The 72,089-nt window shown below is 39.6% G+C and overlaps 1 protein-coding gene across 1 annotated transcript; it reads left to right on the forward strand.

The window, feature by feature from the left end:
* The first annotated feature begins 25,310 nt into the window (after nucleotides 1-25,310).
* Nucleotides 25,311-29,300, forward strand: LOC142169519 (uncharacterized). The gene is made up of 6 exons (XM_075231387.1): nucleotides 25,311-25,386; nucleotides 25,988-26,619; nucleotides 26,752-26,901; nucleotides 27,174-28,175; nucleotides 28,287-28,518; nucleotides 28,975-29,300. The coding sequence occupies exons 1-6, from the start codon at nucleotides 25,311-25,313 to the stop codon at nucleotides 29,298-29,300; spliced, it is 2,418 nt and encodes an 805-aa protein (XP_075087488.1).
* Nucleotides 29,301-72,089: the final 42,789 nt, after the last annotated feature.

The following is a 72,089-nucleotide window of genomic DNA, read 5'->3' on the forward strand; positions in this document are numbered from 1 at the left end:
CTTTTAGAAAGATTGCACCGTACTTCCTTAGAATTAAAAATCCCGTTGCTATAACATTATGTAGTTTTTGTATGAAAGATTGAAGTTGCTTCATGTTGCTAAGATGATAAAGTATTTTGCTTGAATTATTGAATTCGTGTATGTTGCCTACTTTGATATAAGACCCTCATTTTGAATTAGAGAGGTGTTAGGCTTGAAATGGTATGACTAAGTCACTTATTACTCAAATATGCCACCTTTTCACTCATACTGTAAGAGTCGTAATTTGGACAAGGTATTGCTGCCACGATTGATTCCTTGGTCTTTATCCAAAGACCTTAATTAACAATCCATTTACTCCTTAATCAACTTATTAATTCACTAGTAATCCAATAATTAACCAATTACCCACATAATTAAGAGTTATCTCAAATTACCTAAAATACTACTCCCATTTAATACATTTTATACACCTTACTATCATGGCCATGTGGTACCTTGTATGGTACAAGTCCATAAATACCGGCTATTTTAGCTCGAGCCTTATTTTATCCCAAAATTTCAAACTTTGATGAAATTTCTTTTCTTCGATTTGCTTACCTCTCACCTTCACGAATTTACTGATCACTTGTTTGAAATAGCATAATTCTTATATTCTCAAAATAATCTCATTCCCGAAGTTTACATCGATTAACTTACGACGAAACTTTAACATATAAAAATGCGGGATGTAACAACGGGTCTCAAACTGAGTAACAGTCATACTACCATGCTGGAGACGCTTGAACTAACGGTAATGCTCCTCTCTCAATGTGATAGGCAGAAAATTCTCTAAGAAGAGTTGAGAGAACTGATCCCAAGTAAGAGCAGGCAACCCAGCGGGTCTGGTCAATAAATAATCTCTCCACCATTTCTTGGCGGAAACGGTCATCTGAAATGCAGCAAAATCAACCCCATTGGTCTCCACTATACCCATATTCCGTAGAACCTTGTGACAGTTGTCAAGATACTCCTTGGGATCCTTTGAAGTAGCACTACTGAAATGAACTAGGAAGAGCTTGGTAAACCTGTTCAATCTCTATAAAAGCCTCAGAAGACATAGCCGACCCATCTCCAGCCTGTGCCACAACAACCGACTGAACTACTCTGACTGGCTGAGCTGCTGGAGCCTGATACTGGGGATCTATCTTCTCCAAAGTGGGAGTAGTGGGAGTAGTAGGAGTCTGGGCTCCTCCTCCAGCCTGAGAAACTGCTGGTGCCAAGGGAAATGCGCCAGTGTAGGCCACACTCTCCATATGGCCCACCAAATGGACCAAAGAGTCCTGAAGTACTGGGGTGGCAATAAACCCCTCCGGAGCCTGAGCTGGTCCAGCAGGACCTCCTCGTCAAGCTCTATCTCAGGCTCAACTGCTGGGGCTGCTGCTCGGGCTTTGAGCTGAGCCCTACCCCTACCTCGGCCTGTGGCTCGGCCTCGGCCTCTACCTTTGCCCCGCGTAAGAGCTGCCACTAGAGGCTCTGGTTGTTGCTCAGCTGAGGAAATGGTATGTGTTATCGCCATCAATGAGAGAATAAGAGTAGAAGAGTCCAATCAGTATTGAGAAACAAAATCGCACGGCATAGAAGAATAGAAATGAAATTTGTTCCTAAACTTCATAGCCTCTGGAAGATAAGCACAGGCATCTCTGTACCGATCCTCCAGACGCTACTAAGCTCGCTCGTGAATCGTGATACCTAGGCAACCTAGTGTTCTGACACCAACTTATCATGACCCGGAATTCCCACCGTCGGGACCGTGATGGCGCCTGATATTTCACTTGCTAGGCAAGCCAACGTTAGAGACTCATTAAACCAATCCTTATTCCATTCAGTAAATAATAGTAAATAAGCTAAGATGAAATATAGCGAGTGCGGGATAATATAGAAACTGCATTAATGACTACCACCCGGATCTGGAGTCACAATTCACGGGCATTCTAGAATTCACTACAAGTAATAGTCTGAAAGAACTACAACTGTTTGGATGATAGAAATAGTAAAACATAAAAGATAGACGGGGACTTCAAGGTCTGCGAACGCCGACAAAACTACCTTGAGTTTCCGGATAGCGGGTCCAACATCTAAAATCTCGATCAACTCCAGCCGGTACCAAAATCTAAACAGAAAGTGAAGAGTGTAGTATCAGTACAACTGACCCCATGTACTGGTAAGTGTCGAGTCTAACCTTGACAAAGTAGTGACGAGGCTAAGACAAGACACCTACAAATCAACTTGTACAATTCAACTGTGTATATGCAAATAACAGCAATGAAGAGCTAGACTGGTAATATCGAGAGGGGGAAAACATTCTGAGGGGAATACGAGATAAAGAACTACGGCAGAATGATAACTGGAACAGTCAATATACTATGAGTCAACAGGAACAGTGAATACAATCAAGAAAACAATGCACGGCATCACCCTTCGTGCTTTTACTCTCAACCCCACTATAAAATCAATAGAAACGACACGACATCACCCTTCGTGCATTAACACTCACAATATGGCACGACATCACCCTTCGTGCATTAAGACTCACAATATGGCACGACATCACCCTTCATGCATTAACACTCACAATATGGCACTACATCACCCTTCGTGCATTAACACTCTCCCTTACCATAATGCAATGAAAAAATAACAACAGGGAGATAGAATAACAAGTACAAGCCTTACATCAACATTTGGTTTCACAATATCAACCTCAACTTCGAAATATATACTCAATTATCACCAGAAGATCCGTAAACATGATAAGGATGGTCAATTAAAAACACTAGTCTAAACACGTAGCAATTAGGCATGGGAAAAAGGGAATATAAGAAAAATGGAAGAAACATGGAAAATAGGTAAATTGGCGGCGCATATGTACTTGTCACCTCACATATACACCGCTCGCACGAATTTCACATAGCAAATAGTCTGAGGTTCCTAATTCCCTCAAGTCAGGGTTAACCACGACACTTACCTCCCTCCGAAGGCCACTCAATACTCAATCACAGCCTTTCCTCTAGAATCCACCTCCAAATTACTCGTATCTATTCAAAAATGACTTAATAATATCAAATATTTCTAAAGAAATCAATTACATTGCATAAATTTAGATTTTCCCAAACATCCCCCAAAAAGTCAAAAATCGACCCCGGGTTCGCTTGGTCACAACCCCAGGTTCGGACCAAAATCCATTTACCCATTCACCCCCGAGCTCGGATATATAATTGGTTTTGGAATCTGACCTCAATTTGTGGTCTAAATCCCCAAATTTCGAAATCCCTAGTTTCTACCCAAAATTCCCAATTCTACCATGAAAACTCTAGATTTTTAGGTTGTAAATTCATAAAATGTAATGGGTAATTGAAATAATTTGTTTAGAATCACTTACCAACACATTGGGGAAGAAAATGTCTCTTGAAAATCGCCTCTAGCCCGTTTGGTTTTTGAAAAGTTGAAAAAAATGTCTTAAGTCCCATTTTGGGACTGTTTTATGAAATGGGCAACAGTGTTCACCGCGTTCGCGAGGACACTGTCGCGTTCTCGAAGAGTAGATCTTGCCAAGATTACGCGTTCACGAGTCCTCCTTCGCATTCACAAAGGCTACTCCCCTTGGCCTTCGCGTTCGCGAGACCTTGCTCGTGTTCGCGATGAAGGAAATACTGACCCCTCCCCAGGTCCGTAACACTACATGTTCGCGAAGGGTAAAGCTCCCATTGCTTCGTGTTCGCGACCAAGCCTTCGGGTTTGCAAAGAAGAAAATTCAGCCATACCAGTTTCTATTTCATGTTCGCGAGAGTGCCTTCGCGAATGCGAAGAAGGAAACCAGAAGGCACCTGAAAATGTAGAAAACAAGACTTTTCCCAAGTTCAATTCATTCCGTAGCCCATTCAAAACTCACCCGAGCCCTCGGGGCTTCAAACCAAACATGCACACAAGTCCTAAAACATCATACAAACTTGCTCGCGCAATCAAATCGCCAAAATAAAACCTAGAACAACGAATTTAGCACCAAATCAAATGAAATTCTCAAGAAAACTTTAAAATTCCTTTTTTCACATCCGGATGTCGGAATCATGTCAAACCAACTCTGTTTCTCACCAAATTTTACGGATAAGTCATAAATATTATATTGGACCTATATCAGGCTCTGGAACTAAAATACAGATCCGGTATGAAGAAGACCAAACATCAACCAATTCTTAAAACCATTATATTTTCAGACTTTTGATTTTCATCAAAATTTCAGACCTCGAGCTAGGGACCTCCGGATTTGGTTTCGAGAATTCGCCTAGGTCCCATATTTTGATACGGACCCACTGGGACCGTCAAAATACAGATCCGGGCCCGTTTATCAAAAATATTGACCGAAGTCAACTAAAATCAACTTTTAAGGCAAAAATTCTTATTTTCATCAATATTTAACATAAAAGCTTTCTGGAAACATCCCCGGACTGCGCACGTAAATCGAGGAGGATAAAATGAGATTTTTAAGGCTTAAGAGCGAAGAGTCGAGTTCTAAAACATAAGATGACCTTTTGGGTCATCACATTGTGAAAGTATTTATTGAATTTAATGTTGAGTTAAAAAGTATCATAATTGTGAATATTAGGTTATTTATATTGAATTATAGTATTTATTAGAATATATATATTAATATTTTGGTACATTAATTTTATAGAAGGCGTGTATGATTACAGGATGATGGATATTATATTGTATCCCAGAAATCAATCATAATATTTTATGTAAAGTATTTTTCTATTTCTTATTTTTACTAAGACAAACAAATTACATAAATTTATGGGTTTAATTTCTATGACCGATTATAAATCTAGAATTAAGAATAAGAAAAACTGGAGAATTGCTTATCGACTTTAGGTATAATTTTTATTTTGTCTTTCTCTAAGGTAACGATCCGACCGGTTATTTTGAGCATTTGTATTTCGTTCGGTAGTTTGAGGGCACGAATATCTCTACATAATGTATTATGACTTGTGTGAATCATTGATTTTGGTTATTAAGTTATTCGGAATCGATTTGGAAGAATGAACTTCAGGATTGAGGCTTTAAGTTGGAAGAGTTGACCAAGTTTGAATTTTTAGCATTTGACCTCGGTTTGGAGTTTTGATGGTTGCGATAGGTCCGTATAGTAAATTTGGACTTGGGTGTATGCCAGGAATTGCATTTGGATGTTCCTAGAGGATTTCAGCATCATTCAGCGGAAGTTGGCAATTTAAAGGTTTAAAATTTTCCTAGGTTTGACCATGGTTGGACTTTAAGGCTATAGGGTTTGGATTTTAGTTTCAGAACTTGGAATAGGTCTGTTTCGTCATATGGAACTTTCTTGCAAAATTTGGCATAATTTGGAGTTGATTTGATATGGTTCGGACGCGTGGTTGCGATTCTAGAAGTTTTTGAAGTTTATGGGGATTTAAATGCGTTTTGGTGTTCGATTCGTGATTCTAAAGATTATTTTGATGTTTTGATCGCATGAGCGAGTTTGTGTTTTGCTGTTGGACTGGTGTGGGTGTTTGGTGTGGAGCCTGGGGGCTCGAGTGAGTTTCGAATGGGTTTCATATTGATTTTGGTTATGTTGTTGAGAGAAGGTACTGCTTTCATCACATTTGCGATGTTTTTGTCGCAAATGCGACTATCGCAATTGTGAAGCTTCCCTCGCATTTGTGAACTGGGTTGCTGGGGGAAAATTCACATTTGCTAAGAAATCCCTCGCATTTCCGAAGTGTGACAGTTCGCTTTTGCGAAGATCCCTGCCGCTTTTGCGAGGCAGATGTCTTTGCATTGCGAAGAATTGGGCCACAAATGCGACGTTAGTAGAAGTCACTTGCTTAGCTTTTGCGGGAATTGCAAATAATGTGACATATGCAGCCTGCATATAGCTGAGTAATTCCAAGACTTAGCTTCATTTTGTTATATTTTGAACCCCAGCCTCGATGGAAGGCGATTTTATAGAAAGATTTTCTTACCAAACTATCGGGTAAGTAGGTTTAATCAACTTTAAATTATATTTCGTGATTATACATTAGATTTGACATCAAATTCATGAGAATCGAGGGAAAAGTTTGGGGATTCTGTCAAAATTTTAAAAAATACAAATTTGGGATTTGAGAGTCGAATCGGACTCGAGCTTGGAAACAAAACACGTATATAAACTTATGGGCCAATGGGTAGTCAAGACCTACCCTTGGACCTGGGTTATGGCTGGGCAAGCCCGGGGTTGACGTTTGTTGACTTTCTTAAATCGTATAAAGATCATAGCTTTATTAATTGAAATTTTTTTCACTTGCATTGTGTGATGTATTCAAGTAGTGTTGGGCTAGACTTAGCCGAGTGTAGGTGAATTTGTAAAGGAACAAGCTAAATTGAGTATTGAGTTGGCCGAATTGAGGTATGTGTCTTGCCTAACTTTGTTGGAGAAATTGTTTTTCCTGCTAATTGTTATTGTTTGCTTCATACGGAGATGATGCATATATGAGGTGACGAGCATATATGCATGTGCCAGGGTTAATCATGCTCGGGGAGTAGATTGTACCATAAATTGCGCCTTGTAGAATTATGTGACCTTCTTGCTTCATGCCTTACTTGACTTCTAGATTGCCAAGAACATGAAATTAAATGTTAGAAACCAAGATTTAGTTTATTATAACTTGATTAAAATTTGATGGAATGTAGAGAAACATTTAGGTGTCTAATTCGGTCATCATTATACTTAATCACAAATACATTGCTATGATCGTTATTGTTGGGATATTAGATTCTATACCTGAGTTGTAGATCATTTTGAGATTTGTTGAAATACTTGCACAATAAGGTTCTTGAGGGTTTATTGAACTATTGTTGGCTTGAAAGTTGTAATTGAGGTTCATTTGGAATATTCGTTAACCACTCTCCTTGATGGTATTTATGCTTCCTACCTTGTTTGTCATTGATATATACATATTCTTGGTGAGGGATAGTGTAAAGCACGAAGTGTGATGCCGTGCCATTTCATATATTTTATCATGTGAAGTAAAGTATAAAACACGAAGGGTGATGTCGTGCCATTTCATATATTTTATCATGTGAAGGAAAATATAAAGCACGAAGGGTGATGTTGTGCCATTCCATTTGAGTGTACAGCACAAAGGGTGATGTCGTGCCATTTCAATTATATTATCATGCTTTTATATTACCACGAGTTCATGGGATGATGGGTGTTTCCGTGCAGGCAAGGACGAGGGACATGCATTATGTTGTGATTTATTTTTCTCGCGTATACGTTCATGCCTTTACCTTGAGCTGTCATTGTCATACCTATGTTTCCTATATGACTTGTCGTTATTGTCCTGTCTTTATTCTATATCTCAATTGTTATTGTATTGCCCATGCCTTCTACTTGCTTAACTTGCAAATACCATGCCTACTTTCTGTTGTTATATTTACATCCATGTCGTATCTATTTTGTTACACTTTAGTACAAGCCTTCTACCATGTTAGTCATTCATGCCTCTACTTGTTAGCTTATAAAGATCATGCTTTTCCTTCTTGTTTGTTATATTTACATCTAAGTCTTCTATCATGTTAGTTTGTAAAATTTATGTTCTTCTACCATACTTTTGTATGACATCTAATTGTTGTTATTACTTTTATGCCCTCTATCTCGTCTATTTCTATTTTCTATATGCTTTTAACTTGTTATCAGTTACTATCTACGTAATCTCTACTTTGTGGACATTATTATTGGAAATTATTCAACCTGGTTGGTATTGCTATATGCCCATTTGGCAAGGATGAGATAAATGTATGAAGGGTGTTTTCATGCTAATTGATTTGATATATATGTATATATAGTGAGGAAGTGATAAAAGCATGAAAAGTGTTACCGTTACATTTGATTTGATGTCTTCAATATACTTCTCACACCGGGAAAATTATGAATTTACTACTGTGATTTCTCCTAATAATCATTTACTGCCTCACATAGTTATTTTATGGTACCTTTATATGTTATGTTCTATAACTATTTCTACTATTAGTCTACTGCACATGTTATAAGAGTGAGTATCTTTTTTACTAAAACAATCTTTGTCACTACTTCGACGAGGTTAGATAATATACTTACTGAGTACATGGGGTCAGTTATACTCATACTACACTTCTACACCTTACGTGCAGATTTTGGATGTTGATGTTGTGGTGTATGGCGGGAGCTGACATTGAAGATATTTTCGCGATCTGCTCATAATTGTCGTTTGTTTTTGGTAGCTTTAGAATTTTAATTTGTTCACATTTATTTCCAGCAGATGGTGTATTTTATTTCTTTCTAGTTAATAAAATCCTAAATCTTAGCTGCTCATGATTTGTGCTACAGGTCCTTGGGAGAAGCAGAAAGGTTCAGTTATTATATCATTTATGTCACGACCCAATTTCACCTATAGGTCGTGATGGCACCCAACCTTACAGCTAGGCCACTAGTGAATTAAATATATATTTATTCCTTTAATAAATATCCGAGTAATTAATCCTTTCTTATTTGCAAGATTTAAGAATAAAGAAAAATGTTGTAATAAAATAAACCAAGAAAAATAATTAAATCCAAATTCTACTAATGTGTGTGCCAAGACCTGGTGTCACAAGTGTATGAGCATCTAGTAGACTATACAAAAAGAAATCCAAAATAATGTTCGAACATAAAATAGACAGAAAAACAATACAAAGAGAGACATCGGGTGCTGCGGAACGGCTCAGGAGAAGCAGCTCACCACTATGCCTCAGGATAACGTGGGTGCGCCCCAGTAGGACCGCCTAAGGTTCGTGTCTCAGATCCTACACAAAAAGTGCAGCAAGTGTAGTACGAGTATGTAAATAACATGTACCCAATAAGTATCAAGTCTAATCTCGAAGAAGTAGTGACGAGAGGTCGACTTTGACACTCTCTATGGGTCAATAATATTACAGTAGAATTACTTAAATAAACATGATTTATTTGAACAATAATAATTTCTTTAACAAGCAGAAATAATTAATTCTTTCAAGTTCAATAACTTCCAATTTATCAATTAGCTTCACAAGCTGCAATAAAATATCTAAGTATCATGTAATTATAATTATTAGGCACGATTTCTGTCGAGGTCGTTCGTCCCGGTCCAGAGTTTCGTGTACACTGCCGAGGGATATGCGGCACGATCCATAGATGCATCTATACTGCCGAGGCGTTCAGCCCGCTCCACAAGAAAGGAAGATATTTTCTTATCTACCTTCGGAATGAGAATATATATATTATAAGATTAATACAAGAGAATGTACAAATTTCAATTAATAGTTCAAGGATTTTCACAAAAATTCAAGTATGTGAAATTTCAGTCTTTTACTATTTTCTATAACAATTTACAATATAGTTCCAATACTTTAATTAAATAAAGGATACCATTATCACGCGTAATTCATTATTTGAGTCCTCAACTACCCGGACTTAGCATAAATAGTAGCTACGCACAGACTCTCCTCACCCCGTGCATACGTAGCCCCCACAATTAGCAACAATTAGTAATTTAAATCACCTATGGGGTAAATTCCTTCTTACAAGATTAGACAAGAGATTTACCTTGTCTCAAAGACCACTTCCGATCACCACGTCGCATTAAATTCTCAATTCGATGCCGAAAAATCCGAAACTATCCAAATGTTATATAAAAATAACTAATACATGCTAAATAATTCGAAATTAGACTACTAATTAATTACCCAACCCAAAATGGTAAAATTCCTGAAATTCACCTCGGGTCCACGTGAAAGGATTCCGGAAATACTTGGAGGAAATCATTACACAAAATCTCAAGAACTCAAACATATAATTTCCATCCAATTCCATAACCATTTTCGTGGTTAAAATCTCATTTTTCTCAAAACCTAGGGTTTTCATCTAAACCCTTGATTTTCACGATTTACAAGTTATAATCTACCCATAATCTATGTATTTAACTCAAGGTGTATATAATAACTTACCTTCAAGTTTCTAGTCTAAATCTCGTCTCAAAAAGCTCCAAAATTGCCCATAAATGGAGGGAAAATGGACTAAAATGACTGAGCCTCGCCCCTTTTTAATATTCCGTCGAACACTGTTTTCGCACCTGCGGAGGGTTAGCCGCACCTGCGGACAAATACTCGCAGGTGCGAGACTCCCCCATTTGGCCTAGCTCCGCACCTGCAGACAAGGAGCCGCTTCTGCTCGTCCGCAGGTGCGCTTCCTAAGCACCTGCGACTTCCTAACCACATGTGCTATTGTAGCAGAAGCTGGAAGCTTCAGCAGTTGCTCAAATTTCCAAAATTGGCCCGAGCCTCGTCCGGTTAACTCTCGAGTCCCCGGGGCCTCGCCCGAACATACCAACAAGTTTGAAATCATAAAACGGACTCACTTGAACCCTCGAAACTTGTGAAATGACATCAAAACTAAGAATCAAACCTCAAGCCAAATTGATTCAACTTAGAATTTTCAAATTCTTCAAACTTACTCTGATGGGCCGAAACACACATAAAACTACTCGGAATGACACCAATTTGTGCATGCATGTCTTAAATCACCATACGAAACTATTCTGATGCTCAGACTTTCAAACGGACCTCGATTAATCCAAAACCTACTCCAAACCAAATTTAAAGACCCTTAAAACCTTCAATTAACTAGTTTTCACTATTAAGCGCCAAAACACTCCCAGGTTGTCCAAAACCCGATACGAACTTATGCCCAAGTCCAAAATTATCATACGAACCCATTAGAACCGTCAAATCCCGATTCCGGGGTCGTTTTCTAAAAATGTTGACTGAAGTCAAACTTGGCCTTTTTTAAGCTAATTAAGGAACTAAGTATTCTGATTTCAACCCGAACACTTTCAAATCCCGAACCAACCATCCCCGCAAGTCATAAATTAGTAAAAGCACATACGGGTAGTCTTACTTAGGGGAACGGGGTTCTAAAAGTCAAAACGACTTGTTGGGTCATTATATTCTCCACCTCTCAAACAAACTTTGTCCTCAAACTAGTTTAGAATTATACCTGGAGTGCTGAATAAGTGTGAAAATTTGCTCTGCATGTCCTCCTCGGCCTCCCAAGTCACTTCCTCGACTGGTTGGCCCCTCCACTGGACTTTTACCGCATAAATCTTCTTGGACCTCAACTGGAGAACCTATCTATCAACAATGGAAATTGGCTCTTCTTCATAACCCAAGCTAATATCTAGCTGAACTGTGCTAAAGTCTAACACATGTGACAGGTCTGCATGATACTTCTGAAGCAAAGATACATGAAAAACTGGATGAACTCCCGATAGACTGGGAGGCAAAGCAAGCTCGTAAGCAACCTCCCCAACTTGTCTCAACACCTCCAATGGGCCTATATACCTGGGGCTCAACATGCCCTTCTTCCCGAATCTCATGATTCCCTTCATTGACGAAACTTTAAAGATAACTGTTTCACCCATCATAAATAATAAATCACGCACTTTCTGATCCGCGTAACTCTTCTGTGTAGACTGTGTTGTACGAAGTCGCTCCTGAAGCAACTTTACCTTTTCTAAGGCATCCTTCACAAAATCAGTACCATATAACTTAGCCTCACCGGGCACAAACCATCCGATGGGCGAACGACATCGCTGACCATATAAAGCCTCAAATGGAGCCATCTCGATGTTGGATTGGTAACTGTTGTTAGAAGAAAACTCGGCCAAAGGCAAGAAACGAACCCACTGACCTCCAAAGTCAATCACACATGCCCTGAGCATATCCTCCAAAATCTGAATTGTCCGCTCCGACTGCCCATCATGTTATGGGTGAATGGCTGTGCTGAGCTCTACACGGGTCCCCAATTCAGTTTGTACTGCTCTCCAGAAATGTGAAGTAAACAGTGGGCCTCTATATGATATGATGGAAATTGGCACACCGTGCAACCGAACCATCTCCTGAATATAAATTTGGGCCAACCTCTCTTAAGTATAAGTAGTCACAACCGGGAATGAAGTTTGCCGACTTGGTCCGCCTGTCGACAATGACCCAAACTGCATCAAACTTTTGCAAGGTCCGCGGCAACCCAACTACAAAGTTCATAGTAATGCGTTCCCATTTCCATTCTGGTATAGTCATCTGCTGAAGGAGGCCACCTGGCCTCTAGTGCTCAAATTTAACTTGATGGCAATTTAGGCACCTTGCTACATATTCCACTATGTCCTTTTTCATCCGCCGCCACCAATAATGCTACCTCAGGTCACGATATATTTTTGTGGCACCCGGATTAATAGAATACCTAGAATTGTGTGCCTCCTCTAGGATCTTTTCCCTCATCCCATCTACATTAGGAAGACATTGTAGTACGTTTCACGATGAACCAATAAGTGTGGATCATCAAACTGGCGAGCCTTGATTTTCTCAAATAGTGAAGACTGGGCAACAACACATGCAAGAACTCGATTGGGCTTTGAAATATCTAGCCTCACAAGTCTTTTAGCCAAGGACTGAATATCCAAAGCTAATGGCCTCTACTCTGCTGAAATAAAAGCCAAACTACCCATACTTTTCGCCTTTCTACTCAAGGCGTCTGCAACTAAATTTGCTTTGCCCGAATGATACACGATAGTAATATCATAATCTTTTAGTAACTCAAGCCATATGCGCTGCCTCAAATTTAGGTCCCTCTGCTTGAACAAATGCTGCAAACTGCGATGATCGGCGTAAACTTCACAAGAAACCCCATAAATATAATACCTCCAAATCTTAAGAGTGTGAACAATCGCAGCTAACTCCAAATCATGTACCAGGCAATTCTTCTCGTGGGGCTTCAGTTGACGTGAAACATATGCAATAACTCGCCCTTCTTACATCAATACACAACCCAAGCCAACACGTGAAGCGTCGCAATACACTATATACATCCCCGAACTGGAAGGAAACATTAACACTGGTGTTGTAGTCAATGCTGTCTTGAGCTTCTGAAAGCTCACCTCACAATCATCGGACCATCGGAACGGATCACCCTTCTGGGTTAATTTGGTCAAAGGTGCTGCAATAGACGAAAAACCCTCCACGAACCGACGATAATAACCTGCTAACCCTATGAAACTCCTGATCTCAGTCGCCGAAGTGGGATGATGCCAATTCTGAACTGCCTCGATCTTTTTGGGATCAACTTTAATACCCTCGCCCGATACAATATGCCCCAAAAATGCTACAGAATTTAGCCAAAACTCATATTTGGAGAACTTAGCATATAGCCTTTGTTCCCGCAAGGTCTGAAGCACCACTCTCATATGCTGCTCGTGCTCTTCCTTACTGCGCGAGTAGATCAAAATCTCATCACTAAATACAATGACAAACGAATTAATATATCGCTCGAATACCTTGTTCATAAAATCCATAAACACCGTCGGGACTTTAGTCAAACCAAAAGACATCACCAAAAACTCATAATGACCATATCTAGTCCGGAGAGCAGTCTTCGGAAGATCCGAATCCTGAATCTTCAACTGATGGTACCCTGAACATAAGTCGATCTTAGAGAACACCCTAGCACCTTGCAACTCGTCAAATAGATCATCCATACGTAGTAACAGGTACTTGTTCTTAATTGGAACTTTGTTCAATTGGCAATTAATAATACACATTCGCATAGTTCCATCCTTCTTCTTCACAAATAATACCGGTGCACACCAAGGCGATAGGCTCGGTATGACAAACCCTTTGGCTAGTAACTACTCAAGCTCTTCTTTTAACTCCTTCAACTCTTTCGGAGCCATGCGATACGGTGGGATAGATATAGAAAGGGTAACAGAACCCAAGTCAATACAGAAATCAATATCACTATCTGGTGGCATGCCTGGAAGATTTGAAGGAAAAACATCGGAGAACTCCCGGACTATAGGCACTGAATCAATTGCCGAAGTCTCTGCAGTGGTAACCCGAACATAGGCTAGATAAGCCAGACAACCTTTATCGACCATGTGTCGAGATTTTAGAAAGGAAGTAATCTGATTAGATACATTAACAGACGAACCCTTCCACTCCAACATAGGCAATGCCAGAATAGCCAAGGTAATAGTCTTGGCATGGAAATCTAGGATGGCATGAAATGGAGATAACAAGTCCATGCCCAGGATGATCTCGAAGTCAGTCATCTCAAGCAACAGAAAATCTGCTCTAGTTTCATAACCACAAAATGTAACAATTCAAGACCGGTAGATCCAATCCACAATAACTGAATCGCCCATATGAGTACCCAAGGACTCATGAGAAACACCTAGGAATTGAGCAAATAGAGATGACACATAGGAATATTTGGCCCCCGGATCAAATAATATGGAGGCATCTTTCGCGCAAATGGAAATTATACTTGTGATCACGGCATCTTAGGCCTCTACATCTGGTCTGGCCGGAAAAGCATAAAACCGAGTTGGAGCACCACCTCTAGGATGACCCCTACCCACCTACCCTCCACCTCTGGGCGTACGGACGGCCAGTGGAGCAGCTAGTGCAGTAATCATAGGCTACTGACCCTGCTGCACTAGTCTACCCCGAAGTCTAGGGAAGAATCTCCGCACGTGACTTAAATCCTAGCACTTGAAACAACCCCTCGGTATGATGGGATACTAACCCGAAGTTTGGCCCTGATTACCTGAATACCCACTGGAAGAACCCTGAATAGCTGGTGGGCGGTATGAACTCTATGGCATAGCACTAAAATAAGGTCGCACTGCAACACCCCAAGGAGGCGGTGGTGCTGGATATGGGGGCCTGCTGGACTCCCCTCTTACCTACGCTGACGCACACCCTCAATCCTCCAGGCTATCTCCACAACTAACTCATAAGAAGTCCCCATCTCAACCGTTCAGTCCATAGTAGCCTGAATGCCAATATGAAAACCCTCAACAAACCTTCGTACTCTCTCCGCATCAGTATTGAGTATCATAAGTGCATGGAGAGACAACTTAGAGAAACTTGCCTCATAATCGGTTACCGACATTTGACCCTGCTGGAGATGCTCAAACTGAAACCGCAATTCTTCCCTCTGGGAGGGTGGAATATACCTATCCAAGAAAATATGGGTAAACCTATACCAAGTCATGGGAGGAGAATCAACTGGTCTTTCAAGAAGATAGGACTTCCACCACCTATGGGCCCTGCCCTCCAGTTGAGAAGTAGCAAAGTCTACCCCATGAGACTCCAATATCCTTATGTGTTGTAGTCTGTCCCTGCACCGATCAATGAAGTCCTAGGGATCCTCATGTCGCTCACCCCCAATGAAAGGAGTATGTAGCCTAGTCCATCTTTCCAATAGCTCCTACGCCTCAGCGGTTGCAGCTGGTATGGCTGCTTCCACTGGCTGGGCTCCACCAACGGGTAGCACACCCTGAGTCTGATATACAATTAGATATCTACCCATGAGAATGTGCGGTAGTGTTCTGTACTCCACCGCATGCTTGAAATGTGGTTGGGTCTACCGAAAATAAACCGGCCTGAGTCATATTGTCGATGAACCGTAGCATACAGCCCATGACCGCCTAAAATCCTGGTCCGAAGGTGAAATCCACCGGAGCTGGCTCTACTGCGGGCACCTCGCCCTGCTCCTCGATAATAGGATCCTCTACTGGATCCACTGGTGGTATAACTTGGATAACTCTAGGACATCCTCGTCTCCTACCACGAGCTGGAGCTCTCCCTCGGCCTCTAACAACTGGGGGAGTAACTCTTCCCTGGTCTGGAACCTCATTAGAGCGCATTCTCACCATCTGTGAGAGAATTAGAGAAAATCTATTTAGTATTAAATCAACTACACAATGGGAGATGAAGAAAGGTAGTTTCCAAACACTCTATAGCCTCTCGAAGATAAGTACAGACGTCTCTGTACCGATCCACAAGACTCTACTAGGCCTTCTCATAACTTGTGAGACCTACGTGAACCTAGGACTCTGATACCATGTTGTCATGACCCAATTTCACCTATAGGCCGTGATAGCGCCCAACATTACAACTAGGCCAGCCAACTAGTGAATTAAATATATACTTATTCCTTTAATAATTATCCGAATAATTACTCCCTTCTTATTTGAAAGATTTAAGAATAATGAAAAATGTTCTAATAAAATAAATCAAGAAAAATAATTAAATCCAAATTCTACTAATGTGGGTGCCAAGACCAGGTGTCATAAGTGTATAAGCATCTAGTAGATTATATAAAAAGAAATCCAAAATACTGTCTGAACACAAAATAGACAAAAAGACAATACAAAGAGAGACACCGAGTGCTGCGGAATGGCTTAGGAGAACCAGCTCACCATTATGCATCAGGATAACATAGGTGCGCACCAGTAGGACCGCCTAAGTTTCCTGTCTCGGATCCTGCACAAAAAGCGTAGCATGAGTATATAAACAACATGTACCCAGTAAGTATCAAGTCTAATCTCGAAAAAGTAGTGCCGAGAGGTCGACTTTGACACTCACTATGGGTCAAAAATATTAAAATATAATTACTTAAATAAACTTGATCTATGTGAACAATAATAATTTCTTTAACAAGCAGAAATAATTAATTCTTTCAAGTTCAATAATTTCAAATTTATCAATTAGCCTCACAAACTGCAATAAAATATCCAAGTATCGTGTAATTATTATTATTAGGCATGATTTATGCCGAGGTCGTTCGGCCCGGTCCTGAGTATCGTGCACGCTGCCGAGGGACGTGCGACACGATCCATAGATTCATCTATACTGCTGAGGCGTTCGGCCCGCTCCACAAGAAAGTAGAACATTTTCTTATGTACCTCCGGAATGAGAATATATATATTATAAGATTAGTACAAGAGGATGTACAAATTTCAATTAACAGTTAAAGATTTTTCACAAAAATTCAAGTTTGTGAAATTGCAGTCTTTTACTATTTTCTCTAACAGTTTACAATATAGTTCTAATACTTTAATTAAATAAAGGATATAATTATCACACGTAATTCATGATTTGAGTCCTAAACTACCCGAACTTAGCATAAATAGTAGCTATGCACGGACTCTCCTCACCTCGTGCGTATGTAACCCCCACAATTAGCAACAATTATTAATTTAAATCACCTACTTGGTAAATTCCTTCTTACAAGATTAGACAAGAGACTTACCTTGTCTCAAAGTCCACTTCCGATCACCATGTTGCATTAAATTCTCAATTCGATGCCGAAAAATCCGAAACTATCCAAATGTTATATAAAAATAACTAATATATGCTAAATAATTCAAAATTAGACTATTAAATTAATTACCCAACCAAAAATGGTAAAATTTCTAAAATTTACCACGGGCCTGGATTTCGGAACTGTTTGGAGGAAATCGTTACCCATAATCTCAAGAACTCAAATATATAATTTTCTTCTAATTCCATAACCATTTTCGTGGTTAAAATCTCATTTTTCTCAAAACCTATGTTTTTTATCTAAACCCTTGATTTTCAAACTTTACAGGTTATAATATACCTATAATCTATATATTTAACTCAAAATGTGTAGAATTAACTTGTCTTCAAGTTGCTAGTTGAAATCCTCTCTCAAAAAGCTCCAAAATCGCCCAAAAATGGAGGAAACACGGACTAAAATGACTCAGCCTCGCCCCTTTTTAACATTCTGTCCAAAAATGTTTTCACACCTACGGAGGGTTAGCCCCACCTGCAGACAAGGAGCCGTAGGTGCGAGACTCCACCATTTCGCCAAGCTCCGCACCTGCGGACAAGGAGCCGCTTCTGCGCGTCCGCATGTGCGCCCAGTTCCTTCGCACTTGCGCCTATTTCATTTTTGCGCGTCCCCCTTCGCTCCTGCGTGTGCGCAGGTGCACTTCCTGGCTCGCTTATATGGTGCCCAACGAGCCCTCCCCTTTTCCACTTCTGCTAGCAAAATGTTGCACCTGCGATACTCACACCTGCGACTTCTGAACCGCAGGTGCGATTGCAACAGATGCTTTAGTAGTTGCTCAAATTTCCAAAATTGGTCTGAGCCCCATCTGGTTATCTCCCGAGGCCCCCAGGGCACCGTCCGAACATACCAACAAGTTTGAAATCATAAAACGGACTCACTCGAACCCTTGGAACATGTAAAATGACATCAAAACTAAGAATCAAACCTCAAACCAAATTGATTCAACTTAGAATTTTAAAATTCTTCAAACTTACTTCGAGCGCGCCGAAACACACGTAAATTACTCGGAATGACACCAAATTTTGCATGCAAGTCCTAAATCACCATATGGAACTATTCTCGGGCTCAAAATTTCAAATGGACCTCGATTACTCCAAAACCTACACCAAACCAAATTTAATAAATCTTAAAACATTCAATTAACTAGTTTTCACTATTAAGCGCCAAAATGCTCCCGGGTTGTTCAAAACCCGATTCGAACATACGCCCAAGTCCAAAATCATCATACGAACCCATTGGAACCGTCAAATCCTGATTCTGGGGTCGTTTTAAAAAAATATTGACCGAAGTCAAACTTGGCCTTTTTTTAAAAAAAGTCAATTAAGGAACTAAGTGTTCTGATTTCAACCCGAACACTTTCAAATCCCAAACACACCATACCCGCAAGTCATAAATTAGTAAAGCACATACGGGGAATCTTACTTTGGGGAACGTGGTTCTATAAATCAAAATGACTGGTTGGGTCGTTACAATTTATTTTCCTCGATAAGTCTAATTAAATTGGATTTTAGTTAATTGTCTTACCTAGCGGGTTGGATTAAGTGCCATCACGACTAGTTGGATTTTGGGTCGTGACAAGTTGGTGTACAAGCATTAGGTTCATAGGTTCTACGAGTCATGAGCAAGTATCTAGTAGAGTCTTGCGGATTGGTATGATGACGTCCATACATATCTTCGAAAGGCTACATGGCATTTAGAAAAATTTTCTTTTCTTCCTTTCTTATCGTGCGGCCTTGTTTCAGCTTGAAACCTATGATTTTGATTCTTCCTATTCATTCATATGTGATGTGGCACATTCGGTATTCGTTATGCGCCTGCAATCTATGATGTTGCAAATGAATTACGAAGGGCTATGGATGCTTGATTATCATCGCGATGTGTTGTCTAGTCTCAGGAGCAGATGCGTTGTTAAATATTCCAATCGTCCATTTATTTTACGAGGCAGGTTCTTATATCTGGTTGGTAAGCACAAGCTTAGGAAGACTGGCTGGTGGCCTAGCTGTTGTGATTAAGGTGGGTTCATGGTGAGGTTATTTGAGCACAGCCAACAGGTCATCCTCTACGTGATGAGTTGGATCGTGTGTCTCGTATGAGGTTTCCATTCGGTGGAGTGCATATGTTATCATTTTAGAGCATTTGGGGAAGTTTTTTGACTATTGCAAGGATGGGTAAGCGCTTCGCAGAGTCTTCGGAGTGTTCTATGACCAGTATTGCATGAGTTTTTGAAGTATTGAACTTAATAGCCATGCGGGATTGGGGCATGCTATGAAGATATGGTACATTAAATTAACAACGATATTTTCTATGGCTTCGGGTTAAGTGGGGGAGTTTGCGAATGACGATCAGATTGTAGGATCGTGCTGGTGAAGCACGAGTTGCTCGATGCGTATTAGCTGTGTATTAAAGATTAGAGTAAGATGAATTGTTATCGAGAATGTTGTGATGAGTTTCAGGTCTTATATAGCATTTAAGGACTTCTGAATTTGTGTACTGGTAGGGTTGAGATCGGTAGCGAATGGTGATCGGATCTGCGGTATTTCATTGTCAATAAAGATTCTACATGACAATGTTGGAGGGATGAAAGAAATGGCTTCAGGTTCCCGGGAGGTTCTTTCAGGGAGATCATATCAGATTGAGCTACTTCCGGGTTGGCAGTGTGGGTTATTCGATAGAGTTAGGGGCGATCAGTCCTGATGACTCGATTATGTGTTATTGAGTTCCGAAGAATTCATCATGGTTATGACATATTGCGTGTTTGGTATAGGTATAGAAGTTATATTGCGTGTGGTGATGTTCTCCTAGATTGAGTTAAATGTAAGGTTCGCGGTTGATGAGATGTTCAATTTGCTCCTGGTTCAGAGTTGATTATGGAATTTTCACAGTGTCGCGAGTTAGCATGTTAGAGGCGATGCGCCGTGTGGGGTTGAAATTTGCATGTACACGGTTGCAATTTAGTTTTTGAGGGAGGGATATGAGTTCTTAATGACACAGACGATTTTGGGTTTTAAAGATTATGCTGTCACTATTAGTTTTTGCCAGAGGAGAGTTCGCCTGTTCGAAGGTGCATTGTGCTTTGACTTGTGGATATTTTCTATAAGATGATGGAGTATGAATGACGTATCATCCATTTGAGTAGTGATGTTGAGATCGGATATGGAAATTATGGTATATAGGAGGTTCAGAGACTGGATGTTCTCGTTGGTAGACTATTCCTTGATTGCGAATTATGAAGGAATGTTGAGGATTGGGTGATTGATGGTATGTGTTATGGAAAGGTTGTTATGAGCTTTTGGAAGGTTATTTACCTGTTTCGGAATGATCAAAATTTGGTTTGGGGATTATTTGTTTGCCTAATGAGAATATGTATTCTGTATCGGATCGGATTTACTTGCTCATTTGCAACTGATGGGTATATCATCGGACAGAATAAACATTATTTGCACCTTGGTCTAAGTTATGTGTTTCTCTCTTATACTATGACATGTTGTGAGGGCTACATGATTTTTTGCATGCATATTGTAATTCTGTTTAGGGCTTACGGCGTTATGGGTGAGATGGCCTTCGTGATGTTGAGTTGTTTATTTCACTATAGTTGTTCTTGTCTTCCACGGTATTGTTTGTGCCTACTCATTTTCCCACAGTTATATTTTGTGCACTATGGCATGCTTGATGTTGACGCACATATGATCTGTGAGCCCGAGTATTATGGCTCGTTGGGTACCCTATGTGGATTGATATGATGGAACCGGTTTGCGCGCCACAACGGTACTATGATGAAATGTAACTCCTTGTGTTGATTTCATGTATTTTGCTTTCACCTTATTGAAAATAGTTCATAGGAAAATGTTAGAATTTCCATGCCTGCTTCACGTGCTTAGTAGCCTTCTTATTTACTTTTATTGTTATATCTGTTGTGGTTGTAGATAGTCTCGTACCTTGCCTTCCTTCTATTTTTGCTGCATATCTGGATTTGGGGTGAGTTGTTAGTTAGGCTACTAGTACAGGTTAAGATGAGGTTTCTAGACCCGAGATTTTCACTATCGTATTGAAAGAAGGAATGTTTGGATGAATGATACTATATTTCTGCGGAGGATTTGGGAAATGGCCCTGGTTGGACGAGTGAGCTTATTGGCTTATTGATCAGATGAGTGGTTAAGAGATTATGCGTGTTTCTTTCTTCATCGGCAAAGTATGAAGGTTTTGAACGAGGTTTTAATCGATCTGAGGTTTACTACCGATGCCGAATATGTTTTTGGGCAACCATGGTGGTTAACAGTTACTGTTGTGAGTATCTAAGTGATGGGGTATATCATGTGATTACCTATTGGGTTACATTTATGGCTTGGAACCACTTGTTCAGACTTATACAGTATATAGATGTGAGATTCAGGTCTTGTAATCAATTCCGAACTTTGGAGATTGGGTTCTAAGGTTTAAGGACCAAGGTTAAAGTAAATATCTCTAGTTATGTTGTGTTGGGTGGCTTATACGGAGTGGGGTGACGTGGGGTCCCCACCGGGTATGTGTATGGTAAGGTTATGACTTGTGTGGGGGAGAATGTAATGACCAGGCCAACCGTTTTGAGAATTTGCCCTTCGATCGGTAGTTTCAGGGAACGAGTATCTCCGCATGATGTATTATGACTTGTGTGAATCGCCGATTTCGGTTTTCAAGTTATTCAGAATCTATTTGGAAGAATAAACTTCAGGATTGAAGAATTAAGTTGGAAGAGTTGACCAAGTTTGACTTTTTAGCATTTGACCTCGGATTGGAGTTTCGATAGTTCTAATAGGTCTGGATGGGGATTTTGGACTTGGATGTATGCCTAGAATTTCATTTGGATGTTCCTAGAGGATTTCGGCATCATTTGGCGGAAGTTGGTAATTTAAAGGTTTAGAATTTTTCTAGGTTTTGACAATGGCTTGACTTTAAGGCTACCGGGTTCGGATTTTGGTTTCAAAATAAGAAATAGGTTTGTTTCGTCATATGGAACTTGCCTGCAAAATTTGGCATCATTTGGAGTTGACTTGATATGGTTCGGACGCATGTTTGCGATTCTAGAAGTTTTTGAAGTTCATGGCGATTTCCATGCGTTTTGGAGTCCGATTCGTGATTCTAGAGGTTATTTCAATGTTTTGATCGTGCGAGCAAGTTCGTTTTATGCTATTAGACTGGTGTGGGTGTTTGGTATGGAGTCTCGAGGGCTCGGGTGAGTTTCGAATGGATTTCATAATGATTTTGGTTAAGTTGTTGGGAGCTAGTACTGGTTTCATCGCATTTGCGATGTTTTTGTTGAAAATGCGACTATCGCAATTGCAAAGTCTCCCTCGCATTTGCGAAGAAATACCTCGCGTTTATGAAGTTTGGCATCTCGCTTTTGCGAAGATCACTGCCGCTTTTGCGAGGCAGTTGTCTTTGCATTTACAATGAATGCGACCTTAGCAGAAGTTTCATGTTTTGCTTTTTGAGATGAATGCTCGCTTTTGCGGGGTTCGCATTTGCGAAACCTATGTCGCAAATGCAACATCTGCAACCTGAATATACCTGAGTAATTTTGAGACTTAGCTTCATTTCGTTATAATTTTAACCCCATCCTCGATTGGAGGCGATTTTGTAGAAGGATTTTCATACCAAACTATCGGGTAAGTAGTTTTAATCAACTTTCAATTATATTTCGTGATTAGATATTAGATTTAACATCAAATCCATGAGAATCTAGGGAATAATTTGGGGATTTTGTCAAAGTTTTAAAAAAATAAAAAATTTGGATTTGAGGGTCGAATCGAGCTCGAACTAGCTCAAAAGAAGGAAGATGTAAAAAGGACTAAGTAGGCGTTTAAAAAGATGGGTAAAAATATTCTCTCTCTAGAATTGTTTCTCTCAAATTTCCGCCGTCACTGTAGCGGACAAGCTGGAGCTTTAGGCTTCAATGGCAACAATGGCCGGCAACAAGCCATCTTTTCCGGCTGGTCTGCCCTCCTCCAGCGTTGCACAACAACATACAACAACTAACTCCAACCCAGCTCCTCTAGATTACTCTAAGATTTTGAAACAAAATTCTTTAAATCCTCTAGCGATGGCTACTGCTGCAGCTTCAACTCAACCCATTCCACTGCGACGAGCAATGTATTTGAATGGCCAACCAGTGGTTAAATTCACAGAGGCTGAAGTAGATCGAATGAACGTGATTGAAGGCCTTCAATATGCTATCGTTGGCAAGCTTTCATATGGATCTCCGGAGATTCACGAGCTTCGCCGAATAATTCCAACTCAATGTGGTATCAAAGGTGAGTGTAATATCGGATTCCTTAGAGATCATCATGTGTTAATTAGATTAACTCTATGGCAAGACTTCCTCGATTTCACATCGAAAAGTATGTACTACATCAAAGCCAAAGATGGGTACGAACACCAATTGCGTACTCTTATCTACGACGCACAATTTAAGGCAGGTGAAGAAACTCCGATGGCGATGGCGTGGATTTCTTTTCCTAGACTGCTGTATACCTTTTTTTGTAAAGGAAACTCTGTTTTCTTTGGCTACAGTTGTGGGAAGGCCAGTATTTCTTGACGCGGCAACTACAAACAAAACTAGGCCGAGTTGCGCAAGAGTAAAAGTTCTTGTAGATTTGTTGGCCGAACTACCTAAAAAGGTGCGATTGGATATTGATGATGAAGCTTCTGGTAGTGTTCGAACAGAATGGGTGAGAATTCAGTATGACATGCTATCAAAATATTGTAAGGAGTGTAAAATACAAGGACATGATGAAATTGAATGTTGGCATTTTCACCCCGAGCTTATTGAGAATCGAAGCAGCAAGAAAAGGAATGATCTTGCCTAGTTGAACAACTTGAATACTGCTGCAGATGACCAAGGAAAAACCAAAATTCACACTACCCCTTTAATGATTCTCACGAGTGGAAAAGTAGTCCGGAACATAGGTGAACAGTGGAAGAAAGTTCGGGATAATCGGGAAACCAACAAAAATAACAAAACCCAGGTACAAGGGCAAACTGGCAATGCAATCGTGCCAGTGAATGCTGGTGTACAGCAGGTGCACAATAAATTTGCACTGGTGGAGGTCGAAGAAGATCAGACAAACAAGGTTCAAACAAGGAATAAATTTGCAGTATTAGAGGAGGAACAAAGTGATATAAATGAGAACAACCAACTGGTTTTGGTGGGGGGGAAAACAGTCTTCAGTTCTAAAGATGGTCCTACTCCTGCTGGGATTCAATCCACACTTGAATGGGTTCATAGAAGGTTTGGGACTACCAAAGAGGAGCTAAAACAACTCAATGTGATCACAAACCAATCTTGTCATGCGATTCCATCTCAAACATTTAAAGATTCTGGGCAGATTGAGGATCTTGATGAGTAAACTCTACAAAGGTCTTATGGAGCGATGCAGTTGAGATTAAGGATGATCAGCTGGGCAAAACAAAGACAACAGAAGACAAAGTGAAGAAGGACAACAAGCAAAGCTCACCTGGCGATAGGTTGGCAACGCCAGGCCTAAAGCCAGGCTCCCCAGGCGTTAGGTTGGCGATGCCAGGCATAAAGTCAGGCTCCCCAGGCGTTAGGCTGGCGACGCTTAGCCTAAAGCCAGGTTCACCGGATGAGGCAGCTACAGTAAACCCCAACTTTAGAGCCACTGGAGAGATTTTGGCCTATGTAGATGGTGTTCCGGCGTATGCATCAGAGAACAAACTTGATAGAGATGTTGATTTGAAGATTAGGGATGATATAGTGGGTTCATACCAAATTTCAGGCAATGGGAAGGGTGGTGATCTCACTAGAACAGTGCTTTCAGAGCAGACTGCTACAGTAACTCCTGGGCTAGGCAGTGTCTATGAGCTACAATTCAAGGAGTATGAACAGGTTGATGAGCGGGCAATTGTTCTAAGAGCATCTGGGAAATAGAGGAAGTGCCTATGGAATCTGGCATTGATCAAATTATGCAACTACATCTTAATTTTCCAATTAAGACTCCTCTACAACAGTTACATGATTTAGTTACACACAATGTGACACCAATTGATGAAGACTTATTGAGACAAAATCCAATGGAGGATGAAGGAGAAAATGAATCAACTGCAGAAAACTTCAAACAAGTGGCTAGAGAAAGGGATTTATCACCCCACATATAGTGCTAAAGGAGGTAAGAAAACTAAAAAGAATCAGAGTAAAGATCCACCACAGCCTTCAAGAATAATGCCCAGGAGGGTAGCCTCTCTATCTAATTGATGATGATCAAAACATTAATATGGAACATAAGGTCTATGAATACACAACAAGCCTTTCCTAGGGTGATCAACATGAATAGGGAGCATAATTTTTGTGTAGTTGCATATATGAAGCCTTTTCAAAAGAAGGGACTCATTGATAGATATAAAAGGAGGTTGAATATGGAGACTGCTTATGCAAATATTAATAGGCAAAGATGGTTATTCTTCGGTGCAGTGGTAGAATGGGAATTAATGGAGGATACCTAGCAACAGGTGACTGTGAGAGTGTTTCACCATGATCTGGGGCAGCACATGATGATGACATTTGTTTGTGCAAAATATTCAGCAATGGAGAGGTTGGATTTGTGGGATCACTTGTATTACTTAGCAAGTGATATGGAATTACCATGGTTGGTAGGAGGGGATTTCAATGTCATATTGCATGAAGATGAGAAAATAGGGGGACTTCCAGTACACCCCCTGAATATGAGGATTTTGTATTTTATGTAAACTCTTGTTGTTTATTTGAGCAAGGGTACAAAGGAAGTCCATTCTCATGGTGGAATGGGAGATCCAATGCTGAGTGTATATTCAAGAGATCGGATAGGAGTTTTGTTAATTTTCCATTTCAGAACATGTTGCCAACTATTGAAGTTGAGCATCTAATCAGAACCGGATTAGATCATGCATCATTGCTAATGACATGTGGGGTGCAGACAACCACTTTTGTCAAGCCTTTCAGATTCTTGAACTTTTGGACAAATCATGCTACATTTATAGATGTGGTGAGGCATAATTGGGAAGCTGATTTCATAGGGGATCCATTTTTGATGTTCAAGCAGAATATCAAGAGGGTGAAGGCAGCACTCTCAAAATGGATTAGGGAAACATTTGGTGATATCTTCAAGCAATTGGCTATTTTGGAGGACATTGTTAGGGTGAAGGAGATGTTGTTTGAAGAAGATCCTACAACTGAGAATAGGATTGTGCTTCAAAAGGCTCAATCTGAATCGAAGAAATACTTGAGTATTAAGGAGCAGTATTGGAAGAAAAAAGCTGGGATGACTTGGTTTGCTGAAGGATATAGGAATACAAGTTTCTTTCACAATCATGTCAATGGAAAAAGAAAGAAATTGCAACTGAAGAGGATCAAAAGTGGCAGTGGGGTATGGGTTGAAGACTAGGAGCAATTGGCTAAAGCTGCAGTGGACTTCTATCAAAAACAGTTCACAAATGAAGGTGATGCTTCTGAATTTTCCTTGCTCAATAATGTACATTCAATGGTCAATATGGATTAGAATTTGGAACTTAGCAGATTGCCAACAATTGAAGAAGTAAGGGCAACAGTTTTTGAGCTTAGTGGGGAGAGTGCTAGTGGTTCTGATGGATTCACTGGCTTGTTTTATCAAACATGCTGGGATGTTATTGGTACTGATATACACAACATGGTTCTATACTTCTATGGAGGAGCTGCATAGCCTAAGTCCATCACTCACACCAATCTAGTGTTGCTGCCCAAGAAACCTAGAGTTGAGACCTTCTATGACTTAAGACCTATTAGTTTGAGCAACTTCATTAACAAGGTCTTGTCTAGGGTGTTACATGACATATTGGAGAGTTTTTTGCCATCTCTAATAGCTCCTAATCAATCCGGATTTGTAAAGGGCAGGCGCATATTTGAGAACATCTTATTGACTCAAGAAATTGTCATTGACATAAGGTTAAGGGAAAGCCAGCTAATGTGGTGATCAAGCTTGATATGGCTAAGGCCTATGATAGGGTCTCATGGAAGTACTTATTGCATGTGCTAAGGAAGATGGGATTTTTTGAACACTTCATCAACATGGTATGGAACTTGATGTCAAATAATTGGTATTCAGTATTGGTGAATGGGCAGTCCTCGGGGTTCTTTAAGTCAACAAGGGGTGTGAAGCAAAGGGATCCCATATCTCCAGCATTGTTCATTTTGTCAGCTGAGGTACTTTCCAGATCTTTGAATAAGCTCTTTGAAGATAAGTCATTTGTGGGATTTGGAATGCCTAAGTGGTCTGATCCTTTAAACCACTTGGCATATGTTGATGATACGATAATCTTTGCATTTGCTCATCCTCCCTCTTTGAGCAAGATTATGGCAGTGTTGGGAACTATGAGAAGATATCAGGCAGTTGGAGCTATTACAGGATTTGCAAGAGGTAAATTCCCCTTCACATATCTAGGGTGTCCTATTTTTTACACTAGAAGGAGGAAGGACTATTATGAGGATCTTATGAAGAAGGTGAAGGCTAAATTGCATTCATGGAAAGGAAAGTTGTTGTCATTTGGAGGAAAGGCAACACTCATCTCTAGTGTGTTGCAAAGTATGCCAGTTCACATGTTATCAGTCCTTGATCCACCAAGCAGCATCCTGGGGCATCTACATAAGACATTTGTTAGGTTCTTTTGGAGCACAAAGGAAGAAGGGAGAAGCAGACACTGGGCTTCATGGCAAAATCTTTGCCTTCCTAAAGAGGAAGGGGGCCTAGGTTTTAGGTCCCTAAATGATGTCTCAAAGGAACTATTTGCTAAACTATGGTGGAGGTTTAGGACCACAAAATCTTTGTGGTCTAATTTCATGTGGAATAAGTATTGCAAGAAGGAGCTACCAATAGTGGTGCATTTTAGGGGAGGGTCTCATGTTTGGAGACAAATGTTGAATGCTAGGGAAGAAGTAGAACATGAGATCGTATGGGAATTGAAGTGTGGAACAACTAATATTTGGCATGAAAATTGGACTGGATTGGGTGCACTTTATCACGTATTACCTGAAGACTTTCCAATCAATGAACAGCTTTAGGAGGTGGCAGAACTGCGGCAAGGGGAAGCATGGGATGATCAGCTGCTAGATCAAAATGAGGAAATTGCAGAACATATAAGGCTAAATGTGCACTATGAAGGCAGTGAGGGATATTGGGATAGGCCATACTGGATGCCAACTCCTTCAGGAAAGCTCAGTGTTAGCAGTACTTGGCAAATATTAAGGCATAGGGCTGATCCTAACCAGGAATTCAAGTTAATGTGGATTAAAGGTTTGCCATTCAAGATATCCTTTTTCTTGTGGTGATTGCGGAGGCAGAAAATAGCCACCGATGACAAATGGAGGAGGCAAGGGCAAATGGTGATGTCTAGGTGTTGGTTTTGTCAGCAGCCCCAAGAGGAATCCATTGAGCATATATTTGTCACAAGTCCTACTACCTCTAAGGTATGGAACTTCTTCATGGGAGCTGCTGGAATTTCTGTGCAACTGATTCAATTGAAGCAGATTATAAGGCATTGGTGGTATGCTCAGTGTTGTCCAAAATTAAAGCCACTATTTCAAGCAGTACCAGCTATCATCACTTAGGAGCTTTGGAAGAGAAGAAATGCAGGAAAACAAGGTGGTTCAGTGTCCACAAATAGGGTGATCCATAAGATAAATAGGACATTGCATCAACTGGCAAGGGTGAGGTCTGCTTGGATTCCTAATATTTCATTGTTATGGCCAGATATGATTCAATACTTTAAAGGATATAAACCTATATTGATCACTACAAGAGTAACATGGAAACTTTCTTTTCATGGTTGGTACAAATGTAATACTGATGGAGCTTCAAAAGGCAATCCTGGACCTAGCTCCCTAGGCTTTTGTGTGAGGGATGATGAAGGTGATGTGCTGTATGCTAGGGCAGTAGACCTGGGAGTGACAACTAATGTGGTGGCTGAAGCTAAGGCTATTCTTCAAGGGTTGGAATATTGTGTGGAGCATTATCTTCATCCTCTCATACTGGAGACTGATTCATTGGTGATGAATAAGGCGATAGAAGGGGAATGAGATCTTCCTTGGGTAATTACTCTTGGAAGACTATGCTAGCTTCAACTCTGTGGTGGAGATGTTTGGAATTTATTTTAGCCTATGGACAATATACCCTGGCGCTTGGTGAGAGCTTGATAGGTGCTGCTTGGTATTTGCCAATGACAATTGGATTCACATACACTAATTGGAGAAGGAAGCATTCAACTTATCATGTTGTAATAGCTAGTTCATTAGAATTTTTTCTATCTTTTGACAGCTAGTAGCTTCATGCAGCTTTTATTTTGATTTGGACATCTTGTAAGCTTTGGACCCATTTTGTGATTTTATTTATATATTAGCCACTAGGAAAGTGCTGCTGAGTGGTATAGTTGCTTTAAAAAAATCGGACTCGAACTTGGAAACAAAACAAACACGTATATGCACTTGTGGTCTATGGGTAGTCCCTTGGACCCGGGTTTTGACTGGGCGAGCCCGGGGTTGACTTTTGTTGACTTTTTGAAAATTGTATAAATATCATAGCTTTATTAATTGAAATTATTTTCTCTTGCATTGTGTGATCGGAGGCGAATTTGTAAAGAAAAAAGCTAAATTGAGTATTGAGTTGGCCGAGTTGAGGTAAGTGTCTTGCCTAACTTTGTTGGGGAAATTTTTTCTACTAATTGTTACTGTTTTCTTCATGCGGTGATGATGCATATATGAGGTGACGAGCGTATATACATGTGCCAGGGTTAATCATGCTCGAGGGTAGATTGTACCATAAATTGCGCCTTGTAGAATTACGTGACCTTCTTGCTTCATGCCTTACTTGACTTCTAGATTACCAAGAACATGGAATTAAATGTTAGAAACCAAGATTTAGTTTATTATAACTTGATTAAAATTTTATGGAATGTAGAGAAACATTTAGGTGTCTAATTTGGTCATCAATATTCTTAATCACAAATACATTGCTACCACTGTTATTTTTGGATATTCATTTTATACCTGAGTTGTAGATCATTTTCATATTTGTTGAAGTACTTGCACAATAAGGTTCTTGAGGGTTTATTGAACTATTGTTGGCTTGAAAGTTGTAATTGAGGTTCATTTGTAATATTCGTTAACCACTCTCCTTGATGGTATTTATGATTCCTACCTTGTTTGTCATTAATATACACATATTCTTGGTGAGGGAGAGTTTAAAGCACGAAGTGTGATGCCGTGCCATTTCATATATTTTATCATGTGAAGTAAAGTGTAAAACACGAAAGGTGATGTTGTGCCATTCTATTTGAGTATAAATCACGAAGGGCGATGTCGTGCCGTTTCATTTGAGAGTATTAGCACGAATGTTGATGTAGTGAACACGCAAGATGCAAAAGAATAGTATGAGTAGAACCAACCCCATGTACTCAATAAGTAACAAACCTAACCTGAGGGTGAAAGTAGTGACGAGCTGGAACGGAGGTCTGAGTCCAACACCAATAGCCAACAACAGTTCATAACAATAATAATAATGGTACAAGAAACATACTCAGATATAAGATGATCAACTCGTTCACAGTTCTGAAAAAATAGGCATGCTTTTTCAAGTATATTAGTGAAAACCCCAATTCATTTACCGAAATCACCAAAATATGAGTAGGTTTGTAAAAACTACGATTTTTACCAAAACCCTTTCAACACTAAATAAGATGTTTCAATTTCAGATGGCATGGGGAAGATACATCTCTATGCCTATATGTCAATATGCAGGTGAAATCATATATTTCACCAAAATCGGAGTAGTAGAAATAAATGCATCTTTATGCATATATCTCAAGTACGCATGTCAAATGCAATGTATCTCAGTGATCAAATCATGTACTCACACTCTCATAGTATTGAATCACACCATCTCACACTTTCCACCCATCATGCTCAATCACTCGACAAAGTCAATAACTCAGTACTGTATATTAGCCATATGTGTTTGTACATAACTCCAAATGACAAACAATTTGATTTTCTGAAAACTACACTCAAAGGGAATGAATTAAGATATTTAAAATAACCGGAGTTTTTCATTAAAATGGGGTAAAACCCAAAGCATAAGTGTGGAAAAATAGTCCGACATCGGGGTGTCACTAAGTCATGAGCATCTAAACAACCGGTCTAGAAATAGAGTCTACAACAGTCTGTGCCAAAATGAAAATACAGGAAAGAAAATATAACAATAAAGGAGGGACAAGGAATGCGAATGCCGGCAGCTACCTCATAAGACTCCGATACTCAACCACGCACGAGATCAACGTCCATTGTATCCGGAAACACTTGGATTTGCACACGAGGTGCAGGGAGTAACGTGAGTACATCCAACTCAGTAAGTAACAATAAAAAATAAGGAACTGAAGATAGTGATGAGCTACACAGTTATAGTTCATTTTCAATAATTCCAACAAAGAATAGATATGCTTTCAAATCCGGCAGTTTATGTCAAATCAGTTTTATATAGTTCAAGTTCAGGAAATCCTGATATAAAATCTTTCAGAAATTTCACAACAGTGACAGATAGCAACTAAGTGCAACACAAATGAAATGCAAGTGCAGCCTCTCAGGGCAACAGTCACTCAACTCATCACAACAGCTTAATCACTCGGCTCTCAGCCCTCAGTACTCATACTCAATATGTACCTGCACTCACTGGGGGTGTGCAGCCTCTGGAGGGGCTCCTTTTTGCCCAAGCGCTATATCGCTGCAGCGTGCAGCACGACCCAATCATATAAGTAGCCATAAGGCTCGTTGCTGCGTGCAACCCTATCCACATTCCATAAATAACCATAAGGCTCGTTGCGGCGTGCAACCCGATCCATATACCTCACATAGCTCACAGCTCGGCACTCAGGCCATATCTCAGTCACTAACCTCTCCAGCCTCTCGGGCTCTCAAAAATCATACAAATCAGTCCAAAAGAGATAATAACAAGTATCAAGAGGAAAATAAGAGGAAATAGAGATATGACACGCAAGTAAAACTGTGACTGAGTTCAAGACAACAAATAGCAGTTAATTCAACAGGTACCCGACCACTGCGGGTCCCAACAATGATATTATATGGCCTAAGCATGGTTTCTAGCATGAATAGCAGTCAAATTTCTACAAGACAGAGGGAACATGTAATTAACAATAAGCTATTCAACTTTACAGTCTCACAGGACGGACCAAGTCACAATGTCCCACGGTGCACGCCCACACGCCCGTCACCTAGCATGTGCATCACCTCCAAAACAATCACATCATACCAAAATCCGGTGTTTCATACCCTCGGGACCAGATTTAAAACTGTTACTTACCTCAAACCGCGCAAAACTCGACTCGGAAATTCCTTTGCCCCTCGAATCAGTTTCCAAAGGCCATGAATCTATCCACAAGCAGCACAATATAATTAATATAGCCTAAAGGAATCAATTCAACAAGAAAAATAAGAATCACCCTCCAATCCAAACTTAATGAACTTGAAACTTCAAATTTCTACAACCGATGCCGAACCATACCAAACCACGTCCGATTGACCTCACATTTTGCACACAAGTCATATTCAGCATTACGGACCTACTCCAACTTCCGAAATCGGAATCCGACCCTGATATCAAAAAGTCAACCCCCAGTTAAACTTCCCAAAAATTTGACTTTCTCTATTTCAAGCCTAAATTAGCTACAGACCTCAAATCCACAGTCCGGACACGCTCCGAAGTCCAAAATCACCCAACGGAACTAATGAAATTAACGGAACTCCATTCCATATTTGTCTTCACACTATTCCGACTACGGTCAAAATCCTAAGACTTAAGCTTCTGTTTTAGGGACTAAGTTTCCCAAAACACTCAGAAACCAAAAACAAGACCTCCCAGCAAGTCACATAAGCAGAAAAAGATACGGGGAAAACAGTAAATAGGGGATCGGGGCTAATACACTCAAAACGACCGACCGGGTCGTTACACTGTCACGACCCAAAAATCCCACCTTAAGGGTCGTGATAGAACCTAGTTCATAAGACTAGGTAATCCTATCACATAACAAGATCAACAAATTAATAGCAACTCAAATATTAATGAAAGCTGAAAAAGTACCATAACATAACCAAAAACAGAAATACAATAGTCAAATTCCAAAACATGCTAATACTGAGTCATAAGCTTCACAGAGAGTGTATAAGAAGTCTCAAAATACAACATTGTTTGGGATACAATAAACAGTAGTAAGGAATCAACACAAGGTTACTTCGATGCATGTAAGCAGAACAACATGTATACCTTGAAGTCTCTGCAGCTCTAGCTCGACTCTCTAGTGTCAAGCACGATCCGATATACCTGTATCTGCATAAAAATATGCAGAAGCGTAGGATGAGTACACAACAATCTATACCCAGTAAGTGTCAAGACTAACCTTAGTTAAAGTAAAGACACTTACTAGTAAAAATAACATGTGCAAGATATCAAAATAAAACTGACAGCGGAAAATATAACAAAACAAATATTAACCACCTCGAAGAATGTTTAACAACAAGTCAATGTAAGAAAATACGCCTTTCCCAATAGCATATCAATGGAACCAGGGCATGTGATAACATATTGGATTCCACTAACGACTCATAAAACACAAGGGAAAGTCATTTAATTAAAACAAGAATTTGATCAAAACATCAACCCTCGGTTCCAACATATAAACAATAACAAGAATCACCCCCGATATATATCATAACTATCCCCCACAAGCTACTCTTATGTCACCACATGCACATTAACAATGGAATGCCAAATCTGCTCATAATGGAATACCATTAACAACGGAATGCATATTAACATTATCTCGACTACCCATAATACCACAAGTCCATATATGTGTTTGGTTTTTAAATCCGAGTCCAATTCGACCCTCAAATCTCAAATTTTTATTTTTCAAAAAATAATAAAAAACCCCTAAAATTCCAGAGAGTGTTGCAAAAGTGAATCTCACTTAGCATATGCGATGAAATACATCTTCGCAAAAGCGACCTGCTCCCAGCCCCACACACTTCACATTTGTGAGGCTTGCTTCGCAAATGCAAAGCCTGCCATCCACTGCCCCCCTTCGCAAATGCGATTGTTACTTTGCAAATGGGGTACATGAAAATGCGAACTGGTGCTTGCATTTGCTATAACTGCACCACCAGCACACAAGCAATTATGAATCAAGTCCAAACCAATCTGAAACACGTTGGAAACTCTCCCGAGGCCCCGGGGCCCAATACCAAACATCCACACAAATCTAGAAACATCATACTATCTTGCTCACAATCTCATCGCAAACTCAAAAAACCAAAATTACATCCAGAACCACGAGTCGGATAGCAAAACACATAGAATTCACGATGAAACTCAAGGATCGCTAAAATCACAACCAAGCATCCGATTCTTATCAAACCAACTCTGAATGATACCAAACGTTACACACAAGTTCAAAATGCCAAAACGGACGTAATCCAAGTATAAAAACAAAAATTCGAACCCAATAGCCACAAAGTCAACCTATGGTCAAACATATGAAATTTCTAAGCTTCCAAATTGCCAACTTTCGGCAAGAAGAGCCAATTCAACATAGGAACCTCCAAATCCAATTCCGAGCATATGCCTAAGTCCAAAATCACCATAAGAACCTATTGGAAACATCAAAATACCGTTACGTGGTCATTTTCACAACAGTCAAACCTCGGTCAACACTCTTAACCTAAGGTTCCAAACTAAGAACCAAGCATTCCAAATCAACCTAAAACCTTCACGAAACTCGATCAACTATCCCCGCATGTCACAAAACCACAAATACATATACGGGAAGCTTCAAAAAGGAAAAACGGGATCAAATACACAAAATAGTCGGTCGAATCGTTACATTCTCCCCCTCTTAAACAAACGTTCATCCTTCAACAAGTATAGAGACATACTTGAAACGCCAAAAAATGAGGATAACGGAAACAAATATCATGGTCGGTCACCCAAGTCGCCTCCTCGACTGGTTGACCTCTCAATTGAACCTTCATAGGTCCACCGACTCCTCAACATAGGTCAAATCCTTGACAGTTGGACTGAGCTGAAATTTAACACATGTGATGGATTTCTGCCCAGGGATTTCTCTTTTGCGGGCAAACGGCCGCATCTACGATGCCGCAGCTGCAGAAAAATAATCATAAGTAATTTTCAAGTGTAACACAAGAGTTTCCTCTTCTGCGGATCAAACAAGCTTCTGCGTTTCTGCTTCTATGATCCTAGGCCTTCCTGGCCATATCAGCTTTTGTGATGCATTCCCCGCATCGGCGAGTCCGCTTCAGAGGAACATGTACTGCACCTACGGTCCTAGATAGTCATGACAATATTCACTTCTGCGGCCCAAAATGCGCATGTGCTATTGCACCAGAAACAACAGTGATTCAGCAATGCCTAAGGTCCAAAATTATTCCGGATTCTTTATAATTGCTTGTATCAAAAACCCTTTGATGATGGTTGGCCTTTAAGCCTGTTTGAATCATGAAGCAAGAAAACCTTTTCAAAGTGTGAGATATCTGAAAAAGAAGTTCTCATTTATAAGTCATTACATATGTGTTTGTATCTTGTGCCAGAGTTCGAGCAAAACTACGTGGGCATGGTTCGTTTTGACCATTTGACCCTTACACTTTTCTCTATCGAGACCCTGTTCGACATGAATTTGATATGGAGCAACCTTCTTGTGCCGAAATTGATTTATTCGATTTTTAGCCCTCCAGTATTCGAGGTTGATTATAAAGGAACCTCGAATACTATTGATTTGTCCCTGGGTAGCACATAGTTATTGTCTCGTAAAAAATCATGGCCGAAAAAACCCCTTTGGGGGGAATCCTTTCCATGTCTAAATGGGACCAAGCAAAACAGTCTACGTTATCGATAAGAAATTGAATAAGTTTTTACCTGAGTTCAGGGGTCAATCCCGTTCTTAGGTATACCTTTCTCTTGGGCATATATTCGATTAGTATAACCTGCTCTATTTCTTCGATCATAGATTTGGTGGCGTCGGAGTCATCGGGGATGATGAAAGCTCGAGGTGTCAGAAACTCTTCCTCGTCATTCTCTATTTCCTATTTCACCTGTTCAGTCAAGACTGGTGGTTGTGATTGCTATTTGGTTTCTCTTCTATCTTTAGTGCTCATTCTTTCCGAGGCCGATAGCGTTGGTATCGGTGTTACCTCATCGACCGCTAATATTTCTTTCACAGCATGTTGCTCCCCGTATACTATTTTCATGCCGTCTGGCGTAGGGAATTTCATTACTTGGTGGAGGGTCGAAGGCACTGCCTTCATATTGTGGATCCAAGGCCTTCCGAGTAGGGCATTGTACCTCATATCCCCTTCAATTACGTGTAATTTGGTCTTTTGGATGGTTCCAGCTACATTCACTGGTAGGGTAATCTCCCATTTAGTCGTTTCACTGGCCATATTGAAACCGTTCAAGAACTGAGCTGCGGGCATGACTTGATTTTGCAAACCAAGTTGCTCTACTACCTAATATCGGATGATATTCGTAGAGCTACCTGGATCCACTAAAACACGCTTAACTTGAGCTTTATTTAATAGGATAGAAATAAACAGAGCGTCGTTGTGAGGTTGATAGATGCCCTTGGCTTTTTCAATTCCGAATGATAAAATGCCCTCGGGTACATAACCTCGAGTTCGTTTTTCCCCTGTGGCTGGTATCTTGCCGTACTTGAGCACGGGTCCCTGTGGAGTATCGACCCCACCGATGATCATATGAATGATATGCAGAGGTTCCTCTTGTTTATCTTTTTTGTTGGCGTCCCTTTCTCTGAAGTAATTCTTGGCTCGATCACTATGGAACTCTCGAAGGTGGCCCTCATCGAATAGGCGCGCTACCTCTTCTCTTAATTGTCTGCAATCCTCGGTCCCGTGGCCATGCGTACCATGATACTTGCACATCGAATTCGGGTTTCTTTGGGAAGTTGGACGGCCCAGTCATCTATGACCGGTGGCAATTCCATGCATTCCATTTGAAATTGGGACACGAACTCCCTCAGCATTTAATTACCCCTTTGCTTTACTTTGAAGAGGTCTGATTTCCTTGTCGCAACCTTTATGGCACCAGCATGTGCCTTTACAAACGAATCCGCTAACATGGAAAAAGAATCGATGGAATTTGGGGGCAAATTATGATACCAAATCATTGCTCCCTTTGAGAGGGTCTCTCCGAATATTTTCAATAACACGGATTCGGTCTCGTCGTCTTCCAAATCGTTACCCTTGATGGCACACGTGTAAGAGGTGATGTGTTCGTTGGGATCGGTCGTACCGTTATATTTGGGAATTTCAGGAATACAAATTTATTTTGGGATTGGTTTTGGGGCTGCACTCGAGGGAAAAGGCTTTTGGATGAATTTCTTCGAATCCAGCCCTTTTATCATTAGTGGAGCTCCCGGGATCTAATCGACCCTGGAATTATATGTTTCTACTTTTTATCGTTGGCTTCGACTTGTTTTGTGAGTTCCTCGAGCAATTTAGTAATTTTAGGAGTAGTCCCCGATTCTTGCTCGTTTGACTTCACTATGGCTGGCTCAATTCTGTGGATGATTTCCTGAAGTGGATCGGGCTCCAGCCTGCTTTGTACCTGAGTTTGTCTCTGCAACTGAGCTATCGCTATTTGTCGGGCTTGTAACATCTCGAAGATCATCCGTAAGCTGACTCCAATCTCCTCCACGTTTTGGGCGTCTCGAGCTACGGATCGAGTACCGCCCTGAATAATTTTTTTCCGGTTCGGAACGTTGGTTCGCCTCAAGAGCCACTTGTGAATTGACATCTAGTGGTACTTCGACTCAGATTTCAGGTACTTCGACTCGAGCTTCAGTGACATTGTTAAATGGCCTTCCGGCTCTGGGTATCAAGTTCTTGGTTTCACCCTGAAGGCCGGCTTCATGGTCGATAGGTAACGCCATGAATCAAGGGTTTGGCATTGCTGATTCGGAGTTGTAAACTGGTGCGTATTGCGGATTTATATCAAATAACCATTGTTTTCCTTAGCCCCACGGTGAGCGCCAAACTGTTTACCCGAAAAATCGGATATAGTTAAATTTATAAGTAGTTCTAAGGATATGTGATATAGCTTGACATAAATCGTATGTAGAAGTGAAAAAAATTAGATTCTTGGATATAGAAACGAGATATAACTTATTGAACAAAAAGAGTAAGTATGCTGAATAAAACAAGCTCAAGAGATTTATTCTTCAATAAATAGAAGTAGTCTTTTCTTACAATGTGTCAACATGCTTGTGCTTACAAGGATTCCCCCATTTATAGTAGAGGGATCTTACTTTATTTATAATAAAAAATATATAGTGGAGAACCCATGATGAATTGTGTCTTCCTCGATTCCTGCCAAGATTCTCTTCCCTAGTGTGGTTGCAACGGCTCTTGTCTGCAAGCTCGATACTGGCTCGAGCTCGGTATTGGATCGAGCCCTCGGCATTGAGTTCGAGTTCGACATTCGGGGTGAGTGTCAATCGGTCTGTGCATCTCCAACAACCTTCTCGTTGCCTTGCGGTTCGATTTGGTCATCGACTTGATAAAGATACCGAGCCGATTCCTCAATCGATCTTGGGGCTCGAGGCTTGTTTGTACTATCCTCGGAATCTCTAGCTCTCACTTCGATCGCTTACCATTCGAACTCGATCAAACGTACGGAGGACGAAATCTATTTCGACCGTATACAAACCAGATATCTAAGAGTAATACTGTTCTGAAAATTGAACTTAGTATCTTTTATGTATCATCCCAGATGCATATATATCAACACACAAAATGAACTCCTGAAGAGAAATTGTTATGATTTGTATTAGTTAGAACTTAGAAGTCACACGGAGAAAGTTAGCCTGTACTTGAGCAGTAACTGTCAAAGTTCATCTCACTCTCATTCGTACTCATCTACTCCAAACTATCAGCTCAGGAATATCGTCGAATGTGGGAAATTATCCATTATCTCGATCTTTCTTCTTTCTTCATTTTCTTCTTCTTCCCCCCCTACTTCTCTTCTTTTCTCCATTTCTTTCTCCTCCGTTCTCTATACCTTGTTCTTCTTTCTTTCTCAAAGTAACCCTTTACTAAAGATTGTCGAGATACACGTCACCATGCCAACATCAGCATAGCTTAGTTCCATTTCCTTGTTCCTTGCCGTTCATTTCCCTGGATTCACTGTAATTGTACCTCCATTTGAATATCAATGGAACATTCCTTCTTATCTTGCATTGTTCTGCAAACAGAGATCATTAACATTTGGACAAAAGTTTCAACCGCCATTCCTTTCTTCAACTAAAACCTGCCCGGTTTGTGACTTGGGACATGATCTACCATTATCTGAGTTAGTCTTTTGCAAGCAACTCCTTTTTGTCAAAGTTACAAAAATGGTTTCTATCATCAGGTTTGCCACATTGAGTCATGGAACGGAGGTTCTTCCCCCTGTCTAAATTCCTTTATAAAATAGGAGCCTTTCCTAGGCTGCTAGTTCTGATTTTCTACGTAGCAGAAGCATTCAGCACCTGATATCATTTCAAGTGCACAAGTCACGTTGTTGAAATTGGTATTGAGCTATAAAGACCATGATTTACATTGAGGCAAAGTGTTAAGTTGTGAAATACTATTCTGCTGAGTTATTCACTTCTCGTTGTTTTGTTGAGACTTTGTGTAAATTGTGGTTGAGCCGTGGGCTCCTTATTGTAAAAAAATACTTTTATTGTTGATTTTCTTGGAAAGTTGTCATATGTGGGCACTTGAGATGCGATTTGTGATACGTTGTGATATTGATACGCATGCGGCGATATAAGGTTTGGGGTTGAAACGCATGCGGTGAGATAAGGTGAGCTTGATACGCGTGGCTTTTAGGGGAGCTACTAGAAGTCATGCAGTGTGATAAGGTGGGTTAAAACGCGGGATGCTATTTCGGAAAAAATAATTTTCAAAACTAAATACAAGGCTCCCGCGGTGATATAAGGAAAACTTGTGAATTGATTTATGATTTGAGACTACGAAGTGGTACCTCGGTAGTGACTCTTGTTGATACTTTTTATTTCTTCACTTGTATTTTGTTATTTTGTTTCGTGTCATAATATCCTTTGTTTTCTTCTGTGATGCATTAATGTCTTAGTTCGGTGTAGCTATTCTCGGTGTATTTTTTTAATCGCCTCATTCCTATTGTTGTTATTATTGTTGTTGTTGTACTCAATGGTGTTGAACCGAGGGCTATGTGTGGTTGTGGTATTGAAATTATTTTTAAGAAATGTTGTGGAATATGGGCATATGTGGTTCAAGTCATTATATTGTATTATATTTTTTTGGCACATGTGATATTGTTGAGAGAATTGTCAGGGTATTCGCACCTGAGTTATTCGTGCTATTGTTATCATTGGCATTTGCACATGCGGTGTGATAAGGTGGGCTATATATGTGGGTTGCGCATGTGGTGAGACAAGGTGGGAATATTATTTTGCATGTGCGGCGAGACAAGGTGGGCATTTACTTTATTGTTGTGCACGTGGCTAGACAAGGTGGGCTATGTTGGGGAATGATTTGTGATGACCTAGGGGCTTTGTTAATGTTGATATTTGTGTAGTGGTGTGCCTATCTGGTGTGAGTTATACCTGGTACATTTTGTGGTGATCGTTTCTTATGTGTCATTCATTGCCTCTACTCTTACTTGTTGACTTGAATCATGATAGAATACTTGCACAAGCATATATGTAATTAAACACCCATATTGGTTTAAGGAGGAGAACCCTGATGTTATTTACCATTTATATGTACTTTTCTTTACTTGCCTTCTGTGTGAGAGTTGTTCTATTGGCATGTGAGTTGTTCGTGCGATTGTGATTTAAGATGTGAGCACGAGGTGCCGTGAGAATCTGATTGTGGGTTGAGACCCGTGATTCATGACTATGAGATGAAGTACCACGAAGTGGCCTTGTTGTGAAAACTTGTGTTAGAAAGGCTTGATTAATTGGTTTTCCATGTGTTCCTTATTTGTTTTGAACAATACTTTACGGTATCCTTATTGCTTTACTGTTTATATCATTGGTTCATTCTTGTTGTTATTCACTGGTTCTTGATTCCCATTTTTTGCTTTATACTTCTATACTACACATGTTATTTTATCTAGTGAGTTTCTTGACTGTACCTCGTCACTACTCCACTGAGGTTAGTCTTGATACTTACTGGGTACCGACCGTGGCGTACGCATACTATACTACTGCACATTTTTGTGTAGCCAGGTATTGGAGATATTGGACTAGGGCAGAATTATCATATTGATCGCAAGGATTCGAGGTAGAGCTGCATGGTCGTCGCAGTCCCTTGGAGAACCTTTCCTTTCTTTGTACTATCAACTTGTATTTGGATAGTATTGCATTCCTATCTTAGAGATCATTCCATGTATTTAGTTAGAGTTTGTGAATCTGTATTTTCAGTCTTGGGAGTTTTTTTTAAGATTGTTGCTGCGTAGGCTTATTTTTCGCTTTTGTTCCGGTGCTTATATTAAACTTTGTTTATCATTGTTGAACTAGCTTAATTGTTGTAAGTAATCGATTTACCTAGTTCTAGAGATTATGTGCCATCACGACGCATTTGGTGAAATTTTGGATCGTGACACACCTCAAATTGAAACGACATTTAAGAAGAAGAGTTGAACTTTTCCAAGATTTGGTAAGAGAGTGTTTAAGTCAAAGTATATTTTGATATTTAGTTTAGAATTATTGTTTAACTTATTTTGTGTTCAAGTAATAAAATCTAAAAGGAAAGAAATATATATCACGTAAAATATTAATTAGCTTTATAGTCCTAAATATTAGGACTTCCTACATAATTCAAATAAGGAAAGATTTAATTAGTAAAATTTTAATTAATTTTAAATTATTTAATTGAAAAATAAAATGATTATTTTGTCTAGTGTGAAATATATATTTAAAGGGCGAAAAAAGCGAGCGACATTCTGCTAAGGGTTTCGTGCTTTTAATATATTCCCTCTGTTTCAATTAATGTGAACTCATTTGACTGAGTACGGATTTTAAGAAAAGAGAGAAGACTTTTGAACTTATGGTGTAAAAATGAGGCACATATATTTTGTGTGACTATAAATCATTGCATAAAGGTAAATTATTTTCAAATAAAGAAAGTGATCATTCTTTTTGGCACGGACTAAAAAAGAAATATGTTCACATAAATTGAAACGGCCAAGGAGTACTATATATAAATGAATGATGATGATATGATATATATCTATATATTAATATAAAGCAGAGGACAAAGAAAGGTTATGTGGCTTTCTCATAGACTTGGAATCCTATTTATCTTTTTTTCTCATGTTTTATTAATATAAGTTACTGATGACTGATTTTTGAGTATCATACATTTGTCCTTTTTGTATTTTGTGTTCTTCTTGGTTATCATTATTGGCTTGTGAGATAATATTTTTCTAAGATGAATATTTGGAACGTAATCTTTGATGATCTTTCTTCATTTTCTTCCCCTAACTGTTACTGCACATTTTTATAGTTTGTCTTTCTTCGTTTGTTAACTTTTGTGACCTTTCTACTGGACAACAGGCAACAGACAGCAGTGTTTAGTGGTTGGTAAGAGATCTTATTCATACACTCAATTAATATTTGAGAACTATGAAAGATTTTATGTGCATCCTCATTCCTGAGAGGAGGCAAATACTTACGCTACGTATTTCTTTGATCAAAGGGTGGGGACCGTCCAAGCTAAATAAATTCATTTCCCATGTGAGATTCCATCACAATTGCCTGTTGTATCTTTGCCTTTTTGGTATTTATTAGAATGTAAGTTACTGTTTTGTACAAAAAAATTATATTGGTGTAGATTGAAGGGCAAAATTGTCACTTGGCTATCGATGGATAAATTTCTAAATCAACTTCTATCTCAGGGTGTTCACGCTTATGACAATAATAATGAAAAAATACAAATAAAAACTATAGAATTGGCATAACACTCGCAAAAACTGTTAGGAAAAGGAAACAAATTACCTGATTTGACTTGTAAATGGGTTGTTGTTGCAAATGGTGTGCAGATTTGCCTAATAAAAAAAGTACAGTATCTTTTATGAAACAAAAAGTATTTTTCCATTTGACAATGGTTTGATATGGGAAGAATGAATTTATAACACTTATTGGAAGCTGAATAAACAAATATTGAATAGGCATGCCTTAGGTTGAGATAATTTATTTGCAATAATGTACGGGAAGGAGAAAACACCAAGAATTTGAATAGGCTTCACTAAGTTATTGCATGGATCTAAACGCCTCTCTTTTCATTTATCATGGTCATAATACAAATTTATTATTTCTTAGAAGGTAATTTTAATTTTTAGTATAAGAATATTATAGGATAGTATTTAAGTAATGCCTAATTTGGTCATTTAATTTTTAAATGATATTTTAGTAAAATAGTTTTACCTATGTAACGACCCAACCAGTCGTTTTGAGTATTTTAGCCCCGACTCCCTAGTTTATGCTTCATCTATGTTATATTGTAGTTTCGAGACTTGCCAGGGTGCTTAGTTCTGGGTTCGGGAGATATTCATAGTGAAATAGGACACATAGTCCCTAAGTTCAAAGTTTAAGTTAGTAGAGTTGACCATAGTTTGACTTTTGTGTAGACGACCCAGGAGTGGAATTTTCATGATTCCAATAGCTCAGTATGGTGATTTTTGACTTAGGAGCGCGACCGAATGTTGGTTTGGAGGTCCGTAGGTCGTTTCGGTGTAAATTGGCGAAAGTGGAAAAATGGAAGGTTTGGAAGTTTGATCGGGAGTTGACTTTATTGATATCTGAGTCAGAATCCGATTCAGGAAGTTGAAATAGGTCTGTAATGTCATTTAAGACTTGTGTGCAAAATGTGAGGTCAATCGGACTTAATTTGATAAGTTTTGGCATCGAAAGTAGAAGTTAGAAATTCATAAGTTCTTTAGGCTTGAATTGGGATGTGATTCGTATTTTTGATGTTGTTTAATGGATTTGAGGCCTCGAATAAGTTCGTATTGTGTTTTGGGATGTGTTGGTATATTTGGTTGAGGTCCCGAGGGCCTTGGGTGTGATTCGGATCATGTTCGGCGCAATTCGGAACTTGGAGACTACTGAATTTCATGGAATGGTTTCCTTCTCCACGTTTGCAAGGGAGGTCTTGCATTCGTAAAGGGTATCTAGAGGTAGGCAAGGATTTGTTCTTCGCGTTCGCGAAGAGGGCAACGCATTCACGAAGATCTGGGTGAGTGGTGCATTGTGAACGCGAGAGGGAAGTCGCGTTCACGAAGAAGAGTGAGGCAGGATGGGGACTTCACGCTTTTGGCCTATGTGTTCGAGATGGAGGAGTCACATTCGTGAAGCTTGGATCCGTTAGGCATCGTGTTCGCGGGGTAGTCTCGCATTCCCGAAGAGGAAAGTTTGGGCAGCAATAAGTATTTGGGCAACAAAACTTAAGTTCTTCCAATTTTTGGAATTTTGAGCTCGGTGTGAGGTGATTTCTCAAGATATTTTCAAGGGAAACATTGGAGTAAGAATTCCTAACTTGATTTTGGTTAAATTACACAAATCTATTATTATTTTTATCATTCAATATGTGAATTGGGTTGAAAATTTCTAAACTTAAACTGAGGATTTGGAGGTCGAGTTTATGTCGGAATTTGGTAAAATTGGTATGGTTGGACTCGGGGTTGAATGGGTACGGTGTTCAAATTTTATAACTTTTATCGGATTCCGAGACGTGGACCCCACGTTGACTTTCCAAATTGACTTTTTATTTCTCGACAAATATCGTAAATTTTATTGTTTGACTTAGTTTCCAATGGTTATATTTATACTATGGAATTGTTTTGGCTAGATTCGATCCATTCAGAATTGGATAATCGAGGACAATACCTACTAGTGGATTGAGTTAACGCGATTTGAGGTAAGTGACTTGTCTAACTTTGTGTAAGGAAAATTCCCCTTAGGATTGGTGTTGTTATGGTAATTGTGATGTGTAAGAAAGTCGTGTGCACGAGGTGACGAATGTGTACACGAGCTAAATACGAAAAATTCTAGCTTTAAATGTGTAAATTCCTGTCACGTATTAATTGAGTTATTTTATTATTTTATATTCATCATCATTAGTCTATTTTCACGTGTCTTATTTGCCTTACCTTTCTTGCTAAATTCTCTACCTGCTTAGTTGAATTTTTGCTCCCTTTATTCCGTACTCATTATTTGACTGTTGAAACCCTTACTTGAAGTTGTTAAATTATGAAATATCTGATTGTTGAAATTGGTATTGAGATATACAGGCCGTGAATCACATTGAGGCAAAGTGTTAAATTTTAAAATACTATTCTATTGAATTGTACACTTCCGATTATTTTGTTGAGATTTCGTGTACATTGTTGTTGAGTCGTGAGCTCTTTATTGTGGAAAATAATGTTATTGTTGATTTCTTTGGCAAGTTGTAATATTTGGAAACTTGAGGTGCGATCTGTGATATGTTGTGATATTGATACACATGTGGTGGTATAAGGTCTGGGTGTTGAAACGCATTCGGTGAGATAAGGTGGGCTTGATACGCCTGGCTAGTCGGGGAACTACTAGAAGTCATGTGATGGGATAAGGTAGGCTAAAACGCGGGATGCTATTTCGGGAAGAATAATTTTTAAAACTAGATCTAAATACTCCTGCGGTGATATAAGGAAATATTGTGAATTTATTTATGATTTGAGACTACGAGGTGGTACCTCGGTAGTGACCCTTGTTGATATTTCTCTATTGCTGCACTTGTCTTTGGTTGTTTTGTTTTTCCTTAACATGTAAATCCTTGTGTTCTTCCGTGATGTATTATTTGACTTTATTATGAGTAGCGAAATATTTGCATAATCCTTACTTGTTTCATTTCCATTGTCATTATTATTATATTATTAAATTTTTCGTCATGTTTCTCATTATTTCCAGTAGGGCATTGACCTGACCTCGTCACTACTCTACCGAGGTTATGCTTGGTACTTACCGGGTACTGTTATGGTATTCTCATGCCACGCTTCTACACATCTTGTTATGCAGATACATGTACTTCATCCCAGACCAGGTATTAGTGAGCTGAGTCCGTACGTAGAGACTTTCAAGGTATACCTGCCGACGTTTGCAGGCCTTGGAGTCCCCCTCTACCTATATTATGTCATTTCCTTATCCTTATTAGACTCTGATGTATAGAGATATTCAATGTCATTTTATAGAGCTCGTGACTTGTATTTCACCGCGTTTTGGGCAAATTGCATATGTAGTGAGTTTAGTTTTGAGAATTTAAATTATTGTTTCAGTTATTTCCGCATGTTGTTAGACTTACCTAGTCTTAGAGACTAAATGTCGTCACGATATCCTACATATGAAAATTGGAGCCGTGACAACCTAAAAGTTTTTACACTTATAATATAGTATGATATATATATATGTAACATAGTTTAGCCGTGTATGCATATTTACTTTCCTTAAAAACATCCTAACACCGTACCACCAATTAATAAATGAAATTGATATTTTTGTCTTTCCACCAAAACCTAAACCTAGTTCCCCCTTTTCCCTATCTCCTCTACACGTTGCTCTATCCCTCTACGAAGAAAAGCTTGAGGCATCTGAATGTCTTACAATTATTTTGCTTTCTATCATTCTCTCTTCTTAATTTTAGATAGTTTCCATAGAAATTAAGATTTGGATTGTTTAGATTTAGTGTGAATATTTTGGATTCTTTATATTTTTTGCCAAGATTTTTGGAGTAAAAAGAGAAATGAAAGAATGGCATCTGCTCGTCAATGGTGACACCAGCCCCCTGCCCACAAGTAAAATATTCATGACGGTTTAAATAAGTAAAATTATTTTATATTATCAATGCATATAAATTGAAAAGAAAATTACACATACTAAAAACAACAGAAAGTACGTACGTACTAGTGTATGTAAAGAAAAGGAGGACAGTAAAGAAATGAAGGCTAGCTCTTGTACAAAGGAAGTAATGGATCCAAGCCCAGTCGACGAAATGCGTTTTTCTTTTTTCTTCCCAAGTAGCAAAGAACTGGATCAACTCTTTCTATCCAAAATTGCATGTCCTCAAATGCATCTTCCAACTTGTCGAAAACCCAATAGAGGATCTTCACACAAGGAATAAGGTAGAGGAAAAACACAAGCAGCATAAGGGAGCGCGGCAACAACAGGGAGCCAGTACTTGCAATTGAAAGAAAGGCGAAAAAATCCACATCAAATGGAAGATTACGTGCATATACTTGATATAGTCCAGGACATTTCACGTAAATTACAAAGAGGCACCACAACATCACCAAAGAGCCTACAGCTATTGAGACGACGATGGAATGCTCTTGAAACATATATTTCTGATGGCCGCCTTGAAATTTGAGCGGTAGCCAGCCAAGGAAAAGAGCTATTATCGCGGCAGAAAATGTGAGGATCACCGGTTCCGCCATTGATGAGCTTTCAATTGTATTACCTGCACCTACAAGACAAAAATATTTAATTAGCACTCAGGAAACTAGGAGGAGGAGGAGGAGTGGTACAATGAAGACAATGGGGCGCCTGTTTGAAGACAGAAAGAAGAATTCTCGAGCGCATATATATAAGAATTTTGCAAGTGAGAGACTTAGGCCCCAAGACTTTGCTGCACTATTGTTCAATAATAAAATTCAATAATGGCTTGAGATCAAGTCCTTTCAATAGCCTTGAAAATTTTGGTAGTCAAAGATCACGATACTGACAAAAAGATAGATATAGTGAGTGTGTCGTAGAGACAGTGGAAATTTCTATATTTAGAACAGACACTAAAGATCAGGCAATCTGGAAGCCTTCATCAGATGGAAATTAAACTTCTCTTGTGCATCTGCTTTGCAAATTCCGAGACAATCACAATGCACTTTTCAGTAAAGAAATCCCCTTCAAGATCTCCTTCTTCATGCAGAGACTGTTGAAAAACAAACTTAATAAGAGAGACTTAGGCCTCATGAATTTTGCTGCACTATTGTTCAATAACTAAATTCAATAATGGCTTGAGATCAAGTTAAGCATATTGGCACCTATTGGGTACATTACCTTGGAATATTTGTTTGAATAGCTAGTTCATACGAGTCTGGGTAGTCAAAGATGACGCGGCCGTCAGAGATTGTTAGCTTTTAGGATACAGTTCTTAATTTCAGGAACATTTTCGTCTTTGAACCTAGGGAAAGCCTTCTTTACTGATGCCTGACTCATCCAACTTATTTGTATTCAATAATGGCTTGAGATCAAGTCCTTTCGATATATAGTGAGCTTACTGCTTATTGCTTAGGTTACTAAAGATAGAGTTCTTTCAGGAACTTCTGAAAGTTCCCAGTGTCCATATTAAAAAAAGGCTCGATTATGAGTACTGAGTGAGTGACCAAGGATCCTTTTTGTTGGTTAATTGGCTATCAATTGAATCAAGGAGCACTTCGTTTCCCCTTGCTTTCTTTTCTTCACTTTTACAGCAAGCAGAACATGTAAGTGGGACATGAGAAAAGGATCCTTTCTGCACTTTAATTTAGGGTTAAATCCTCTCTCCTGGAAAATAGGGTATCTAAGTTAGGGCCCTCTAGATCTGTCTACTTTTTCCAGTGGGTTGACAATAGCTTGGACAGACTTAGTAGAAGATATATACTCCGTCAATTTCCTTTTTGGTCCGTTCTAAAAATAATGACCCATTTCTAAATTTGAAAATAATTTTGCTTAAACTTATAATTTTACCCTTAATTAGAAGCTTTTATAACCACACAAATACTCTAACCCCCTTTTTGAATTGTTTAGGACCACAAATTCCAAAAATCTTTATTTTTTCTTAAACTCCATGCTCAGTCAAACAGGTTCACATAAATTGAAACGGAGGGAGTATTTGGTACCAATTAATGTCATTATTTTATATTGTATATTTCAAATAATAAAATTGTAGAGCATGAACCTAACGTGTTCTTTAACATGATTTAAACAATAGTCTTCATACCTCCTCTTTAAATAGTTATTATTATGTTTTTTAAAACATTAGTTTTAGGGTACGCTCGTTATGCGCGTGCCTATATAAATGAGTATTCAATGAAAAAGTTAAATAAATATTATTAAATAATATATTAAAATTATAAAATAAAAATTAAGAAAAGTATAAGTTCTTAAAAGTAATTAAATTTGGAATTTTATCCCAACAAACACCAAACTTCGCTAACATACGATTAATTACTAGGCAAACAATAACTTCATTATCAAGTAAAACTTTCCCATATACAGGCTATGTTGACCAAAGTATTAAACATCTCATGACAAAACTATCCATCACCTATGTACTCATACTAAACAATAAATATTCTACATAGTTCATTTATTTTGTCAATTAAGTTGTTATTTGACTTATTATGTGCTACGTGAAAAAATATGTCAAGAACCACAATTTAATAAATCAGAAGTACCAAACAACTCCACATACACTGAAACTGTCACGACCCCAATTCATCCTCCGTAGGATATCGTGATGACACGTAGTCTCTAAGATTAGGTAAGCCTAACAAATTACGAAATAACATAATAAGAGTGTGAAACTCAAACCTCAATAGTTGTAATAAATGAAAACTGCAAGTCAAAGAACTACAATCTCTCAAATTCTAGTAGAAATAAGTCACAAGCTTTTAAGAGAAATACTAAATGTCTCTATACATCACAATCTACTAAAATAAGAAAACAACATGATAAGGATAGAGGGGGACTCCGAGGTCTGCGAATGCTGGCAGATGTACCTTGAAGTCTCTGCACATAGGTAGCTCACTGATATTTAGGCTGGTAAGCGGTACCTGGATCTGCACAAAAAGATATTGTCACGACCCCAAATTTCCTCCGTAGGATGTCGTGATGGCACCTAGTCTCTAAGACTAGGTAAGCCTATCAATGCAGAATAAAATAGAAATTTAAAATAATTAAATCTGAAAATTTACATAATTAAAACTCTCAAAACCTGGTAGAAATAAGTCACAAGCTTCTAAATATTTATTCTCAATGTCTCTATATATCAGAGCCTAAAGAAAATAAGGAAGCAACATAACAAGAATAAAAGGGGACTCTGGAGTCGGCGGACGCTGGCAGATATACCTCGAAGTCTCTTTGCGCAGGTAACTCACTGATGTCTGGACTGGTAAGATGTACCTGGATCTGCACAAAATAATGTGCAAAAGCGTAGTATGAGTACACCACAACGGTACCCAGTAAGTGCCAAGCCTAACCTTGGTAGAGTAGTGACGAGGTCATGTCAGGCCCTACTTAAACATAATAATGGCATGGTACAATGTTTGACAATATAATAAAATAAAATAACAATGAAAATGAATCAAGTAGTGTGTCACCATTTAATTACATAAAATAATGGCAAATAATATCTCGTGAAAACAAAACAGAATTTCCTTTCAACTTTAAGAAAATCACAACAAATAATCAAAGGCAACTACAATCATATATCAATATCAACAAGGGCACTCCCGAGGTACCGCCTCGTAGTCCCAAATCATAAATAAATTCACAATATCTAATTTCTTTTTATCACCACAGGAACCTTCACAAATTATTTTAAAGAAAATATTTTTCTCGAAATAGTATCCCGTGTTTTAGACATTCTTATCACACCGCATGACTTCTAGTAGTTCCCCCTACTAGCCACGCGTATCAAGCCACCCTTATTGTCACGACCCAATTTCACCTATAGGTCGTGATGGCGCCCACCACTACAGTTAGGCAAGCCAACTAATAAGTCATACGTACATTAGTTAAACTTTTATTCTAAGAAATAATAAAATACCAACTTCTACCAATATGTGTGCCAAGACCCGGTGTCACAAGTGCATGAGCATTTAGTAGATTATACAAAACTCCAAATACTGTCTGAAATAAAATAGACAAAATATAAATATAAGAAGAGACATTGGTAGCTGCAGAACGGCTCAGAAAGGCAGCTCACCACTATGCCTCGGGATGACGTGGGTATGTGATGATAGGTCCTCCACTAGTACCTGCCTCAGATCTTGCACAAAATGTGCAGCAAGTGTAGTATGAGTACGTAAACAACGTGTACCCAGTAAGTATCAAGCCTAATCTCAAAGTGGTAGAAACGAGATGGCCGACTTTGACAATCACTATGGGTCAATAATAATAACTGAAATATATCTAGAATATTTAAATCAGCATGATTTACAGAATTTACAATAATTTGTTTAATCAGCAGAGATAATCAAATTCCTTAAATTCAAAAAAATTCAATTTATCAATTTAAATCTCATTTATAGGAGTAACAATTAATTCCATAAACAAGCAAGAATAATAATTCATTAAATTTCAAGGATTTTTCCAATTTATTAATTAGCTTCTCAAGCTGAAATAAATTATTAAAGTATCGTGTAATTATTATTATTAAGCACGATTTCTGCCGAGGACCTACGGCCCGATCCAGAGTTTCGTGTACACTGCCGAGGGATGTGCGGCGCGATCCATAGATGCATCTATCCTGCCGAGGTGTTCGGCCCGCTCCACAAGAAAGGAGGACATTTTCTTATGTGCCTCCGGAAGGACAGTATGTTTATTATAAGATAAATTTGGGAGGAGAACAATTTCTTTTGACAATTAATTGATTTAAATAGAAATCAAGCCTATGAGATTTTCATCCTTTAATATCTTTATCAAACAATTCACAATATATTCATATATATATCAATTAATATTAATACTAATTAATCAAAGAATATAATTTACACAAGTAATACATGTTTTGAGTCCTAAACTACCCGGACTTTAGCATTAATAGTAGCTACGCACGGACTCTCGTCACCTCGTGCGTACGTAGCCCCCACAATTAGCAACAATTATTTAATCTTAATCACCTATGAGGTAATTTTCCCCTCACAAGATTAGACAAGAGACTTACCTCGTCTTGCTCCAATTTAATCCACAATTTTGCCTTTTCCACGATTATCCAACTCTGTCTGGCTCGAATCTAGCCAAAATAATTCGATACAATCACTAAAAATTATAGGAAATAAATTCTATAAGGAAATACTACATTTTTAATAAAAATCCCGAAATTAATTAAAAATTTGCCCGCGGGGCTCACATCTCGGAATCCGGCGAAAGTTATGAAATCCGACAACCCATTCAATTACGAGTCCAACCATACCAGTTTCACTCAATTCCGACTCCGAATCGATACCGAAATCTCAAAATTTTGTTTCTATGAGATTTCTAAACTTTTCCAAATCTCAAATCTCAAAACACTAATTAAATTGTGAAAAACAATGATACACTTGTATATGTAGACCAAATCCGAGTTAGAATCACTTACCCCAATGTTTTTCCCTTAAAAATCTGCCAAAACTCGTCTCTGCTCAAGCTCAAGTTCGTCAAAAATGGCAAATGGGACGAATGCCCTCTTTTTATAAAACTGCCAAGCAGCCTTCGGAACTGGTCCTCGAACTGGGCCTCGATCGTGGCATCGAATATGTGCCTTCGATCAGAGGCATCGAGGTTGTGCCTTCGATCAGGGCATCGAGGTTGGGCCTTCGATCCTAGCCCTCGAGCCATACCTTCCCTCGAGCCTTGCCTTCGATCGCGGTTTCGATCACAGGCTCGGTTATGGCCTCGATCAGGGTATCGAGGTTGGGCCTTCGATCATAGCCTCAATCATGGCATCGAGCTTGAGCCTTCGATTGTGACCCTCGATCTTGGGTCTCGATCTTGGCCCTCGAGCCTTGCCTTCGATCATGGCCCTCGAGCTGGACCTTCGATCATGGCCCTCGAGTTGGACCTTCGATCATGGCTTCGATATACTAGCTCGAGCCTGTACCTCGTCAACCCTGGGCTCGATACCCGGGCTTGATATCTGGCTTAATATCTAGGCTCCATATCTGGCTCGATATTTGGGCTCGATCACAGCCCAGAATGTCCAACAAAAGAGGAAAACTTGCAGCAGCTTTTTAACTCAAATATTTGATCCGTTAACCATCCGAAACTCACCCGAGGCCCTCGGGACCTCAACCAAATATACCAACAAGTCCTAAAACATCATACGAACTTATTCAAACCTCTAAATCACATCAAACAACACTAAAACCATGAATCATACCCCAATTCAAGCTTTAATGAAACTAAGAATTTTCAACTTCTACATTCGATGTCGGAACCCATCAAATCAACTCCGATTAACCTCAAATTTTACACACAAGTCATAAATTACATAATGGAGCTATGAAAATTTTTGGAACTGGATTCCGACTCCAGTATCAAAAAGTCAACACCCCGGTCAAACTTTTAAACTTTAAATTCCTTTTTTAGCCATTTCAAGCCTAATTTCACTACGGACTTCCAAATAAAATTTCGATCACGCTCCTAAGTCCAAAGTCACCATACAGAGCTGTTGGAATCATCAAAATTCTATTCTGGGGTTGTTTTCTCAAAATGTTGACCGAAGTCAAACTTAGCACTTTAAGGCCAACTTAAGGAACCAAGTGTTCCGGTTTCACCTCAAACACTTCTAAATCCCGAACCAACCATCCCCGCAAGTCATAAATCATTACAAGCACCTATGGAAAGTTTTATTTTAGGGAACAGGGTGCTAAAAGTTAAAATGACCAGTTGGGTCATTACATTCTCCACCTCTTAAACAAACGTTCATCCTTGAACGGGTTAAGAATTATACCTGAAGTGCTGAATAAGTCTGGATATCTGCTCCGCATGTTTTCCTCAGTCTCCCAAGTCGCTTCCTTGACTGGTTGGCCCCTCCACTAGACTTTTACTGCAGAAATTCTCTTGGATTTCAACTGGCGAACCTGTTTATCAACAATGGCAATTGGCTCCTCTTCACAACCCAAGCTATTATCTAGCTGAACTGTGCTGAAATCTAACACATGTGATAGGTCGGCATGATACTTCCGGAGCATAGATACGTGAAAACCCGGATGAACTCTCGATAGGCTGGGAGGCAAGGCAAGCTCATAAGCAACCTCCCCAACTCGTTTCAACACCTCAAATGGGCCTATAAACCTTGGGCTCAACTTGCCCTTCTTCCTGAATCTCATAATTCCCTTCATCAGCAAAACCTTCAAGAGAACTTTTTCACCTACCATAAATGATATATTACGCGCTTTCTGATCCGCGTAACTCTTTTGTCTGGACTGTGCTGTACAAAGTCGCTCCTGAATCAACTTTACCTTTTCCAAGGCATCCCTTACCAAATCAGTACCATATAACTTAGCCTCACCTGGCTCAAACCATCCGATAGGTGAACGACATCGCCGACCATATCAATCCTCAAATGGAGCCATCTCGATGCTGGATTGGTAATTGTTATTATAAGCAAACTCGGCCAAAGGCAGGAAACGATCCAACTAACCTCCAAAGTCAATCACACATGCTCTGAGCATATCCTCCAAAATCTGAATTGTCCTCTCTTACTGTCCATCGGTCTGCGGATGAAAGGCTGTGCTGAGCTCTACACGGGTCCCCAACTCACTCTGTACTGCTCTCCAGAAATGTGAAGTAAACTAAGGGCCTCTATCTCATATGATGGAAATTGGCACACCGTGCAATCGAACTATCTCCTGAATATAAATCTGGGCCAACCTCTCTGAAGTATAAGTAGTCACAACAGGAATAAAATGTGCCGACTTGGTCAACCTGTCAATAATCACCCAAATTGCATCAAACTTCCTCAAGGTCCGCGGCAACCCAACTATAAAATCCATAGTAATTTGTTCCCATTCCACTCTGGTATGGTCATCTGTTGGAGTAAGCCGCCTGGCTTCTGGTGCTCATATTTAACTTGCTGGCAATTTAGACACCGAGCTACATACTCAACTATGTCCTTTTTCATTCGATGCCACCAATAATGTTGCCTCAAGTCACGATACATCTTAGTAGTACCTGGATGAATAGAATATCGAGAACTGTGTGCCTCTTCCAGGATCTTTTTCCTCAGCCCATCCACATTAGGAACACATAGACGATCCTGGAGTCGCTTAACACCATCCGCTCTAATAGTAACTTCCTTGGTATCACCTCGTAGTACCGTTTTACGAAGAACCACCAGGTGTGGGTCATCATACTGGCGAGCCTTGATCTGCTCCAATAGTGAAGATTGGGCCACAACACATGCAAGAACTCGGTTGGGCTCTGAAATGTCCAGCCTCACAAGTCTGTTAGCCAAGGACTGAATATCTGAGGCTAATGGCCTTTCCTCTGCTGAAATGAAAGCCAAACTACCCATACTCTCCGTCTTTCTGCTCAAGGCATCTGCAACCACATTTGCTTTGCCCGGATGATACAAGATAGTAATATCATAATCTTTTAGTAACTCCAGTCATCTGCGCTGTCTCAAATTTAGGTCCCTCTGCTTGAACAAATGCTGCAAACTGCGATGATCAGTGTAAACTTCAAAAGACACCCCATAAAGATAATGCCTCCAAATCTTAAGAGCGTGAACAATCGCAGCTAACTCCAAATCATGTACCGGATAATTCTTTTCGTGGGGCTTCAGTTGACGTGAAGCATATGCAATAACTTTCCCTTCCTACATCAATACACAACCAAAGCCAACGCGCGAAACGTCGCAATACACTGTATATATCCCCGAACCGGAAGGCAACACTAACACTGGTGCTGTAGTCAATGATATCTTGAGCTTCTGAAAGCTCACTTCACAATCATTGGACCATCGGAATGGGGCACCCTTCTAGGTTAATTTGGTCAAAGGTGCTGCAATAGATGAAAAACCTTCCACGAACCGACGATAATAACATGCCAAACCCAGAAAACTCCTGATCTCAGTCGCCAAAGTGGGACGATGCCAATTGTGAACTGCCTCAATCTTTTTGGGATCAACTTTAATACCTTCGCCCGATACAATATGTCCCAAAAATGCTACAGACTCAAGCCAGAACTCACATTTAGAGAACTTAGCATATAGCTTTTGTTCCCGCAATGTCTGAAGCACTAATCTCATATGCTGCTCATGTTCCTCCTTACTGCGCGAATAGATTAATATGTCATCAATGAAGACAATGACAAACAAATCAATATATGGCATGAATACCTTGTTCATCAGATTTATAAACACTGCCGGGGCATTAGTTAAACCAAAAGACATTACCAGAAACTCATAATGACCATATCTAGTACGAAAAGCAGTTTTCAGAACATCCGAATCTCGAATCTTCAACTGATGATACCCTGACCTCAAGTCGATCTTAGAGAATACTCTAGCACCCTGCAACTGGTCAAATAGATCATCAATACGCGGCAACGGGTACTTGTTCTTAATAGTGACTTTGTTCAATTGGCGATAATCAATACACATCCGCATTGTTCCATCCTTCTTTTTCACAAATAATACTGGTGCACCCCAAGGCGATACACTCGGTCTGACGAACCCTTTGGCTAGTAACTCTTCAAGTTGTTCTTTCAATTCTTCCAATTCTTTCGGAGCCATGCGATACAGTGGGATAGATATAGGCTGGGTATCTGAAGCCAAGTCAATACAGAAATCAATATCATGATCAGGTGGCATACCTGGAAGATCTGACGGGAATACATCGGGGAAATACCGAACTACAGGTACTGAATCAATAGCCGGAGTCTCTGCAGTAGTATCCCGAACATAGGCTAGATAAGCCAAACAACCCTTCTCAACCATGTGTTGAACCTTTCCACTCCAGCTTAGGCAATGCTGGAATAGCCAAGGTAACAGTCTTGGCATGACAATCTAGAATAGCATGATATGGAGATAACCAGACCATGCCCAGAATAATTTCAAAATCGGTCATCTTAAGCAATAGGAGATCTGCTCTAGTTTCATAACCATAGAATGTAATAATACAGGACCGGTAGATCCAGTTCACAACAACAGAATCGCCCATAGGAGTGGACACATAAACATGAGTACTCAAGGACTCACGAGAAACACCCAGGAATGGAGCAAATAGAGATGACACATATGAATACGTAGATCCTGGATCAAATAATACTGAGGAATCTTTGCCACAAACATAAATAATACCTGTAATCACGGTATCTGAGGCCTCTGTATCTGGTCTAGCCAGAAAAGCATAGAACCGAGCTGGAGCGCCAACTGTCTGGCCTCCGCCTGGCTGACCTCCACCTCTAGGACGGCCCCTACCCACCTGTCCTCCACTTCTCGGTGGTCGGACTACTAGTGGAGCAACTGGTCCGGTAAGCATAGGCTGCTGACCCTGCTGTACTGGTCTACCTCGAAGCCTGGGGAAAAACCTCCGCATGTGACTGGGATCCCCGCACTCGTAATAACTCTTTGGTGCGATGGGCTGCTGACTAAGTGTCTGGCCCTGGGGACCTGAATACCCACGGAAAGAACCCTGAATAGCTGGTGGGTTGTGATGACCCAAAATGTCATCTTTAAATTTAATAATTAATTCTATGTTTTAAGACCTCGAAAAGTACTATTTATCATTACTCGACTTGCGTGTGCAGTCCGTAAAAACATTTCGAAAAGTTTTCAGATGAAAAATGAATTTAAATGTGAATTAGAGCTTTAAAACTCAACTGAGTTGACTTTGGTCAATATTTTGAGCAAACGGACTCGGATCAGTGTTTTGACAATTTTTGTAGGTCTGTATCATAATTTGGGACTTAGGCGTATTCCCGGAATTAAATTCCGAGGTCCCTAGCCCGAGATATGGAATTTGGATGAAAAATTAAAAGTTTAAGTTCAAATAGTGACCGGATGTCAAATTATGTGCAAACGACCCCGGAATAGAATTTTGATGATTCCAACAGCTCCGTATTGTAATTTTGGACTTAGGAGCATGATCGAAATTTTATTTGGAAGTCCGTAGTAGAATTAGGCTTGAAATGCCGAAAGTTGAATTTTTGGGAAGTTTGACCGAGGGGTTGACTTTTTGATATCGGGGTCGAAATCCGATTATGAAACTTTTCATAACTCAGTTATGTCATTTATGACTTGTGTGCAAAATTTGAAGTCATTCGGAATTGATTTGATGTGTTTCGACACAAGATATAAAATTTGAAAGTTCAAAGTTCATTGATTTTGATTTGAGGTGTGATTCGTCGTTTTGATGTTGTTTGATGTAGTTTGAAGGCTCGACTAAGTTCGTATGGTATTTTGGGACATGTTGGAATAATTGGTTAAGGTCCCGAGGGTCTCGGGTGGATTTCGGAAGGTAAACAGAATGGATTTCGGACAAAGAGTGCTGGAAATTTCTATTGCAGAAATTCCGTGCGTGGAGCCAACTTTGGAAGCTTATATCTCGCAATTCATAAGGAATCAGAAAATGTGCAAAACATGAAAGTTGTAGTTGTATGATTATAGGTTCCAGAAAGTTAAACTATGCATTATTTGGACATTTGTAGAGAACGTTATGACGGATTGAATGAAGGCTGGTAGAGCAGTTTCGCTAGAAATTCTGATGTATGAAGCCGACTTTGGGAGCTTATATTTCGCAATGCATAAGGAATCAAAATAATTACAAAACACGAAAGTTGTAGTCGGTGGATTCTAGTTTCCAGAAAGATAAACCATTATCATTTGGACATTTGTACATAAAGTTATAATCAATTGAAGTAAGACTGCTAGAGCTGTTTCTGGTAGACTTTTAGTGATGAAAAATGGACTTTTAGTGACGGATTGGCAGAAACTTAAGGACCAAAAATGCTCATTTCATTCATTTCGTTTTGGATTTTTGGAGCACGGTTCTTGGGCGATTTTTGGGCGATTTTCACGGGAAAATATTGGGGTAAGTGTTCCTTATCCTATATTGATTATATTTCATCCATACTCATTTATATCATGAATCTGTGAATTTATGGAAGAAAAATCAAGATTTTTGCAAAATCTTCCAAAAACGAAAATTTAAGATTTGGAGGTCGAGTTGTTATTGGATTTTGGTAAAATTGGTATGGGTGGACTCGTAATTGAATGGGTTGTCGGATTTTATAAGTTTCGCCGGATTCCGAGATGTGGGCCCCACGGGCAAATTTTGAGCTAATTTCGGATTTTAATGAAAATGTAATATTTTCTTATGAAATTGATTACTATAATTTTTGTTGACTATATCGAATTAATTATGACTAGATACGAGTCAATCGGAGTCGGAAAAAGCATAATACTTGGTTAAATTGGAGGAAGTCGAGGTAAGTGACTTGTCTAACCTTGTGTGGGGGAAATTTCCCCTAGGATTGGTATTGATGTGATTATTGAAATGTGTTGAAAGTCGTGTGCATGAGGTGACGAGTGTGTACACGGGCTAAATTACGAAAGATTATATTTTAAAATTGTGTAGATCACTGTTGCGCATTTATTAAATTATTTTATCTTGTTATATTCTTCATCATTGATCTGAGATATATACTTCAAATTTGTTTGATCTTTTCTTACTAATTGTTTTACCTGTTTAGTTGAAACTTGGTTTCTTTTATTCAGTGCATTATTTGAAGGTTGATTTTCTTTAAATTAAATATTATTAATATAAAGTATTTGACATTTTAAAACTTAATATTGAAGCAACGTAGTAAAGATTTTGAAATATTATTTTCCTAAATTATTTACTCCTAAATATTTTTATACTCATTGGAAGGGAGCCGTGAGCTCTTTATTGTGGAAAAATATTATTGTTGAATTATTTTGACATGAGTCGTGAGCTCTTTATTGTGAAAAAATATTATTGTTGAATTATTTTGACATGAGCCGTGAGCTCTTTATTGTGAAAAAATATTATTGATGAATTATTTTGACATGAGCTGTGAGCTCTTTATTGTGAAAAACTATTATTGATGATTTATTTTGGCATGAGCCGTGAGCTCTTTATTGTGGAAAATTATTATTGATGATTTACTTTGGCATGAGCCGTGAGCTCTTTATTGTGGAAAAATATAGTTGTTGAATTATTTTGGCAAGTTAAATTATTTGAGCACTTGAGGTGCAAATTGTGATATATTGTTATATTGATATGCATGCGGTGGTATAAGGTCTGGGTGTTGAAACGCATGCGGTGAGATAAGGGTGGCTTGATACGCGTGGCTAGTAAGGGAACTACTAGAAGTCATGCGGTGTGATAAGGGTGGCTAAAACGCGGGATGCTATTTCGGGAAAAATATTTTCTTTCAATAAATTGTGAAGGCTCCCGCGGTAATATAAGGAGATGAGATATTGTGAATTTATTTAAGATTTGGGACTACGAGACGGTACCTCGGGAGTGCCCTTGTTGATATTGATTTATGGCCGTAGTTGCCTTTGATTATTATTGTGATTTTCATAAAGTTGAAGGAAATTCTGTTTTGATTTCCACGAGATATTATTTGCAATTATTTGGTGTCATTAAATGTGACATACTATTTGATTCATTTTCAATGTCATTTTATTTTACTACATTGATAAATATTTTACCATGCCATTATTATATTCCAGTAGGGCCTCACCTGACCTCGTCACTACTCTACCGAGGTTATGCTTGGCACTTACTGGGTACCGCTGTGGTGTACTCATACTACGCTTCTGCACATCTTTTTGTGCAGATCCAGGTACATTTTACCAGCCTAGACGTCAGTGAGTTACCTGCGCACGGAGACTTCGAGGTATATCTGCCAGCGTCCGCAGACTCCGGAGTCCCCTTCTATCATTTTATGTTGCTTCCTTATATTTTATTTAGACCTTGACATATAGAGACATTGAGAATAAATTATTAGAAGCTTGTGACTTATTTCTACCGGGTTTTGGGAGTTGAAATTGTTTGAATTGTAGTTTATTTATTTCAGATATTTATTATTATTCCGCATTGACTAAGTGTCTGCCCCTGGGGACCTAAATACCCACGGAAAGAACCCTGAATAGCTGGTGGGCGATAAGAACTCTCTGGTATAGCACTGAAATAAGGTCGTACTGGAGCACCTCGAGGAGGTGGTGGTGCTGGATATGGGGGTCTGCTGGACTGTCCCCTCACGAACTGACCTCTGCCCCCGGACAGAGCACCTCTGAACTCTCCAGAGTACCTGAACCGCTTATCTCTCATAATCTGCTCTCGGCTCCGCTAACGTACACCCTCAATCCTCCGGGCTATCTCCACAACTTGCTCATAAGAAGTACCCATCTCAACCTCTCGAGCCATAGTGGCCTGAATACTAGTATGTAAACCGGCTACAAACCTTCGCACTCTCTCCGCCTCACTAGGGAGTATCATTAGTGCATGGCGAGATAATTCAGAAAACCCCGCCTTATAATCAGTCACTGACATCTGACCCTGCTGGAGCTGCTCAAACTGAAACCGTAACTCTTCCCTCTGGGAGGGTGGAATATACCTGTCCAAGAAGATACGGGTGAACCTGTCCCAAGTCATGGGAGGAGAATCTGCTGGTCTGCCAAGAGCATAAGACTGCCACCATCTACGGGCTCTACCCTCTAGCTGAAAAGTAGCGAAATCAACCCCATGGGATTCCAATATCCTCATGTTGTACAGTCTATCCTTGCAACGATCAATGAAATCCTGTGGATCCTCATGTCGCTCACCCCCGAAGATAGGAGGATGTAGTCTAGTCCATCTGTCCAATAGTTTCTGAGGATCGGCGGCTACAGCCGGCCTGGGCTCAGGTGTAGCTGCTGCCACTGGTTGGACTCCACCCACGGGTAGTGCGCCCTAGGTCTGATATACAGCAGCTGCCTGTCCATGAGCCTTCGCGGTAGGGGTCTGTGCTCTCCCGCCTGCCTGAGATGTGGCTAGGTCTGCCGGAAATAAACCGGCCTGAGTCATATTGTCCATGAATCGCAGCATTCGACCCATGATATCCTGAAATCCCGGTGCAGATGTGAAGTCCACCGGAGCTGGCTCTGCCACATGCACCTCACCCTGCTCCTCAATAATGGGATTCTCTGCTGGATCCTCTGGCGGCATAACCAGAATAGTCCTGGGACGTCCTCGCCCTCTACCACGGGCTGGAGCCCTCCCTCGGCCTCTGCCTCGGCCTCTAGCAACTGGGGGAGTAGCTCTTCCCTGGTCTGGAATCTCATTAGAGCGTGTTCTCACCATCTGTGAGAGAATAAGAGAAGGATATTTAGTACTACATCAATTGCACGATAGAATATGAAGAAAGGTAGTTTCCTAACACCATATAGCCTCTCGAAGATAAGTATAGACGTCTCTGTACCGATCCGCAAGACTCTATTAGGTCTGCTCATATCTTGTGAGACCTACGTGAACCTAGTGCTCTAATACCATGTTGTCATGACCCAATTTCACCTATAGGTCGTGATGGCGCCCACCACTACAGTTAGGTAAGCCAACTAATAAGTCATACGTACATTGGTTAAACTTTTATTCCAAGAAAATAATAAAATACCAACTTCTACCAATGTGTGTGCCAAGACCCGGTGTCACAAGTGCATGAGCATCTAGTAGATTATACAAAACTCCAAATACTGTCGGAAATGAAATGTAATTATTAATATTATTAAGCACGATTTCTGCCGAGGACGTACGGCCCGATCCAGAGTGTCGTGTACACTGCCGAGGGACGTGCGGCGCGATCCATAGATGCATCTATCCTGCCGAGGCGTTCGGCCCGCTCCACAAGAAAGGAGGACATTTTCTTATGTGCCTCCGGAAGGACAGTATGTTTATTATAAGATAAATTTGGGAGGAGAACAATTTCTTTTGACAATTAATTGATTTAAATAGAAATCAAGCCTATGAGATTTTCATCCTTTAATATCTTTATCAAACAATTCACAATATATTCATATATATATATATATATCAATTAATATTAATTAATCAAATATATATATATATCAATTAATATTAATTAATCAAAGAATACAATTTACACAAGTAATACATGATTTGAGTCCTAAACTACCCGGACTTTAGCATTAATAGTAGCTATGCACGGACTCTCATCATATCGTGCTTACGTATCCCCCACAATTAGCAACAATTATTTAATCTTAATCACCTATGAGGTAATTTCCCCCTCACAAGATTAGACAAGAGACTTACCTCGTCTTGCTCCAATTTAATCCATAATTTTGCCTTTTCCTCGATTATCTAACTCTGTCTGGCTCGAATCTAACCAAAATAATTCGATACAATCACTAAAAATTATAGGAAATAAATTCTATACGCAAATACTACATTTTTAATAAATATCCCGAAATTAATTAAAAATTCGCCCGCGGGGCCCATATCTCGGAATCCGGTGATATTTATGAAATCTGACAACCCATTCAATTACGAGTCCAACCATACCAGTTTCACTCAATTCCGACTCTGAATCGATACCGAAATCTCAAAATTTCGTTTTTATGAGATTTCTAAACTTTTCTAATCTCAAATCTCAAAACACTAATTAAATTGTGAAAAACAATGATACACTTGTATATGTAGACCAAATCCGAGTTAGAATCACTTATCCCAATGTTTTTCCCATGAAAATCTGCCAAAAGTCGTCTCTACTCAAGCTCAAGTTCGTCAAAAATGGCAAATGGGACGAATGCCCTCTTTTTATAAAACTGCCCAGCAGCCTTCGGAACTGGTCCTCGAACTGGGCCTCGATCGCGGCATCGAACATGTGCCTTCGATCAGGGCATCGAGGTTGTGCCTTCGATCAGGGTATCGAGGTTGGTCCTTCGATCCTAGCCCTCGAGCCATACCTTCGATCATTCCCTCGAGCCTTGCCTTCGATCGCGGCTTCGATCACAGGCTCGAGCCTGGACCTCGGTCATGGCCTCGATCAGGGTATCGAGGTTGGGCCTTCGATCATAGCCTCAATCATGAAATCAATCTTGAGCCTTCGATTGTGACCCTCGATCTTGGGTCTCGATCCTCGCCCTCGAGCCTTGCCTTCGATCATGGCCCTCGAGCTGGACCTTCGATCATGGCCCTCGAGTTGGACCTTCGATCATGGCTTCGATACACTAGCTCGACCCTGTACCTCGTCAACCCTGGGCTCGATACCTGGGCTCGATATCTGGCTCGATATCTGGCTCGATATTTGGGCTCGATCACAGCTCAGAATGTCCAACAGAAGAGGAAAAATTGCAACCGCTTTTTAACTCAAATTTTTGATCCGTTAACCATCCGAAACTCACCCAAGGTCCTCGGGACCTCAACCAAATATACCAACAAGTCCTAAAACATCATACGAACTTATTCAAACCTCTAAATCATATCAAACAGCGCTAAAACCATGAATCATACCCCAATTCAAGCTTTAATGAAACTAAGAGTTTTCAACTTCTACATTCGATGTCGGAACCCATCAAATCAACTCCGATTGGCCTCAAATTTTACACACAAGTCATAAATTACATAATGGAGCTATGAAAATTTTCGGAACTGGATTCCGACTCCGGTATCAAAAAGTCAACTCCCCGGTCAAACTTTCAAACTTTAAATTCCTATTTTAGCCATTTCAAGCCTAATTTCACTACGGACTTCCAAATAAAATTCCGATCACGCTCCTAAGTTTAAAATCACCATACGGAGCTGTTGGAATCATCAAAATTCTATTCCGGGATCGTTTTCTCAAAATATTGACCGAAGTCAAACTTAGCACTTTAAGGCCAACTTAAGGAACCAAGTGTTCCGATTTCACCTCAAACACTTCCAAATCCCGAACCAACCATCCCCGCAAGTCATAAATTATTACAAGCACCTACAGAAAGTTTTACAAGCACCGGTTGGGTCATTACACTTATCTCACCTCATACGTTTCCATACCCAGACCTTATACCACCGCATGCGTATCAATATCATAATATATCACAATTTGCACCTCAAGTGCCCAAATAATTCAATTTGTCAAAATAAATCAACTACAATATTGTTTTCCATAATAAAGAGCTCACGGCTCATGCCAAAAATAAATCAACAATAATATTTTTCCACAATAAAGAGCTCACAACTCATGCCAAAATAAATCAACAATAATACTCAGCAAATATAACATTTCACAAATTTACCACCTTGTTTTAAATATCAAAATTTTAAATATAAAATACTTCATGTTTAAATATATTTAAATTAAAATAATTCCACCAAATTAAAGAAATTCCACCTTCAAATAATACACCGAATAAAAAAAATCAAATTTTATCTAAATAGGTAAAAACAATTAGCAGGAGAAGGTCAAGCAAATTTAAAGTATATAACTAAGATCAATGATGAAGAATATAACAAGATAAAATAATTTAATTAATTCGCAACAGTGATCTACACAATTAGCCCATGTTCACACTCGTCACCTCGTGTACACGACTTTCAACACATTACAATTATCACATCAATACCAATCCTAGGGGAAATTTTCCCCATACAAGGTTAGACAAGTTACTTACCTCGACTTGCTCCAATTTAATCACGTAGTATGCCTTTTCCTCGATGTTCCAACTCCGATCGACTCGAATCTTATCATAATTAATTCGATACAGTCAACAAAAATTATAGAATCAATTCCATAAGAAAATACTACATTTTTCAATAAAAATATGAAATTAACTCAAACATTGCCTGTGGGGCTCACATCTCGAAATCAGGCAAAAGTTACAAAATATGAACCCCCATTCAACCACGAGTCTAACCATACCAAAATGACTAAATTTCAATAACAATTCGACCCTCAAATCTATCCAAGAGAGTTTTCAAATGTTTCCAACTTAAATCACCAATTAAATGTTAAAAATAGTGCTAGATTCAGGTAATTTAACCAAGATTGAGTTAAGAACAATTACTCCGATGTTTTCTCTGATCCCTCATTCCACTAATCCGTTGTTACTGATTCATTCAAGGCATAGACTCTCCATTTCTTTGTCTTATTAGCGCAGGTGTTCGTCAACGATGAAAGCTGCTGAACTTCAGACTCGAGTGGAGAAAGAGGGCTAGGCCCCCGGAGGGCTTTCAGGGACTGGGGAAGACGGGTGGATTATAGAGCTAGGGTAGGGGCAAATCGAAGGCCCATCGGGATTGGGCATGGACGAGCCTCGACTGGGCCAGCATTGATGAAAAAAGAAAAACTTCCCCCATCGCATCATTAACCGGTGTAGGATTCAAGATCAGGTCCAGGATTCGAGTCAAATCGACCTTCCCTCTCATCTCAGGGTGAGGCAAGGAATTGTTTCAAATGTTCGTTGTTCAATATCTCGGCTGCTCAAGAAGTTTGACTAGTTGCTCCTCCGACCCGGAGTCAGGAAGAACAGGTTGTTCCAGCTCGATACCGTCAAGAATTCTTGACTATTGCATGGGAACAGGTTCATCTTCGAAGTATTTTTCCTTTTCAATATTTTTCTATTGGAGCTTCCCTCATTCCTTTTATCGAACATAATGATGCGAATCGAGCTTTAATGAGTTCTAATATGCAACGTCAAGCAGTTCCTCTTTCTCGCTCCGAGAAATGCATTGTTGGAACTGGGTTGGAACGACAAGCAGCTCAATCAATCAGGACTGGTGCCATCCGCGCTTCTTCTGACTATTGAAAGTGGAAGTTCAAGCTTTGAAGCTCATTTTCCAGCATTCCTTTCAATTCTTTCAACCGATTTGGCAACTTTCAGCTATACAAAGTTAGGTGATTTACCGGGTCGACATGCTGTTGTCGTCGCCATATTCCATATGTCACTTAGTCATCTCTGCCTCGCTGCGGGTCAGCACCTCCGAAAGAAACGGAGGACTTCATTCAGTGACCCCGCGATCGCCCTCTGAACGATCAGAATAAGGTAAAGCTTGAAGATAAGTTTTGTACTCAATTAATTTCTCAGTCCCTCTAGTCGGGTGGGCGCCGGCCGGTTTTTCGACCAGATCCCCCTAAAAACCGTACGTGCGGGTCTCCCCGCATGCGGCTCACGCCATTCGAGGTGGCCCAGCCCAGCATTCATTCGCAAATCCTGTAGTGAAATTGAGACTGCTCAACCTCGGAAGCTAATTCGCGTGTAGGCAGCGCTGTCTGTCGTACCGTTGACTCTATCTATTCATGGAATTTTCTTTATTTCATTTTCGATTTTATATAGGCTCGCTCCCTCTTTTTCCAAGAATTCATCCACTTCCCTTTCGCGAACGCGGTCCATTCTTCACTAACGCAAAGAGAAATTTATCGCCTACTCAGAACACTCTTCGCGAACGCGAGGCTCCTCTCACGAACGCGGAAGAGGAAACCATAAAATTGCTACAGCAAGATATGAGTTATCTCACCAAGGCCAAAAATGATCCGTTAACCATCCGAAACACGCCCAAGCCCCTGGGACCTCAACTAAATATACCAACAAGTCCTAATACATCATACGCACTTAGTCGAGTCCTCAATTCACATCCACAATACTACAAACACAAATCACACATAGATTCAAGTATAATGAACTTTGAAACTTTTAATTTTTACAAATGACGCCGAAACCTATCAAATCAAGTCCGATTGACCTCATATTTTGCACGCAAGTCATAAATGACATAACGGAGCTATGAAAATTTTCAGAACTGGATTCTTATCTCGATATCAAAAAGTCAACTCGCTGGTCAAACTTCCAAACTTTAGTTCATATTTTAGCCATTTTAAGCCTAATTTAACTACGGGCCTTCAAATAATTTTCGGGCACGCTCCTAAGTCCAAAATCACCATACAGAGCTATTGGAATCATTAAAATTTAATTCCTGGGTCGTTTACACATAGATCGATATCCAGCGTACCTTTTTAACTTATGTTTTAAACTTTTGAACTAAGTGTTCAAATTTATTCTAAAATATCATCGGACCCGAACCAATTGTGTTACAACCCATGTTTTCGTACGTACGAGTACGTCGTAAGTCAATTGATGTAAGCTTAGAAATGAAATCATATTTGAAAAGTTTACAAAGTAAGTTAATCATATTACCTCGGAGGTTACAAATATTGAAGATCATGAACAACAAGTACAAAGATGGTTGGAAGGTTCAAAAGCTAAAGGAATTGAAAAACAAATAATGTTTCGTCGAAAGTCGACAAATTGGGAATGTTATAACATGTACTTTTGGAGTGAGACCATAGTGTTTAAATTGATAAGGAGGTTATGTTATGAGTTATTTTAGTCGTATGATAGTCATGTGTTATATTTTGAAGTCAAGCGAGTGGTGGAACAAAAGTCGATGAAAGTCATCACAAGTTACGTTCATAAGTTTTACTGAAACTTTGGATCAAATATAACTGCCATTTTCTCCCAATATACGTAGACTTATGGGGTGTTCTACTAGTAACATTAAATATCTATGAGTCTATTTTCCAACACATTAAACCGTTTGTCAATACGATATCGGAGTAGAGAGATATGGGCATTTTTCCGAGACTACGCAGACTGTCACCTACTTGCTTAAACGAGAATCCAAAACTGGGCCTGTTCGGGTCGTCCAAAAATGGGCCAGTTCAGGTCGTTCAAAGAGGCCTTTGTAAAGGCCTACCCCCTGCATATATTAGGATGATATAGGGTAAAATAACCAGACTTAATCTCTGCAAAACTCCTCCCAAAACTTTCCCCCAAACCCCAATTGATTATCTCTTCTTTTCAAGTTCTAACTGGAGGTAAAGCCTAGAGTTTGAAGAACCAAGATAGGAGCCGAGTTATCCAACAAAGAAGGCAAGTTTACTTCTCTCTTTCATCCATTTTTTTCTGTTGTAGATGCATAGTAAGTCGTTCTATATTTGTAAGAACTCACGGGACGGTGATTGGAAGCCGTGAGTTCGAGTTATTCACTTGTAGCGGACTGTTTTGTGGACTGTTTTGTGATGCTGTTGGGCTGCGCGTTTTACTATTTTTTCGTGGAGTTTTGGAGGAGGAAGGGTGTGGAGAAACACCACATAAATGCAGGATGTTAGGCTGGTCGTTCGTCGTAATATTTTCGGGTTGTTGACACTACTACGGTGGTCGTTTTGTGTATGAAGATATTGGGGTGTATTGGGCTGTTTTGTAGTATTATGTGGTGTGCATAAGGTTGGAAAATAATGTATATATGTTTTTATTGTTGTTTTTGGTGTTGTTGGTGTTATGTTCAATTTGGAGGAAGTAAGGATTATAGGGGAGATGATGTCCATTTTAATACAAAATAAGTTTGTCGTTTGTTGTGCGTTAGTTGTACCTTTCGTAACTTAATGATAGTATTATTATCGTTGTTGTAGATAAAGGTGAGAAGAGGCGAGTTCAAGTTGGTAATTGGAAAGATTGTGATAATGTATGTTAAGGCTAAACCTTTCTTCATTTTGGCATGATCCCGTAACTACATGAGTTTGATAACGAGGCATAAAGAGAAGTTCGTATTCCTGAATTTATTAAAATTATCCTAGTCTTAGAAGTTACAGTATTCTCCCTTATCGGGACTTCATATTCAGTTTAGTATTGTCTTCTTTCAGCCAAGAGAGCAGAGAGAGAGTGTGTGTGTGTGTGTGTGAATTGTCTTATTCCAGTCAAGAGAGCGGAGGGTATATATATATATATACAGTATTATAGTATTTTCACCACCATCGAGCTATAATCGGTGGGCAGGCCCCTATTAGGCAACCTCTGATCAGATGGTAAGTTAAATATCGAGCCTACTGTGGCCGAGCGCATATGAGGGAGCCTAGAATGGCTGAGATATAGAGCCTACTATGGCCGAGCACCTATGAGCGAGCCTACTACGGCAGGGCAGTTACACATACCGAGCCTTATAGGGTCGGACATCTATTTTACATACTATATGGACAGAGTTGAGTCAGTATCAGCAGGTAAGCATATCTTCAGATTATTTTCGACTCCCAGTTACATTCAGTTATTATATCATCAGTTCAGTATCAGCTTTCAGTTATTATGTTGCCTTATATACTCTGTACATTATTTTGTACTGACATCCCTTTGCTGGGGACGCTGCATTTCATGCATGTAGGTCCTGATAGATAGATGGATAGACCTTCCCAGTAGACAGAGCCAAATATCAGCATGGTTGGTAAGCTCCACTTCCCCGGAGTTACCGGGTCTAGACCTTGGAGTCCGTTTTATATATACAGGTTTGATGGGTAGGTCGAGGCCCTGTCCCGACCATGATACAGTTCAACTATGTCTAGAGGCTTGTAGACAAGTCCTGTATAATTTGTATATCAGTAGATGTTCATGGCGGCCTCGTCAGCCTGCACATTTATATATAAATATATATATTTAAATATATATGAGTTTTTGGGTATGTTTACCCCTCAAATGAGAGAGATGATATATTCAGATGATTCAGAATATTGCCTCATCGTCCTAGGTTGAGGGTTACTCCTCTAGAGCTCACAGTTACAGAGTGGTACGCTCGTGCCGAGTATGGTACTGGGTGCCAGCCATGCCTCTTCAGGTTTGGGGCGTGACAAACTTGGTATCATAGCAGTTCTATCCTAGGGAGTCTACAAGCCGTGTCTAGTAGAGTCTTCTTTATGGATGTGTTGTGCACCACACTTATAAGCAGGAGGCTACAAGGCATTTAGGAGTCTGTTACCCTTCTTTCAAATCTAAATCGTGCTATAGAGCTGAGTCATAAGAGTTCGATCCAAAGCTTATGTTTGCTAATGATATAGAGATGCTTTCAATTAGAAAAATTATAGCTAGCTAGATGGCTAATACAACAGCAGGTAAAAGCATTAGTAGAGAGAGAATTCTTGACTATGTGGCCCTGTTTGAGACCCTATTAGATCATGCTTACCATATGTGCGAATTTCCCATTTACCATAAGACGGGAATATCTAACACACCTCGTGAATAGCAGGCCATGGGAGTATCAGAAGGTAAAAGTATAAGTTTGAACATGTAACATAAGCAAGGTGAAGAAGGGTACGAGGTACCTAGTTAATGAAGATTGTCCGAATTTCCATGCCAGGCAGAGAAATAAAAGGATTCTAAGTTACCTTCAACAGAAATAAAGGTATGTATAATTGGCCACACCCATCTCAATTATGCCCTATGGGAGCTAACATATATATTTTAAGAGAAGGATGGGATATCAAGATCCATCTTGGGTTAGAGTAACCTGAAATAGTGGATTCATCCAGGGGAGCTAAAAGTGAAACAATGTTTTGTTGAAGTTTTCAGAATAATGTGATAAACAGAAGTATTAGCAGGAGAATAAGAAGAGAGTAAATGAAGTATTATGAGTAAGATGTGATAAATGGGTGATAACAGTAAATCAAAATATGATATGATGATAAAGTCTATAGTCAAGTGAAGGAAAAAACAAGAGGTGACAGGTCTTGAGACAATAAAAGAGTATAGGCCAAAAGTCATATCCTCATTTCGAGAAATGAGTTGGTGCGTCCAACGTGATTACTAAAACAAAAAACCTTAGACCCCCAGAGTAATAGAAATCAGCATGGGCTAGTGAATAAGATAAACTGAACATCAATTAGGGATCGAATGAGGTGATGATAGTCGACATCAAGAGAATTTCAAAGATCGCATTCCAACAATAATACAATCGACAATAGAAGAATAACCTTTAAAGGTCACTCAAGAAGACGCTTCCCTAAGGCAAGCACTTTGATCAAAGTTAATCTTAAGGGACTAAGTGTTCCAGTTACACTAGGTATCTGATACCGTCAAGTATAAGATATTCAATTATCCTTGGTACATAAGGGTTACTGCAAGGCGAGTAAGAGTCAATAAAGACGTGAAAAGACGTCGAAGATGAAGCGGTAAAATTTTTATAAGTCTTCATAGCATTACATG

This window comes from Nicotiana tabacum, chromosome 15, assembly GCF_000715075.1.
Source record: "Nicotiana tabacum cultivar K326 chromosome 15, ASM71507v2, whole genome shotgun sequence".
NCBI lineage: Eukaryota > Viridiplantae > Streptophyta > Magnoliopsida > Solanales > Solanaceae > Nicotiana > Nicotiana tabacum.

Excerpts from the sequence above, each read along its gene's own strand:
- LOC142169519 (XM_075231387.1), top strand. The coding sequence starts at position 25,311 with ATGAATCAACTGCAGAAAACTTCAAACAAGTGGCTAGAGAAAGGGATT. Across the intron at positions 26,902-27,173 it reads GTACTGATATACACAACATG|GTTAAGGGAAAGCCAGCTAA; the intron begins GTTCTATACTTC and ends CATTGACATAAG. Across the intron at positions 28,519-28,974 it reads CAAGTTAATGTGGATTAAAG|ATATGATTCAATACTTTAAA; the intron begins GTTTGCCATTCA and ends TGTTATGGCCAG.